General features: G+C 48.7%; 5 protein-coding genes across 6 annotated transcripts in view; all 5 read left to right on the top strand.

The window, feature by feature from the left end:
* The window catches only part of HOXC9 (homeobox C9), a gene marked incomplete at its 3' end in the record, with an annotated part of 2,491 nt that extends 2,417 nt beyond the window's left edge, over window positions 1–74 (top strand). The window contains exon 2 of the mRNA XM_082781207.1: window positions 1–74. This exon is cut by the window's left edge and continues 171 nt beyond it. Within this exon, the coding sequence (XP_082637333.1) occupies window positions 1–74 (74 nt within the window).
* A 7,152-nt stretch (window positions 75–7,226) lies between these two features.
* On the top strand, window positions 7,227–9,883 carry HOXC8 (homeobox C8; the record flags this gene model as incomplete). The annotated part of the gene is made up of 2 exons (XM_082781365.1): window positions 7,227–7,662; window positions 9,591–9,883. The coding sequence occupies 2 exons, from the start codon at window positions 7,227–7,229 to the stop codon at window positions 9,881–9,883; spliced, it is 729 nt and encodes a 242-aa protein (XP_082637491.1).
* A 6,873-nt stretch (window positions 9,884–16,756) lies between these two features.
* HOXC6 (homeobox C6) lies at window positions 16,757–29,984 on the top strand (the record flags this gene model as incomplete). 2 transcript variants are annotated; one of them, XM_082781480.1, is made up of 3 exons in its annotated part: window positions 16,757–16,817; window positions 28,287–28,495; window positions 29,671–29,984. In XM_082781480.1, the coding sequence occupies exons 2-3, from the start codon at window positions 28,342–28,344 to the stop codon at window positions 29,982–29,984; spliced, it is 468 nt and encodes a 155-aa protein (XP_082637606.1). In that variant the 5' UTR covers window positions 16,757–16,817; window positions 28,287–28,341. The 2 variants fall into 2 exon arrangements, with proteins under 2 accessions (XP_082637606.1, XP_082637605.1); XM_082781479.1 differs by lacking the exon at window positions 16,757–16,817 and having other exon boundaries at window positions 27,369–28,495.
* A 3,108-nt stretch (window positions 29,985–33,092) lies between these two features.
* HOXC5 (homeobox C5) lies at window positions 33,093–34,491 on the top strand (the record flags this gene model as incomplete). Its single annotated transcript, XM_082781198.1, has 2 exons — window positions 33,093–33,549; window positions 34,277–34,491. The coding sequence occupies 2 exons, from the start codon at window positions 33,093–33,095 to the stop codon at window positions 34,489–34,491; spliced, it is 672 nt and encodes a 223-aa protein (XP_082637324.1).
* An 18,824-nt stretch (window positions 34,492–53,315) lies between these two features.
* Window positions 53,316–54,731, top strand: HOXC4 (homeobox C4; the record flags this gene model as incomplete). Its single annotated transcript, XM_082781206.1, has 2 exons — window positions 53,316–53,859; window positions 54,363–54,731. 2 exons carry the CDS (start codon window positions 53,316–53,318, stop codon window positions 54,704–54,706), a joined length of 888 nt encoding a protein of 295 aa, XP_082637332.1. The 3' UTR covers window positions 54,707–54,731.
* Between the last annotated feature and the right edge of the window lie 14,902 nt (window positions 54,732–69,633).

Below are 69,633 nucleotides of genomic sequence, written 5' to 3'. Positions count from 1 at the left end.
AAATCTGGTTTCAGAACAGGCGAATGAAAATGAAGAAAATGAATAAAGAAAAAACCGATAAAGAACAGCAATAAAGTTGGCAAAGTCCAGTCAATGAGAATCGAGGGTGGAAAAAAAAAAAAAAAAAAAAAAGGAGGCTGTTTTTGGGGGTTGAAATGTTTCTGACTTTGAATGTGCGGATGAATGTTTAGCATTATAGGCAAACACAGCAAGCGTTTTGGGACACGAGTCTTTTCTAAAATGCAACTAAATAAAAGAAAGATGTTTGGGGGGGTTGTTTTCTCTTCCTTTCTTCTTCCTCAATTTTTGTTTTGTCCTCCTCAGAAAACAAACACAAGAAGTACTTGAATTTTTTTTTTTTTTAGTATTTTATTTCATAAGTTAAACTGATCCAGTATTTTTATTTTTTAATTCCGTGAGCTCGTGAGTGAATATTTTGTACAAAAGAGAGGAAACAGAGAAAAGAGACTGAAGGGAATATGGCTCAATGATGTTCTGTCATGGTGTTGAACGTTTCTGCTGTACTTATTTGTGTATTTTATTCTCGTCTCAGAACCGTTCTGTAATATTGTTATGTTCGCTATTGTAGAGCAGCTCTATGTAAATATACCTAACGTCACGGAGAAAAAAAAAAAAAAAAAAAAAAAAAGAAAAAAAATCTCATGATGGAGGTGTCTTTATTCAGAGCCCTCTGCAGAGGAGCAGCCCCGAGGCTTTGCCGGTGCCGCAGCCTCGGCGGGGTGGACCCGGGCATCCCCCGCAGGCAGAGGAGAGCGGAGCTTTCTGCTTCCTTCCCCAGCACTTTTATATTTCACAGTACCATAATAAAAGGCGCTGAGGTAAGGGTTATATGTGCCATCAATTTTTAGATTGGGATAATTAATTGTACTAATTTATGACCCCAGGCAATCGAAGTATATGTAAAAAGCCTAAATATGGATGCTGGGAATAGAGGAGCTGGCAAAGGCATCCGCTCTCTGCCATCCGCTCAGGGGGAGCTTCTGCGATACCGATGGGTTGCCAAAACTTGGAGCACTGCTGGAAGTGCTGCTCCTCGCAAGACAGCCGGAGCTGCCCAGGAGGAAGGGAGAAAAAAAAAAAAAAGAAGAAGAAAAAAAAAAAGGATAAAAAAAAAAAGGATAAAAAAAAAGGCTCTAGTGGAGACGAGCTGCGGGAAAGAAAGAGCAGGGGAATAAAGCAATGCATGGGGGCGATGCGGCACTCTGCGATTTTTCGGGCTAAAAGACAAAAAGGCAGAATTCCCTCCTTTGGCCCTACACGGGGAAGAAATAAAAAAAAAAAAAAAAAGGGGGGGGGGGGGGAAGCTGTTGGCTGCGGAAAGGTCAAACCCCACCGTCCTGCCAGGACGAAGTGGGTCGGGGCTTTCTGGAGCTGCAGAGGCGAGAAAACGCTGCCCACAGCGCGCTAGAGCAGGGATTTATCAATGGCTCCTTCTCTGGGCGCTTTCCAGGCTGCTGAATGAGAAACAAGAGGCAGGAGATTGTATAAAAAATGAGCAGCGAGGGATGTTTAATCATAAAAACTTGTTATAGGTCCCTTTCTTTAATGAAATGAGTGGAGCTGCGTTTTAATCTTTCTAATCAAAACCAGATCAGGCGAGCAAGATACGTTTGTCGCCCTCGTCCCAGTTCCTCCGAAATAAAAAAATCTGGAAGCGATTACTTCTGCTGATCTCATAAAATATTGCTCTTTAATATTTCTTGCTTAAGCATTTGGAGGGTTTTTTCCCTTCCCTGATTTGTGTCCTCGCTTTTAAAGCGGGCTCTATTTTTGTCACCGGCGGGGGACAGGCGCACCGCGGTCTATCAGTGGAGCCATCCCTGGAGCAAGGGAAGCTAAAAGCCCTTTTACAATCCCAGTTTTGTGCTAGATCTGTTTGGAAAACCTTAACGAGCGCAATGAAATGGTCAGGTTAGAAAACATTTTAGCAGAGTGAAGATTTATGGACCAAAAAAAAAAAAAAAAAAAAGGAGGGGGGGATCTTTCTACCTCGTGTCAATTCACTTTTATTATTGTTATTATTAATATTATTTTCCCTCCCGTCTGCTTTTCTGTCTGCGTTCATCCCGGCTCGAATAAAGGATGAAATCTTGCAGGGCTGAGAAGCCGTTCGCCCACCTCCTCTTGGCGAGAGGAGAGAAATCTCTCCGTTTTATTGTTATTAATTAAGAGAAAATCCCAATCATCATTTGGACAGGACTTTGGAGGCAGTTTCGGACCCAGCTCTCTGGAGGGGCTTGTCAGGAGTGTTTAGCGATGTTGAAAAGACATGATGTATGGAAGTTCATTTTGGCCCCCTTTCATTCAAACGGATCTCATTTCCAGTGAGACCACAGCCTGCTCCCTCCCTCCCCCAGCCCTCCCCTCCCTCCCCAGCCTCTTCCTCCCTGCCGCAGCCTCCGCTCAGCCTCCGGTCCCATTAGAGCCGACGGGCAGCGGAGGAGATGCCCCTTTGTCTGCACCGAGCTGCTGCCGGGGCTTTCTTTTGTTGGTGGTGGGTTGGGTTGGGTTAAAATCCTGCCGCAGTTTTAGTTCATGTGCAAGGCCCCCGGTATCCTCACCCCCCGGTGCAGGGTTGCACCAGTTATAAAATGCCATTTGGCCCTGCTGGGAGGCTGCGCTGGTGCGGCTCAGCCATTGAATTTCTCCGCCACCGCAGCCCTCGCCTCCTCCAGTGGCGAAAAAACCCCAGTGTGGTTTAAAATAAATAATAATAATAAGATTAAAAAAAAAAAAAAAAAAAAAAAGGAAAAAAGAAACAGCAACCGGCCATCACAGAGCAGCACAGCTCGTGGCCAGCCTTTCCCCGGATTAATGCATCAAAATGCTCCAATTTCGGCATTCTTTGACATATGGCGCGTGTGTGCAGACGCATACTGATACAGCTATTGTGTGCCTGCGCTGGTGAACATGCACATGTATTTCTGCCCAGGGAGAGAGGTAAAGATGTGCTTGTGGCTGAGCTCATGCTCACGGAGATAGAAATATGTATGTTTAATATACGTGCGTGTCTATAAGGTCCTCGGTGTGTCGGGTGCGTGTGTGGTTTGTGTGTGCCGGGTTTCAAATCTGCCCTTTTGTAAGGCACACAAAACCGACAGGACCCTACAGCTGTCCATAGGTACATTTCCGCAGCCAAAAAAATGCCACTTTTACAACTCTGTTTGTCTCACTGCTATGCGGGGCTGAATAGGAGCGAACAAAACAGGACCCTAGATCTGGCTAGACGTCTGGCTTTAATTGCTTTATGGTTTAAATAAGGTGGGTGCTCTTCTCTTTGAAACCGGATTATTGGAATGTTTTGTCTACAAGCTACAAACAACAGACCCCCTCGGACGAGGGGAGGTAAAAAAATAAAATAAAACCCCAACCCCAAGCCAAAACTGATAAAAGCGGGGAGGCTGCGAGGGGGGTGGGGGGGTGGCACATCTGGTGGGTTTGTTTGGCCCTGCGTGCGTGTGTACACACATTGTGCTGCCTTTTTTTTTTTTTTTTTTTTTTTAATGGGTGAAAGACTGGGGAGGGGGAAGAGGAAAACAGTCTTCCTCCCCCCCCACAAAAAAAAAAAAAATCCTTGTGTTTATATAGTGCTCCCCGCCGCCGCGCTGCGCTGTTGGAGGCTCCGTTCGCCCCCCCCGGGGGATATAGGAGGAGGTGAGGGGGGGGTCGGTTAAAACGCAGAGCCCGGGGACCCTCGGGGGTCTGCGGGGGCCCCCCCAAACCGCCCGGGGCGCTGCGCCCCACGGCGGCCGCGAGATGGCGCTGTTGCCCAATCTTAGCGCGGGGCTGCGCGCAGCGGGGAGCGCGCCCCGCACCCGCGGCTCCCCCGCGCCCGCGGAGCGGCCCCGCGCAGGGTCCGGCTGGGGAGGGATGGAAGAAAAAGAATGGGGGGGACACGGGGCCGCCTGGCTTCACCGCCACCCTCTCCCTCCGCTTTGCACCGCGCTGAGAAAAATATAAATTGCTTTTTTTTTTTTTTTTTTTCTTCCCCTTTATATATATATGTATATTTTAACGCGGAGCAGCGCTCAGGGCTGACATCTGACGGCGCGGGGAGCGCATAAATGCATAAAAATGCTTGCAGAGAAATTGCCTATATCCAAGCGTGATTTTTTATTATTTTTTTTCTCCTTTATTGACTCACGTCACGTATCTCTCCAAAGCCTCTTCCTTTTTGGGGTGGGGAAGGAGGGAATGATATCTTCCAGTGAAGGTCAGGGCAGGAAGGGGGGGGGGGGTATAAAATAAACTCCGTGAGTGTACAATGAAGCACCTAAAAGTACAATACAGCCGCACCGCTAACGCCAGAGTGAAGCGCATGCACCCGCAAGGCACATTACCCCACACCCATCCACACCTCCAAACACAGCCAAAACAGTAGAGACAAAGAGCAGCACTTTCCCCAGACACTAAATGTCAAGATATTTCCTTTAAAATGAAGTAGGCAATCGCATATATCTTATTTCATGAAACCTGGAAAGGTGGGGGGGATCCTTTCTTTCACAGACACTGAAGGCAAACATTTATTTCCCAGCCTAGGTATGATTCCGGCTGTTGAAATACTCGGTGCACCTTTGCTTACTGAGTCCGGGGATAAAGGTTTGAAAAATGCAGCATTTCTTCCCGATAGCAGCCCGAACTGCCCATATCTGACAACTTTTTTTTTTTTGTGCTTTCCCATCCTTCTATTTGCACAGCAGTGTTTATTGCATGGGCAGGCACTGGGATTTTAAAAATAGAAATGCTATTGATTAGATGAGGAAAATAGTTACCTCGACTATTAGCTGTTAATTAAGGAGCCTCTGTCCCTAGCTGCCCTTTTCTTCTGTTTTGGGGGGTTTCTCTAGGGAAAGGGAAATCTGGGGAAGGGGAGACGAAGGTGGGTGCGTGCTGGATAAATGAATATGGTCATTGTGCCGTCCTTGAGATTATTCGGGTATGGAGACTATTTCTTCACAGCTAATGCAGCTTGTTTTTTAGAAGTGTTTTCACAATAGGCGGTGGAAAAATCACTGTTCTCCTGCACAGCTCATTGTCTGCATACGGGGAGGAAAAACCTAACATATGTAGCCCTTCTGAAGGGAAAAATACATCCCCTATTTCTGAAAATCTAATAAAGATGGACTGAGTGGCTACTGTGCCTTTTCCTCTTCTTGGGAAAGGAGCTGCTAAAAAATCCAGTTTCTGTCTCACCAGAGGGTTGAGCCACCCCGTGCCTCAAAAAAATCGAGAATGTGACCTTTGCTGGGAAGAAAAACACCTAATATCACCTCTGCAAGCGCAGCTGAGGTGGGATTTTCTCCCTCCACACTTGAAATCGGCCAGAGTTCCCCAGGTCTCTTCTGAAAATAATTAGGCTGCTTTTTGTGGAGGAACATGAGGGAAACATTTAAAGGGCTGTAGACTTTTGAAGGAAACACGGGGACTGGTATAACACTATGTCATTTACAGACGTGGGGTGGATGTTTTTGGCGGCTCGGGACTCTACGGAAAATATCCCTTTGCGAAGTGTCCCCCCCCCACCCCCTTTCCCCTACCCACGCCTTGAAAAATTAAGGCGAATCCTGGTGATTTTAGGTGATTTTTTAATGAGTTGAGTTCCTTCGTGCGGTCGTAAAATGAAGTGTCCGAAGTGAAAGGTTGCAGCGAGTGGTCACTCACGGCGCAAAAAGTCTGGGAAAGGGGCACGCCAACACCACTGCCAACGACGGAAAAATCCCAATGTGCAAGAGCGAACAAAAATGCCGATGGTTATTTTTTTTTTACAGGCGAAGCCCCCTGGTACATGCACAAAAGGGAACACATACTTTCTGTCTCACTTTTCCTCTTTCTTCCAAAGTAGCTCTCTTTAAGCAATGGTCTACTTTATTCCCTTGGAAGGACGCTTCCCTGTTATTTCCAGCCTTGGATTTTCAGTGGTTGGCTCGAAAGGAAGCACGAAAAAAAAAAAATAACTCCCCATAATTTTCTGCCTTTATTTTCTTAAAAGAAGGACAGCAAGAAGCAGCCAATCAATAAGGAGAAGCTTCCCTCGCCCGCTCGCTGCCTTTTTGCTTTTGTTTGCTTGTTTGATTCCAATCTTCCAACCACCATCACCACAATAACAACAACACACACACCCCACCAAAAAAAGGGGGGAAAAAAGCAAAACCAACCCAAAAAAAAATGGAAAAAAGGGGGGGGGGGACCTGGGCTCTGCGCCTCCAAGCACCCCCCCACCCACCCTCTTTTACTCCCCCCTCTAGGTGGGACCAGCCCCACAGAGGTAACCCTCCCTCGCAGCCCCCCCCAACCCCAACACAATGACAACAACAACAACAGGGGGGCACCCCCCCAGCCCCTTCCAGCCCCCCCTTGCAAGCGGGCGACCCCACGGAGGGGGGGGCTGAGCCCTTGCAGAAGCTCACCCCGATTTTTTTTTTTTTTTGGGGGGGTGGGGTGGGGAGGGAGTGGGGGTTGATGGGGAGGGCAAGGGGGGGCTGCTTGGGCTCCCTTTACCTGTTGAGGTTACCTAGGCTGACCTCCCAGCGCATGTATTTGCTGCCATCAGTGAAGAGGCTGCTGCTGGGAAAAAAATAAAAAATAAAATAAAATAAAGGGGGGGGTGGATATTAATGCGCACCTTTCCTCACCCTCCTCCACTCGTTAGGTGTGGGTGCCCCCCCCCCCCCCCCAGAAGGAGGGCTCTGTGCGTGCCCCCCCCCCCCGGCACACACCACCTTTCCTTCACCCCTTCCTCCCCCCCCAACAAACCCCCCCTGAGCGCCCCCAAATCGCTGTCATTTCCCTCGCAGCCTGTCTCAGTGTGGCGGAGTGATGTGTACATATCGCGTGTGAGGGGAGAGAGAGGAGGAAAAAAAAAAAAAAAAAAAAAAAAAAAAAGCCACACCACCGGGATTTTGAGGAATTTGCCTGTGGTGTTAAAGGGAAGGAGCAGAGTTACAGAGAAATTGAGAGAGAGAGCTCTACCTACCGACAGATTACAAGAGAAGTCAAGAGCACCGAGAACCAACCGTACAGACACACAGAGGCACCATGAAACGCCTTTGAGATCGCATTAAAAAAAAAAAAAAAGCCACTAAAAAGCAGGACTTGAGACAGTCCAGGGACAATCTCGCACTAATCTAGAATTAAAGCCGTCTTTTTTTTTTTCCTTTTTTTCCTTTTTTTTTTTTTTTTTTTTTTTTTTTTTGCATGCGAGGGTCATGAGTTCCTACTTTGTAAATCCTCTCTTTTCCAAGTACAAAGGCGGTGAATCGCTGGAGCCAACTTACTACGACTGCAGATTTCCACAAAGTGTTAGCAGGAGCCATGCTCTCGTGTATGGTCCGGGCACTACTGCTCCCACCTTCCAGCACCCTTCACACCACGTCCAAGAGTTTTTCCACCACGGAACCTCGAGCATCTCCAACTCTGGATACCAGCAAAACCCATGCGCCTTGGCGTGTCACGGAGACGCTTCTAAATTCTATGGATATGAAGCTCTACCGAGGCAATCGCTTTATGGTGCTCAGCAAGAGACGACTGTTGTACAATATCCTGACTGTAAATCGTCTTCCAACAGTAACTCTAGCGAGGGACAAGGGCATTTAAATCAAAATTCGTCTCCCAGTCTCATGTTCCCATGGATGAGACCTCACGGTTAGGACCTTTTTTTCCTCCTCCTTAAATGTTTTCCTTTATTTTTTCTCTCTTTATCTCCCTCTCTCTCTCCCTCCCCTCTGTCTGTCTGTCTGTCTGTCTATCTATATATGTATGTATGCATATACAAGCACAAACATATGTATATATATATATACACACGCACGTACACACATATGCATACATATATATATAAATATAAGAGGCGTAGATGTAAAATATGAAAGGAATGAGTAGTTTTGTGCTAATGTTTCTTCTTTTTAGGAAGACCTTTGAAAGCAAGCAAGACAGCAGTTACTAGAGAGCCAGCAAGGTGATTCCCTGCAAAAGGCTTAAATCACAATAAAGTAAAACTTGTTTTTTATTGCTTGCCTTGAGGATAGGCAATAAGATACAGCTCCCACGAGGTTATTTGCATGTTGATAATACACTGCTCTTTAAAATGTCATATAGCCTTTCATAACCGCTTGGAGACGAAGCCTGAAAGGTGGGAATTTGTATAAGTATTACTAATACTTTACATCTGTTTCTTAAAGCCTAGAGATAAAAGTTTAAGCAGAAAAGGAAACTTAGCTCAGAGCTATGGGGTGGGGTGGAAGAGAACATTATACTGTCCTGGGTTAAAGAAGGGTGTGGGAAATTCAAAATAATTTGGGCTGAATGGAACTTTGCTCATGTGAAGTCCAGATAATTGCACAGAAATCTGAATACTTCAAAGTACAAGTTTCCCCCACCTAAGGACCAAGGTTGTCTAGAAGCCTTGTTAATTCAAAACATGTGAAGGTTAGTGTTAATTTTAAGGACAATCAGAGCACCAAAGTTTCTCCCCTAGCCCCCTATGCCTAGAATATTGAAAAAGAAAGAAGAAAAGAGAAAGAAAAGAAATAGGAAGGAGCTCTGGCTAATGTAGAGAGGATGTGGCCCAGAGAGGCTGGGAGATAGACGCAGAGGAAAACATGATATTTATCTAAGCTTTGACCTAGAGGTAGTCTCAAGGATGCAATCATTTCAAGCTGAAGCTTTTTTTTTTTTTTTTTTTTTTTTTTTTTTTTGTTCTTGCAAATGCATTGTTTTTCTCATTAAGAAAGGGCTTTGCAGAAGGAAGTGCAGGGGCTCAGCTGCACATACCTACGTCCTCTTTCTTTCTTTTTGACTATTGCTACAAATGTCCACCTCGAGTTGTTTTAAATGCAATCTCTGTGTTTGCACAGGCACATATCCACCTCTGTATGTGTGTGCTTTAGAGACATACATAACCGAGAGGACAGGCATAGGGAATTTAATGGAAAATCCTAATTCTCAGGGCGTAAATATTATCAAACAGCAGGACCCTGAGCCTGTATTTTGGGAACCAGATTTGGAAAAGGAAAACAGAGATGGACATTTTGGATAATAATAGTAATAATAATAATAATAAGGAAAGAAAAAGAAAGAAAAAAAAATGAACGGGAGAATGGGAGGAGAAAGAGAAAGGCTGGGAGGATTTCACGGTGAACAATGCAGCCTTTATAAAAAAAAAAAAAAAATTCTTTTTTTTTAATTGAGCTGGCCAACACGACTCACCATACAGAATCACCTTTTGGGAAACTGGAAACATCTCTTTTGTGAATGAGCTTGACAGCCACGTCCCCACACCCATCCAAAAGCAGCCAGAGCTCAATATTCCCCTGAAAGAGCCAGGAAGGGACAGCTAGCTAACATTAGCAGCCCCCATAGCAGCGATATGATTATTAACCCTAATAACCCAGCGACTTTCTCGGAGTGCCTTCAGTATGCAAAAAGGCTGAAGGGGGGCTTTTTTTTTTTTTTTGGGGGGGGGGGCATCAGATTCTCTAGGAAAATCCAGGCGAGGAGGGCCGGGGGAGGGAAGAGCGCAGCCTCCGAGGGGGGAGAGCCACGAAGTTATTTTTTTTGTGTGTGTCCTACAGCTCCCGGAAGACGCAGCGGCAGACAAACTTACAGCCGGTACCAGACCCTGGAGTTAGAAAAGGAGTTCCTCTTCAACCCGTATTTGACACGGAAGCGGCGGATTGAGGTCTCTCACGCCCTGGGACTGACCGAGAGACAAGTGAAGATCTGGTTCCAGAACAGGAGGATGAAGTGGAAAAAAGAAAACAACAAAGATAAGCTGCCGGGGGCCAGGGACGAGGAGAAAACGGAAGAAGAAGGGAATGAAGAAGAGGAAAAAGAAGAGGAGGAAAAAGAAGAAAGCAAGGACTGATTTCTCAGCCCCTTGAAGTCTCGTTTTATGGCAGATGATAAATCGAGATGTTTACGACGGTCATTTGCTTTTATAGAGTATAGAATGGAGAGGCTCACACAGCAGTAACTACCTGTCAAACAGTTGTAGCCTTTTTTATTGTCATAGAAACTTCCCCTACTTTTTCTCTCCCCCCCCCCCTTTTTTTTTTTCTTTTTTTCTTTTCCTTTTTTTTTTTTTTTTTTTTTTTTTTTTTAATAGCTACGTCTTTAGTTCAATAAATACATCGTTGGCTTGACTGCAACAGCAGGGGAAAAAATTATCCAGCAAAGCCAAGCAACCCCCACCCAGCAGCCCAAAGCAAGCCTGGAAGCAAATGTCACTGCTCACCCCTGCTCCCCCTGCCTCGCTGCACCCAGTGATGGGTGCAGATGTATTTATTTGAACAGCTTTGACTTTGCCTTTTTCGCTTGGTTTTGCCCCCAGGGGAAGTGCGAGGGTGCTTCCAGCTTCCTCAGCCTGTTCGGGTAGGGGCTGGCTGGGCAGAGCTCCTTCCCCCCAAGCCATTTATCCTCTCCCTTTTAGGGGCCGCTCCTGTAGCCCCTGCGAGATAAGGACGGGATAAGGACGAGCGACCCTACCTGGGAGCGCCCGCAGACACCCGCACCATTTCCAGCGGGCTCTGGCTGTATATAAAAAAATGCCTTTTTCCCTAAGATAGGCCAAAATCACCCCCCCTTCATTTCTATAGGCGCTGTTTACCCTCTGGCTGTGTGAGCACTCGAAATTCTTCATGTACTACCTAAAGGGAAAACCTGCAATAATTATCAAATCTATTATCAACATGGGGCTTACATATCCTAAATTTTACTTGCTCAGAATTTATTTAAGAGAGAGAGCTGTGTTTCTGCCCTGATGCAAGCTACTAAGTAGCATAAAATAATAATAAAAAAAAATAAAAAAACACCTTGTATTGTACTTTATCACTACCTATAGAAGGAGTCATGCTTTGAAAGTATTTGTAATGCGGTTTTATTGTCGTTTGTTGCTGCTTATTTTCTTGAAAAAAAAAATAAAAAAAAAATCCCAACAACTGAAACTGCCTAGTTGAGAACGCACAGTATTGTATTATTTTATTGTGCTTATAAAGTAGTGTAGAACTAAATTGCACTGAATGTATAGTTATCTATTTGTCTTGACTTATCTGTTAATGCAACATGCTCGAAACAAAAAAAAATCGTCATTTGTTTTATGTAAAAGCATAGTTCTGCGTGTTCAACCTCTGAATGTAGCAATTTCAGCCAGAAAAAAAATAAATTCTGGACACCGTGGATTTGTATTGTATACGTGAGACATTACGTAAATAATAATTATTATAATAATAATAATAATAAAAGATTTTAAAAGGACTGTGTTGCCTGCTGTGCTATGTCTTTGTTTGGGACATGCTGTAATGGGCGAGGAGGGGGCTCTGGGGGATATTTCGTGCCCCAGCCCCTCCTGGCACCCTTCAGCCCCCAGCCCCGGCGGTAACTTGCGAGGCAATGGGCTCATCTGGCGTGGGCAGCACCGCGGGGGCGCAGCAGGATCCATCCTCCTGCCTCTGCTGCGCGAAAATCGGGAATAACGCCGGGAATGCTGCCTGGCTGAAGCTGTAGGACTGCAAAAAAATAAATAAAATAAAATAAAAGAAGAATAAAACCCGAGATGTTGCAATGACTGCAGTGCTAAGTCTTCCTTCGCCGTGGGAAAAACTGTTTTTGGGAGGGAATGCTGTGTGTTTGGAGGGGCGTTAAGCGTGTGCGAGGGGGTTTTGCTTCTCCCAGTTGGGAAATGACATTTGGGAGGTGGGGAAGTGCAGCCCCCCGCTCCTGCCCGGTCCCCCCCGTGCCCGGGCGGTGCCAGCAGGGCAGGGGAGGCAGTTTTCCTTCCAGACCCGGGGCAATTCGGTGCTCGCAGGCGGTCGTTGGCGAATGTTGGCGAGGTTGGGCAGGCATTAGGTGTGCAATCAGACGGGCTTTAGAGGTCTGGGCACCAGGCAGGGGCTGTGTGGCAACGCATTTCCCTATAGGAAAAGCTGGCAAGAGACGCCAAAAAAATGAAGTTGACGAGCAAGCAGTTTATTCACTTCTTTCTTTCTTTTCCCAGACGCAAAATCCAAGCCCCTTAGCCCCCCAAAGCCATACCTCCTTACCCACGGAGACCATCCCCGGCTTAACCTATTATTTATTTTACTACTGCTACTATTACTACATTACTACTACTATTACCACCACTGCTACTACCATTAGCATTATTAATACATTTTAATTATTATTATTCCTTTATTTATTTCTCTCTCTCTCTCTCTCTATATATATATTTATTATTTTTTTTTTTCGGCAAAACCTGGCGGTGATGCCTTCAGGTCTCTCTGATAGTTCTCGGGTAGAAGGTGAACTTTATAAATATTTCCTTTATCACCAGCCTCATTTCGTTGAACGATGTTTATTGATCTGTAAAAAAAAGGTCTATCTGTATTTTTTCCTTTTCCTTTTTTTTTCTTCTTGTTGATAAATGGTCTACATCATATAGAGCCCAGGGATGCAGAAGTAGACGGGATGTTTACCAAGATATTGCAGATAAGAAAGCACAAGGCTCCTCAGATGCAGCCTGATGTACTGAACTATGTCTGGAGAATCGTCTGTGGGCTTCAGACATTCTTAACCCAAACCCCTCCAAGCTTAAAGGATTTAAATGCCTCAGTGCTTGAAATTGCTGGACTCTGCCCAGGAGGGCTGGAAAAGGAGAAATAGCCAAGTTGTGCAGCGCACAGCAAAAAGGGACTCGGGTGGGTGCCCCCACACCCACTTTTTCCCCCCTTTTCTCCCCGTATTTCCATGGCATGCAGCACGGACGCCCCTGCAATGCCAGCGTAAATGGGGCGGGGGGTAGACGAGGGTGGCGGGGGGGGGGGGGAAGGCACCGAAAGCCGCATCAGCGGGGTCGGATCCTGCCTGGGGATGGGGCTGAGCCGCCGCAGCCCCCGTATGCGTGTGCACGCGTGTGCGTGCGTGTGCAACGCCAAAGGGATGCGTGTGTGCAGCTCCGGTGTGTGCACACTCCGAATTGCACCAAATACCACCACACGCATATTTCCCCTCCATCGCAGAGCCTGTAATGTCCTCGTTAACGGGCGTTAATCTCCCAAGAAATGCATAAAAACACCAATAAGGTTTATTCTAGACTTTTCCATATCGAGGGCAGGCACGTAAGGTAAGCAGTTTTATTAGTCATAAAACAGAGTGGTTTATTCTAACAGAGCTTTCTTCTTGGGGGATATTTATCCAGCGTTTACAACAAGGGATTTTTTCTCCCTCCACTTGCTATCATAGGATGTATGTGTGCTCATTCATTCGAGCGATAAAAAACTCAGTGAGAAAAAAAAAATCTTCTATGTTACTTAAAAAAAAAAATCGCGATAAAGCCTTCGCATAGAAAATACCCACATTGCTCCCAACGAGGGGGAAAGGACAGAGAAAACTTATCAAAGTGTTTAAAAATAATAATAATAAAAAAAGAAGAAGCTGTATCCGCACTCTATCCATCATATTTAAATCCACAAATCTAAGTAGTTTTATATGAACGAATACTACGGAATGACATTTATCTATCAAAAGGGTCTGGAGTTAAATTATTGAAACTACAGCCGCAGCAGTTAGTTTTGGGGTAAATGTTTATGTTCTGTAGTCAACACAACAGAGTCGCATCTTCAGATGACATCCAGTTATTTCTGTAATCACTCCATCATTTCAAGAGAAAAAGAGAAGAGACCATTTTATGGGGTAAAGTAATTTGAAAGAAGATTCGCTCTCCACAAAGTGGCTTATTCAGAAATGATCATAGCTTCGGTATTACTGAAATTAGACTCATCTACCCGCCTGAAGTAAGAAATATCGTCCTATTCCACGCTTTTTATTAGCCAATCAAATTTCCTTCGGATCTCCATTTGTGATTTGTGAAAAATATAATTCCTTGAAAAGCTGAGTTTGAGCATATTGCTTATTTTGCCTTAATTTATTATTCTAATCACAGCAGCCGCTGTGTGATAATGCATCCATTAGGCGAAAAAATTCGTTTAGATTTTATACTCGAAAATGGGCACAGATTATATTTTAGAGACAACGAATTTCTCGGGCATTAAATTTTTTTTTTGCGCGGATTGCGGCGAAGAAGGAGGGTGGCAAGGAAAATGCGCCGGGGAGCGGGGGCGGAGAAGGGGGGAAAGTTTGCGAGCCAGACTTGGGAAGAAAAGGCGATTCTGCCCCATTTCCAGCTCGTCCTATTTTTGCCTCCCAGACTCCCCCCCCCTCTATCCCCCCCCATATGCGGGACTCTTTTATCCTCCGCCCCGAAAATAGCCTCGCTAATACAGGACCCAAGAAAGGGAGAGGGGAGGCGGTTTTATAGACGGGGCTGATGCAAAGAGCGAAGTGATCGCCCGAAATGCTGCCGAGGAAATGTGTGCACAGGTTACTTTCTGCCTGCAAGGATAAAATTTCCTGTTCACATTATGGAATTTATTATCTTGTCTACTCTCTGGAAAATGGGGTCTCCATTGTGCTCTGGAAGCTGTTGTGGTCGTAGTTTCCCCCCTCGTAACTTTTAACTACCTGTTATAAAATTTATTGGTGGTTTGTAAAGTGAATAAAGTAATTTCCCTTCCATCCGGTTGTATTACAACCTTTGTGTTGTTTGGGCAGACAGACACGCATCCAGCCAGGGGGAGAAAAAATAAATAAATGAAAGGGGCAGGGAGGGAGACCCCCCCTCTCCCTCCCCTCCCCTTTTTTCCCCCTCTCAATTAAAAATAAATTAAGGCGCCGAAAGGAGAAATACCTGCAGAATTGTGCTGCCGCTGGGAATGTGCGGGCGCAAATTGGGGAGGAAAAGCTGTTGCGACAGAATGTGCTAGACTTCCCCGAGCATGGGATTGCTTGGCCCTGGGTGCTAAAATTTGGCATTGGAAAGGGGGGGGGGGCTGGGGGATGTATTTCTGTCCGTCTTGGGGTAAGGAGAAGAGCATCAGAAAGCTCTGCGGCTCCTCGCTTTGGAGCATCTGAGCAGGCTGGGCTTTGCGGTCTCCTATTTACACAACTTGTGGTTCGCGACGTGCCTCCAAAGCAGGCCTCTACACGGCTCAAAAATGTCGCTTGCCCCCCAGATCAATATTTCCCAGCCTCTACACGGAGCCCTCGCCTGGAAAAAATAAAAGTAAAAAAAATAAATAAATAAAATCAAAGGGCCCCCAAATAATTCCGCCTTTTATAAAGCGTCGCATCCCCGACACCGTGGCGCGATAAAACAAAAGGCTGGAGGCTGGAGGAGGGAAAAAAAAAAAAAAAAAAAAAAAGGACAGGGAAGGCTTTAAGTGATTTAAAAACACGTATGTAGATATCCCTCCAGCAAATCATAACGCTGGGTGGGTTTAGGAAATTTAGAAGGGAGCAGGCAAGAGTTTCGGGGTCAATACCGCGCCTCGGGCTCAAGTTTTGGGTGGGATTCGGGCAGCTCCGGGCTCGCCCCGAGGGTGCGCAGGGCCCGGAGCTGGGGTTAGGGTCGGGGCCGTGTGGACCCCACAGTTCTGCGCCCTGCCAAGGTTTTTTCCAGCGGACACACCCTTGGGTGAAAGAGCAGGGATGGTCCCGCAGGGACCCCGGCGGGGCTGTCGGGAATGGCCATTTTCTGTGCTTTTTTTTTTTTTTTTTTCCTCGAGCGTCTTGTTCTTCATGTTTAATTCCGTGCCTTTTATAATTAACATACCGCCATCATTTATTTCATTTAAATTTTAAAGGCAGCGTACTCTATTTCTATCTCCGCTGCCCCTCTTCCTCGATTTTTTTTCCTATTTACCCCCCCTTATTAATTTCCAGCACGAAGACTCTGTGCTGAAGGCCAGATCTCTTTAGTTAAAATGCTGAGAATTAACCCGAGCAGCTAATAACCAGCAAATTAAACCGAGTCTATCTTAAAAAAAAAAAAAAAAAAAAAAAAAAAAAAAAAAAGGAGAGAGAGAGAAAGAAACCTCCCCGATATTAACGCGGTCGCTTAAAAGACAAAAAGGGGGGGGGAGGGGGGGGCAGCGAAGGAGGGGGGCCGAATAGGAAAAAAAAAATCCTAATATTAAAAAAGAATTGTATAAACATGGCGACAGACGAGAGCATTTGCACTCGTCACAAAAATGCAACGCATTCCTGGTTGTTTGCAGAAAATTTACAGCTAAGCAATAAAAGTTTACGACTGAATCACAAGTTGGATTGGCCACAGGAAGTCATGTGGACTCCATCCATGAACGTGAACTTTTTATTGTGGTTTCTCTTATGACTCTTTCGCAGTAGTCTTTCCTTTAACAGTCCAAGCAGTGCCAGGGGTAGGATGGTATTTTTCCCCCCCTTAATTATTAGCGTGATGATGATTACTATTTTTTTTTTCAAAAAAAAATCTAGATTTTTTCCCCCCCTCTCTCCTTGGGGTTGGAATTCTTGGTTGCTTTGGGCATTTTGGCATTAATGAGTTTACTGCTGCGTCTGGTTGCCGCCTCCTATTCCCCACCCCTAGGGGCAAAACGCAATGCATTTCCTTTGCAGGATGCGATGATGAGGGGGCACAAGCAGTTGTAAATACCTTTTTTTTTTTTTTTTTTTTTTTTTTTAGGGGAAAAAAAAAAAGAGAGAGAGAGAGGGAGATTCCTCCTTAAGCTTCCCCCATCCCTTTGCCCAACCAGAGAAGAACTGTTTGGCTTTTGTTTCCATCTTTCTTTTTTTTTTCCCTCTTTTTTTTTTTTTTCCTTTTTTTTTTTTTTTTTTTTAATGTTTCTGTGGAGCTGAGCTGCAAGCGTCAGTGGAACAGAAAGAGAGAGAGACAGAAAGAGAGAGAGAGAGAGAGAGAGAGGGAGAGGGGGAGACAGGAGCCTCTGGTAAGTGTTCCCTTATTGGTTAAAATGTGTAACTAATGATCCATAGCCCGGGTGTTAAGGATAATGATGCATCGTGGTGCGAGCGAGGGGAAGGCGAGGGGTGTAGCTTGGATATGAGGGAAAGCTGCTGCGGGTCGGCAGAAATGCAGTTAATTCGGGGAAAAAAGGGTTTGCTGCTGCTGATGTCATATTCGGGGTGCGGGAGGCAGGACGGGGAGCCGGCTGCGGGGCTGGGAAAAAAAAAAAAAAAAAAGAAAGGGGGGGGGGGAATATGAAAGGGGGGGTGGCCGGGGGCTGGGGGCGCGCTGGAGCAGGGGGAGGAAAAAAATCTGTGTCTAGAAATAAGCAAAAATTCATCCGCTCAACTTTTTCCTTAAAAAAAAAAAATAAATAATAATAATAAAAGGGGGGGGGGGGGAGACGCATGCGCGGAGGGGCCGGCCCGGCGCAGCCCGGGTGGGTCGTCCAAGGCTGGGGTAGTGCCATATTTAATGAGCTGCGCTCCTAATTGTGTGCACAAGGCTCGGCCTTGCACGCCCCTTCCCCCCCCCCCCCCACCTCCCCGCAGCCCCCCCAGTGGCCAGCGGCCGCGGCCTGCTCCTCTTCCTCGGGACTGCAAGCTTCATTACTGGGCCGATAATTAATATTAAGAGCTGGCTGATTAACAAAACAATTTCTGCACCCCAAGGCTCATCCTTTTATTCGCTTTATTTTTGCAACCTCGCGGCTATGGGTTGTAAAGTTCTCCGGGAGGGGTGCTGAGCATTTATTTGATTGAATTCCCCCCCACCTTGCAAGAAGCGATTGCTACCGGATCCCTGTCGTGAAATAATAATAATAGCAATAATAATAATAAGTTTCAGGAGCGCTCTGGTTTTCCTGCGAAGTGGTTAACACGGTGTTGGCTTTTCGGTTTTATTTGCATGCAGGTCCCTCCCCTCTCTCCCTTATTTCTCTCTTTTTCCCCCCCCGGCAGCGACTTGAATTCAGGTTTAAGGCGTGAGATTTAAAGGGTGACCCTTCCCCTGCTAACCTCCCCACCTACCTCTCCATCCACCTCCCTCCCCACCTACCCATCCATCATCTAATCTTATCTATCTCCGTGTATATATCGGTGCCGTGTAAGGAGATATATAACGTAGTGACTTCATTTCCTCTCGAGGTTGTCTCTCTTTTTTTTTTTTCTTTCTTGATGAATTCTCCTTGTTCAAAAAAAAAAATATATATTATAATAATAAATAATAAAAAGCAGCTCGTGTGTGTGCAGAGATTTGCTGCTGGGGACGGCAGCGCTGTGTGTGCACGTATAGGGCTGGGCAGACACATATATAGGGGCGGACAACAAATAAACGATAAAGCCTGACATTGTTGTGCGGTGGGGGAGGGGTGGCGGAGGCGATTTTTTGGGCTTATTATAAGCGATTTTTGGGGTTCGCGGTGGCGACAGGGGCAGGGGCACTGCTGGAGCTGCTGGGAGAAAGGGGAAGCCTGCAGGACGCGGGCTTCTCACTTTCTGCCTGGCTGCCTTTTTTTTTTTTTGGTGTTTTTTAAAATAAAAATGGCCTCCCTTATTTTAATTTCCAGCGTGCGCTCGCAGAAGTTAATTAGCGAAAGTGGTTGCTGAAGTTCTCGGGTGGTTTCTGGTTGCGGTGTGCTGAGAGTGTTTGAAAAAGAAGTTTGGTGGGGTGAAAGAAGAAGAGAAAAAAAAAAAAAAAGGCAAAAAAGAAAAAGACAAGTTGCAAAAGTTCCGGATCAGCCTTTCTGTTCCCTTCCCTTTTCTTTTGAGAAATCTGGTAAATCCTTGCGCCTGCATTTGGGGCTGGAAATTATCGGCTTCTCAGGGGTTGCCCGGAGCAAAACCAACCGCAGTTCTCACCTGAAAATAAATATTTTTATTTTAGCTTTGCAGAGGCAACTCGCCTTTCCTCGATTTTTTTTTTTTCTTTCAGAAATAAATAGATGGTTTGGGGATGGGACGTGGAGAAAAAAAAATCAGGGAAAGAGGCAATTTTGCCTTCGTTTTGTTTGCAGGAGAGAAAGAAAAAAAAAAAAAGAACAACAAACCCGTTGTGTGAAGGCTCTGCCTCTAACGCTGCTAGTCGTAAAGACATTTTATGAGCAAACAATGAGTGTTTATTGGAACCACATGATTACAGAAATGGGATCTTTTATTGTTTTCAGACCAAATCCGTCTGCTCCCTCTGGCCGGCCCCGGCCGCTCGCTCGCTCCCCGCTTCCGTGAGGCCTGGAAGCCTCCCCAAAAACAATTTTAAATGTATTGATTTTCGGTTTCCCCTGACATATTGTCATCTTTCATATACCCGTAATGCCGAGAAACATTTTAGGACGTAGAGCAGGAATAACGGAATGATTTATACGCTCCGAGTAGTGTTTTTTTTTCTTCTTCTTCTTCTTCCCAGACTAAAGCAGAGGAAATAAATTGCGTCTCGTATCTCTAACATCAGTGCTCGGGAGGGATTATAGGAAAATTGCCACGTGTTATTGACATGGACTTGCAGGGAAATAATAGCTTTTCGACAGATGTAGTCGGTAGGGGAAAAAAAAAAAAAAAAAAAGGCAGGAGCGTGGAGAAATTTAAAAATGGAAATTCTGCTGTCCCCAAAAGCTTCCTCATTTATTTATAGGGGTGTTTTACACCGAAATACTGCCTGCCAACCTATTCGCCTCCGAAGGACGTAAATCCCAGCCGCGTAGGAGCAGGGATTGACATTTTACTTGAAAGAGTCGCAGCCCCGCGGGACGCGATCTGCCCCACGCGTGGGCGCTTATCTCGGCTGGCACCCAAGGGCACCAAATTCAGGACCGCAGAGCTCCAGCGTGGGGCTGCTTCATTGTGCCAAAGCCGCCGTGTTGTCAGAGCCTGGAAAACCTGGAACTACAAAGAGCCGCTGATAACCAGGCGATTTCCCAACTTGTCGTGTGAAGGAATTCGGCTCGGGGAACGAATCAAAGAAAAACCCACCAGAAATAATAGATGAGCTCGTGCCAAACCACCGTCGGTGTTAGGTGCGAGCGGTGAACGTGGTCGTGTCCAGATCGATTTTCTACGGGCTCCGTATCTCAGGAGCTGTTGCACGATTAAATGTTATTTTTGGCCATGTTTCTGCCCGGAGCGTTGTGCACCAAAGGCTTTCGAGGGGGAAATTTGCGGAGGGAGGAGAAGGATAAAAAGCGAGGCTCGGAGCGATAAAAAAAAAAAAAAATAAAGATGGGTCAGAGTGATAAAAAAATTCGTCATAGAGGGGAAATTGGACTTTGGGCAGAGATGATGCGTAGCATTGAGGATCAAGGTTTTTATTTTTGGCGGAGAGATTTGGAGATCTTGTTACTGGTGTTGGCGGGGCTGTAATCCCTGCAGCTCGCGCTCTCAGGGAAAAAAAATGGAGAAAAAGGAAAAAAAAAAAAAAAAAACAACAACCAACAACAGTTGTGATTTTCAGTGTTAGTGCTTGAGGTCAGGGCTAACAGAAAAAGGCCTTTCCCTTCAGATTTGGGTTCGCCGGGAGAGAAAGTGTGGGCTCGGCTTTGGGCAGAAAAGCGAGGAAATCGGGGCAGGGCGCCCCAAAGTGTTTTACAGCAGCGCGGTGACCTCCAGCCGGGGGTGCAAGGGGAAATCGGGGGGGTGGGAGCAGGGGAAAGGAGGCGAGAAGCAGCCCCGTCTCCCTCCCCCTCCTCCCCAGACACAAACACAATAAAAGGCAGAAGTCCCCGAAATTGCGGGTGTCTGGACGCAGTCTGCAGAGGACACGCTGCTCCCGCTGCCTTTGTCGCATGGGGACACACCTTGCTGTAAAAGGCTTTGTCCCCAGACTAAAGACCCAAGACTTCAATGGGGGGCGGGGAGGAAACCCAGAAAAAAAAAAAAAGAAAAAAAAAAAAAAAAAGGAGGGGGAGAGAGCAATGCGGAAAAAAAAAAAAAAAAAAAAAAAAAAGGAGAGAGAGAGAGAAAAAAAAAAAGCACACAAAAAAAACACATAACCCCCCCAGATTCGTCCTCCAACCAAAGTCCTCGCCCCGGAGCTGGGGATGAGGGGGCACGGGGCTATTGTCCCACAGGTATTGCCCCCACTTTGTCCCCCTTTCCCCCCACCCCCGGGAGTGTTTAAATTTCTGCACGTTTTTGTTTACTTGTTTTGTATACTGCCACCAAGTGACAGAAACTTGCAATCCAGCAATTTTGCAATTTGGTGCCTTTTTTTTTTTTTTTTTTTTCCTCCCCCCTCTTTCCGTTTGTGTAAAAGGGGGGGGGAGAGAGACACAACACCGGGGGTGGGCGACAGAGGATCAGACGGGGAGGGGAGAGGAAAAATAACTCTGCTCCGCTGGGAGAGGGTGCAAACGCCTGCAAAACGTTATCCCGCCATAAAACCCCACTTTGCAAAGAAGTTTTAGTCCCTTTAACATTGAGGCGTGTGTGTCCCCCCCCCGGCCCCCTCCTCGCTCGTCCATAAACCCTCGCCTGAGCTGAACCAAACTTTCTAAAGTTTCTCAAAGCCATTCGAAACTCCTCGGTTGCACTTTCTGCTAATTCGAGAGTTTTTTTCTTTTTCTTTCCTTTTTTTTTTTTTTTTTTTTTTTTTAAGGTCTTAAGAGCCTTTCGTTCCGTGTTACCGTGTTTTAAATCATTCCAATGTACGTGAACTCATAAAAATAGATAAAGCATGTCAACTCGGGAACGGTATTTTCCCCCTGAAAATATGAGTGTATTTAAGCAAATCCTGAAATATTAAATTGTTGCTCGATTAAAGACGATGTAAATGTATAAATTCGCCAAAGTGCTCAAGAGGTTGTCTCCAAATATATAGTTTAATTCTGCCTAAGTGATCGCCTCTAAAAAAAAACATCATTAAGGCAACTATTATTGTTTCCTGAATTATTATTTTTTTTTTCTTTGCGACCTATGATTAAATTTCTGCCTTCATATCTGCAAAGAATAAAGTGTAAAACTGCCTATAGTTAATGACAACAATTTTTCACTGTTGAGTTATCCTTGCGGAACGTAATAACATCGTACTCCTTTTTATTTTTAATCTGTATACCGAGCATAAGCAATCGCTTTGGTACATATATGTACGTATGTTTACATGTAGGTGCACACACAAATGCAGCAAAACAGCGTTTTTGGGGGATTTTACGCCACCAAGTATTGTCCGTGATGAGCGTGACGTCACGAGTGCCACTGTCCTTTTCAGTTTTGCCATTTTAATTTTTCCAGCGGGATTTTAGGGAATGTTTCCAGTCCGTCGCGAAAAGCAACCCCCAAAGGAAACCAAAAACAACAACAAAAAAAAATCAGATTTTTTCCCCGCTGCAACGCCCCGCTCGGGACACTGCTACCTGCGGGCACGCCATGACGCCATCCCAACCCTCCGCCCGGCAAAATTGGGGCAAAAAAAAAGACATTTCCATGCATGAGGCCGAAGGAAAAAAAAAAAATCCACCCACTCGCCCGCACTTTTAGCGGAGGAGCCAGCAGGAATGTTTTGCAGCCGCCAGCCACTTCCCTGTAAACAATGCACCACTCAGCGATTTCACATCTCCTAAAATATTGGGGCTTTCTCGCTTTTTTTGGCTCCCCTTCCTAGCTCTGGAGATGCTTCTTGAGCTTTTGGCATGGAGCTGCAGCGCCCGGGGTTTTTGCACCCGCGTTTGCGGGAGCCCCCGGCCGGGCTCGGTTTCGGTGCTGCCTCCTTTGGATGGGCCGGGGGGTCGCCAATGGATCTGGGGAAAGGAGAAGAAAAATGAAATAAATCAATCCCGCAGATTAGACAGAATATTTCATAAAGAAAAGCCTCCGCCACCCGTCGCAATATCGACGCGGAGAAAATATAAATAAACGCTTAAAAGTGTCAGAAAGTGCTTTCAAAGCTCGGCAGAAAGAGGGAATAAATTTCAGAAGTAGGAACACATTAATTTCTCTTCCCCACACACCTCCCAGCTTCCTGTTTAGGAGACATGTGTTTTGACAATTTCCAGAATTCTGCCTTTTTTTTTCTTTCTTTTTTTCTTTTCTTTTCTTTTTTTTTTTTTTTTTTTTTTTTTTTTTTTCACCCCATTCCTTTCCCTGGAAATGTGTGCAGAGAATGAGGGCTTTTGCAGGCGAGGAGAAAAGCCCGGCTCCAGGGTATTTCCCCACTATTATTTTTATTATCATTGTTATTATATATATATCTATATATAGAGAGAGAGATTTTTTTCCGCATTGCAACTTGGAGTCGCCCTGAACTTTGCAGGTCGCTCGAAGGGCACACTTTCCTAACCCAACTCTGAGAATAAAAACAGGACAACAACAACACGTTTAAGGCCATTTCCCACCGCCACGCAGCAAAAAATCAATAGGAAAAGGCGAAGGCAAAGAATTGCCTCGCCTGGGAACCCCATCCGCGGGGCGGTGAATGCTCCCTTCATTATCTACCTAGGGCGAAATTGGATGTTGCGGAGCTTTGCATTAAAAAAATCGCGGAAACGGCGCTGATTTCTTTTTCTTTATTTTTTTTTTCATTTTATTTATTTATTTATTTATTTAAAACCCCATCTTCTTGGAAAGATATGGGTGGCGGTAGGGGAAAATGGGTGTTTTCGCTAATTATGGCTCTGTGCATCTTTGTGCAGGAGATGCCTTTTAATTGGCAAATAAACCTCCCAAATAGGCCACCCTCTTCAGATCGCGCTGTCTGCAGCGCCGGAGTAAAGTTTAAACAGTCTATCAAGCTCTGAATGGAAGTATTCAGGGGAAGGAGAGATTTCATCTTCTTCTCCTTCTCTCTCTCTCTCTTTTTTTTTTTTTTTTTTTAATCAAGAGCTGCCCAGACTCTGACTCTGAGGTTGTAATTACAGAGAGCAGAGAATAGACACGGCTCCAAAACAATGCGAGCCATTTCAGGCTGGGGGAGAGGTAGCCCGTGGCGAATATGCTCCACATAAACCTCCAGGAGTTTGTTGTTGTTATCGTGGTGCCCTTTTTATTTTATTTTATTTTATTTTATTTATTTATTTATTTTTTTTAGGTGTTATTTACAGCAAAAGCAATATTTGACTAGGAAAGCCCTGTTGTAAAGAGCAGGAATAAATTCCCAGCGAAAGACCCAAATAAATAATTAGGACTCACGTGTGCCATAAATGTCAAGTTAAAAAAAAAAGGGGGGGGGGAGCAAAGGAAAGGGGGGGAAGGATGAGATAACATATACAAGGTGAAATCAGTTTAAATAAAAAGGCTTTTAATGGCATCACTTGTATTTACCTCTAAGAGCTTCAAGTATTTAATCAGATGTGAGCATGCAGCTTTATGGCCAGATGTCAGTGGCGTGTACGCGCGTGTGCGCCTTGCACACTCAGGGCTGTGGGCACATCTAGGAGGGGGCATCGCCCCTCAGCTGCACAGGGGTGCCCCCCCCCCCCGCCCGCCCGCATCCCAAAAAGAGGCGTTTTGCAAACACTTGGCATAACACCCCCACCACCAACATACTTGTACCATTGGGATTTTTTTTTTTTTACTCCGGAGAGGGGGGGGCACGTTGGGGCTCGGTGTCCCCGGTGTGTCCCGGTTCCCGGGTATGGCATGGCCGCGGGGGGGGGCCCGGCTGCTCCCCGGGCCGGGCTCGGACCCAAGTGGTCAACGTGGCTGGAACAAAACAGCAAATCCCACCCAGCCCCTCTTCAAACAAACAACCCGCGGCTCGCAGGGCTGCGCAGAATGCGAGCCTGACAGTAGCGGTTTATTAAGGCTGTAGGCTGTTTAAGGAGGGAGGGGGGGACACCGATTTGGATTTGTTTCCTTTCAGTAATTACTGAGGGATAGAAAACACATGTGTTGGGCTTGCATTTTTTTGAAGCCTTTTTCTAAATCAGTTCATCAATTCGCTAATTATAGCTGGGAGGGGGGAGGAAATCTCCCGACACATATTTTTTCTTTCTCCCCCCCCCCTTTCCCTCTCCTCTCCCTCTCTCCCTCTCTGTGTGAACATCAGAGTGGGGAGAAGGGGGAAAAAAATGGGGGAATATGGCTTATGAGTGGTGAATGTTATTTCAGATTTCTATGGGCGCTTTTCTTTTCTGGGAACAAAGAGCAACTCCTATTAAAGAGCTACTCGAAGACTTGTACATATTTCTACTGCTGTGTAGCACTTTTAATAAAACATCTGTTCTTGCTTCTGCTGATGAGTTTACATAATTGTTTGCAGACCAATTTAACCAGAAAGCGCCCCACATATTCCCTGTACATGTTTTCATGGGGGAAAAAATAAATACCTTTTTGGTAGTGACATATCTTGATGAAATACTTTCGAGAAATCCCCAAACTGCTAGAAAATATCAATGGGAAAAAAATATCCAGTGCATTCAAAACGTGAGACTGAGGAATTGCAGTGAGCAAAACATACTTTAATGATGCCTCATTTGTATTTGCAGGAGCTTTTTGGGGTGGCTGTGGTTTTTTTTTTTTTTTTTTTTTTTTTTTTTTTTTTTTCTTCCTACCCTCTCCTCTCTGTGTCTCTCTTTCCTACCCAGAAACCTGATTTTTAACGTGGGGAGAGGATTCTATTTTAAGTTTCTTTACGGCAGCTGGTTTCTGTTCACTATAAATCGACCAGACTTTTAAGACTTGCCCTCTGTTTAGAGAAGTAATAAAACACTTAACTTTCTCGACTCCTAGTCACACGGTTATCACACAGGTCTCGGATACAACAGCCCCCGAGCACCTATACAAAAAAAAAAATAATAATAATAAAAATGTGTGTGGGGGGAGCAAAAGCAAAAAGCAAATAAAATAATAATAATGATTAAAAAAATAGCCCAGAGGGTGTCCTTCCAGCACCAGACTTTCCTCCAAACTTTGGTAAGGTTGGCGTCATTATAAATGCCCTTCCATATGTGAAACTCCCCACGTGAATCTGCCCTAGCAAAGGTCCAACCCATAGAGCTGGAGCTACTTTTAATTTACTCGCCAAATTGCATTGGGCTGTAAGCAATACATAAGGTAAGACAACACGCCAATAACTGCAAAGCCCTCATTCATCCATCTATCCGGCCAGTCCATTTGTTGGACCCTGCAACAATTTAATATCTGGAAGCAGCTTTCAGGGTTAGCGTTGGTTTCCAAAGTAACCATGCCCTGAAAGGACTGGGTTCAGAGATGTGCCCATGGCTAACAATATTTGCAGCACAGCCCTGGCTCTCCAGATATGTCCAGCTGAGAGTGCCTCTGGCTTGGGGGGGGGGGTTAACATGTCAGCAGAAGGCGGAAAAAAACCTCTGTAATTGCATTTCTTTGCTACTTTCTCTATTTTCTCCAGTTTGTTGGATTCCATAAATTCCCGGGTAGGCTCTGCCAGAGGGCTGGGGGAAAGGGGAAAGGAAGAGGAGGGGAACGAAAGCAAACTGAAGTTCTCTTTTTTGGGGAAAACGCCTGTAAATCTTCCCCATGTCCATGAGTCCTATATCTGTACTGGGCTGGCTACAAGTTGGGCAGCCTAAGGTAAAGTCAGGCTGCGCTCCCTAACAAGGTACATGTGCTAAATAACATGGTGCATACTTGCAGCTATCTCCTTCTTTTGGTTAGAAACTTTATTTTTTCCCCTAGTGACACTCAGGGGAAGCCTTAACGTTATAGAAGATGAATACACGAGCTTTTTTTTTTCAGTTGTACTCTCGTTTATGGTTTTATTGCTACCATTGATTACTTTGCTTTGTTACACAGAGGAAAAAGAGCATAAAATCCGTTGGCATCCGGGTTCCTGTTATAGCTGGGGAAAAAATATACAGCCCCCCCCAACCCTTCTTTGTCAGCTAAAATCTTTTAGAGATACATCGCTAAAAGGAATTAAGTCCATTGACTGAGAGCAGGACAAACAAATGCTCTCAGTTTCGAATTTGAGTGTGCACCTAGAAACCCTCCTCTCAGCAGCCCCACGCACCCTTACATTTAAAATAAAAATGTGGACACGGAGGAGGTTAAAAAAAAAAAAAAAAAAAAAAAAAAGAGGAGGCCAGGGTTTCCCCGCCATAATTGAATTTTTAAATAGGAAGCCACCAGAATGATAAAGATACCTCGCAATATTTACAGATCAGCAGGTATGTTTTACATTTAAGGGGCAATTTATGGCTCTAGATTGAAATTAAAATTAGATTAGCTGTCTTCATTTCAATTAGTTCTAGGTGCAATCTACCCAGAGAAGATGTAATATAATCCCCTCTTTCATCTAACTAAATATTTGCAATAGAAGTTTCCCAATCAGTTGTAAATATCTGAAACTATAAATTTCTGCAAACATAAACACGAGGTTGCGTCCCCAGCCCAGGCTCCCAATTGCTCTCAATTACGGATAGAAGTGCTCTTTTTTGTTGTTGTTGTTGTTGTAGTTGCTGTTGAAAATGTAAATATCCTCTAGCATTGCCACACGTTGAAAATTAGCAGGGAAACGTGCAGGAGAGGAATGTCAAACTGCACTAGAGGAGAAACCTAACTTCCAGACTAACCTGAGTTCGCAATGTTGTGTGTTTCTTGTCTGTCTTTTCTTTTTTTCCCCCTCCCAAAGACATACTTTAGGAATGCTCTGAAACACGTTATCAATTCAGAAGTCGCCATGTTTTCCCCCTCTCTTTATGTAATATTTTCTCATCAGGAACACAACCATTTGATTCCATAATATTGACCAATGCTACATGAGAACAAGACAAAAAAAATCGGGATAATTTATGGCTTAATATTCTGTGGACATCTGAGATTTATTACTGTGAATTCTGAGCTATTTTATTACAAGATATTAAGCAAACATTTCTTAAAAAAAAAAATCAAAAAGAATGGAAAAAAAAAAAAAAAAACAACACACGGTGCCTCCAAACCCCAGTGTCCATGGGGCAGAAAAAGGGGGGTGTGGGGGGAGAAAAGTTGAGGCTGGGTTGGGAAATTTGCGCCAGCTCCCACTTGGCCGCAGCTGCCTCCGGGGCAGGACCCAGCGATGGCTCCGGGAGCGCCGCCACCCCTCGCCCCCCCCCGGGCTCCCCGGGGGTGCTTGGGGGGTTTTGGGGGTGCAGGACTTACTTTCAATGCACACTTAGTTTCAACTAGGGAATCAACAGAAGCAAAAGCAATTTTTCCCTTTTTGACACCCGCCTCCCCATTGGCTCCCCCCGGGTCAGCTGACTTTGTCATTTTGTCTGTCCTGGAGCAGAGCCTTCCCTATAACAATCTAGTTCAGACTACAAACTGGAGACAGAAATAAATATTAAAGAAATCACACAGCCAGGTATAGAGGACGATATGAATTCCTATTTTACAAACCCATCTTTATCCTGCCATCTAACCAGTGGCCAAGAGGTGCTTCCCAACGTAGCCCTCAATTCAACTGCCTATGACCCTGTCAGGCATTTTTCTACTTATGGAGCAGCCGTTGCTCAAAACCGGATTTATTCTTCTCCTTTTTATTCACCGCAAGATAATGTTGTGTTTAGCTCCAGCCGAGGACCTTATGACTATGGATCTAATGCTTTTTACCAAGAAAAAGACATGCTTTCTAGCTGCAGGCAAAATTCTATGGGACATAATACACAGACATCAATCGCACAGGATTTTACCAGTGACCAAAACAGGAACACTTCGCAAGAACAAAAAACTAGCATTCAAATATACCCATGGATGCAGCGTATGAACTCCCACAGTGGTAAGTTTTACAGCTCGGAGATATAAATTAAATAAACTGAACCATCTTTACGACCTTCTCCCTAGCAGAACAGGCTGAGCGACTTTTTATGGCCCCATAAAAACAATAATATAGCTCCTTCACAGTTGCAGCTACAGGCCTTTTATTTGTTAAGTTGTTGCAAGCAAATATGGCTTGTTATGCTCTTTCTAATTAAAAGACTTCGAGAGTGTAAAATATCTATAATAAAGTGCAGCGAGCTCTGCTCGGGAGTTAAGCACAAAATATTACTGGGGTAAAATAAGTTTTAATGATGGGGGCGGAAAGTGCGGTTGTGCTCCCCGCAGGACGAGGGGCACTTTGCCCCCCCCCCCTCCCCACGCCCCCCCAAGCAACCCCAAATTGGCTGGAAAAGGAGAGAAATGGTGGAGGGAGGGGGGGGTGTAAAAATGAATAATGAATAGTAAAAAAAAAAAAAGAGAGAGAGAGAGAGAAAAATAAATAAATAAAGGGGAATTAAATAAAGGGAAATAAATAGAAAGGGGGAAATGATTGAAAGGGGAAATAAATTAAAAGGGGAAATAAGTGGAAAGGGAAATGTAAGAAAGGAAATAAGTAAAAAGGGAAAATTAGTAAAAAGCAAAAAAAGTATAAAAATAAGAAGTAGAAAGGAGAAGAAGTAAAAGAAATATAAGTAAGGAAATATAAGTAAAAAAGAAAAATAAGTAAAAAATTACAAAATAAGTAAAAACTGAAAACATAAGTGAAAAAGGAAAACATAAGTGAAAAGGGATAAATAAGTGAAAAGGGATAAATGAGCGAAAAGGGAAAAAATAAGTGAAGAGGTAAAAAAATAAGTGAAGAGGGAAAGATAAGTGAAAAGGGAAAGATGAGTGACAAGAGAATGATAAGTGAAAAAGGAAAAAGTGAAAAGGGAAAAAAAATAAAAAATAAATAAAAAATAAAGGAAAAAACCCACAAATACAAGAGATTTAAAAAAAAAAAAAAAAAAGGGCAGCATCCCGAGGGAAAACGTGCCAAGGGGGGATGAAAAAGGAGGAAAATGGGGGGGTGCCGGGGAGGGGGCGGCGGGGGGGGGGGCGTGGGGCGGCGCGGGGCTGCGCGGGGGCGGAGGGGCGCGGGCGCTCGCCCCCCGCGCTCACGATTTTTAGTCTGTTTTGTCTCGGCTCCCCTAGGAGTGGGCTACGGGGCCGACCGCCGGCGGGGCCGCCAGATTTATTCCCGTTACCAGACGCTGGAGCTGGAGAAGGAATTTCACTTCAACCGCTACCTGACGCGGCGGCGGCGCATCGAGATCGCCAACGCGCTCTGCCTGACGGAGCGGCAGATCAAAATCTGGTTCCAGAACCGGCGGATGAAGTGGAAAAAGGAGAGCAACTTGAGCTCGACCCTCTCCGGGGCGGGCGGTGGGGCAGCCGCAGCCGCCGCCGATAGCTTGGCCAAGGAGGAGAAGCGAGAAGAGACAGAGGAGGAGAAGCAGAAGGAGTGAAAAGGGACGCCCCCCCCCCCCAGCCCCCCCCCCCTTCGACTCCCCCCCACCCCCCAAAAAAATAATAATACCCCCCCCCCCCCTCTATTTATCACTGGCACAATGTTTGGCTACGGTTAAAAAAAAAAAAAAAAAAAGGAAAAAAAAAAAAAAAAAGAATAATTATTCTTATAAAAGAAGAATAATGGGGGGAATTATTAAAAAAAAAAAAGGCTAATGTGGAAATGTGGAACCGCCCCAGCGCTCCCCACACACTTCACAACTCCCCGCTCTCTTCAGTGCCCCCCCTTCCCCCCGCACACATATCGCCTATTTATCTCACTCGGAATAAGACTGTTTCCAACCGCACACTTATCCTCCCCCCCAACCTTCAGGCCCCCCCCTCCTCCACCTTCTGTCCCCCCCCCCCCCCCAAATTGGGCTTGCGAGAGGCACGGCCCTGGAGACGGCCTCAGCCCCCCCGCCCCCGCTTCCCCTTCCGCCAGCCACACGAGTTTCTCCTCCCATGGTGAAAAATCTGAATCCCTGCGAAAGCTCCTTCCACGTAAATATAGCATTTCCGAGAGTACCCTACTTGTATTTAAGCAGATACCTGGGCTCATCACTGCATACAACAAACTGTGACAGTTTCTGTGTGAATATTTTTAACTGTGTTTGTGGTACCTGTATTTATATTTATGTTTAGCACTGTAATGTTCCACGGTATAAAGTGAATGGAGTTCTATAGCAGTAGAAGAGAAAAGAAAAAAAAATCTTGTGTTACACCCTCTCATGTATAAAGGTCATGTCCAGAGGACTATGTTGAGTATTTAATAAAAACTGAATATTATTTTTAAAGTTTATAGAATGGCCTCTGAGCTTCAGTTGAAACCTTTCATGTTGATAACAGCCTGTTAGAAAGTTCACTTATCTTCTGTGTGTTGTTCCTGAAAATCAGCTCCCTCTCCCCTTTTTCTCCCTCCTTCATACCTCTCTCATTCAAGAGTATTCCAAAAAAAAAGGGGGAAAAATACATTTTGCTTTGTCTCCTTGAATTAGTCTTGTTACTGTATTGTTCGGTGGCATCAGGAATCTATGCCATACCTCTCGCTTCATGATTAAAATGGATTTCCAAAGTTCAAAACAGTATATATTTCTTATTGCAACCTCCTCAGTCAAATACCAGCTCCAAGGTTTTGATTCTTTTTATTGTCATTGTTATTATTTTCATTTAATTCGACCTCTCCAAAGCTGAGAATCTGCCAGCTCTGCGGAAGGATCCACTTCCCTTCAGCCCTATCTCGACCCAATAAACCTTTCCAGGGAGGGGGGAGTCACTTTTATCCAGAAACTCATCCTTGGGAGAGCGGAAATTGTCGATATAACGCTATGAAACAAACCCTTCTGATGGGAGTGCTGTGGATTGCAGGCTCGGATAATGTATTACGAAGGCTGGATAAGAAACTGCATTTTCTCTCCTCTTTGTCAGTGCTCTCCTATTTGCTCGGCTGTTCACTAGGTAGCACTCAGCCAGGGCTAACACTGCCCTGGAAGCTGCTTAGTCCCCTTCAAGTTTTTTATGAAACAACCAGGATTCGGTGTTAAGTGACCATTACCAGGAAAAAAAATAAATAAAAGGGAGAAGAAGGAAAAAAGAAAAAAAAAAAAAAAAGGAAAAAAAAAAAGCCCGGGGAGGATTTTTCAGCCCATCCTTTGCTCGTCTCCAGCCTGGAATGTGCAGGCGATTTTTGAAAGGCGCAGGAAAGACGAAAAAAATCTGTCTTAAAACGAAACAAAACAAGCAAACACCACCACCAACCACAAGCCAAGAGCGTTTTGCAAGAGGGTAGCGACCTGGACAGGGAGCAGGAGGCTCCCTGGGTGTAAACCATTTTGAATTTAAAAAAAAAAAAAAAAAAAAAAAAAAAAAAGGACAAAACCATACGTATATCCACCACCACACATATATAATTCAGCGTCTACAGAGAGAAGGAAGGCAATACGCAACACCCAGCGCACTGAAGGCATTATCTAGGTATTGGATGGATACCGAATATAAAGAAATGTGCTCAGGTCTGTAATGCGGAGCCCGGAGCCGCAGCAGGCTGGGGGGCTCGGTGCTGCTCGTCTCCCACCGCACACACACCCTGCTCCAGTGCAGAAGGGAGGGCTGGAAAGTCAGATTTGGAGGCATTTATTTCCCTCTCAGTGCCCTTTGAAGAGAGGGCTGGTTTCTCAGCGAGCAGCAGGCAAGATCCAGGCTTCTGCCAGCAATAAATTGCAGGGGGAAAGGTAACAGGAATGTAAACTTTGGCGCATTGGAGGAGCTACATGCGAGGAGCAGCCCGTGCATAGCGCTAAGGAGCTTCCCCGACCGCCACCACTCCCTAAATCTGAAAAGAAAAAAAAAAAAAAAAGCAACGGGGAAAGTGCTTCCTTCCACCCAGCCAGCAAAAAAAAAATACGCCAAGATTTATTACGCGGAGCCAACGCGCTGCTGCGAGCTCGCACCCACTCAAAACCGAGCCTTTCCCACGAGATGCGATTTGGGGATGCGCGCAAGGCGGAGGAAATAATAATAGTAATAATTAAAAAAAAAAAAAAAAAAAAGAAAGAAAAAATAAAAACGTGGGAACGGAGGGATGGGGGGGGGGGGGCGCGGAGCTGCGCGGGGGGGTGCGGAGCGGCGGTGCGGTGCCGGGGCAGGGCGCTAGGTGCCGCTGCCGCCTCGCCGTCCCGCGGCGCGCTCCCCCGCGCACCCCCCGCGCACCCCCGCGCCTTCCGCGGCGCTTCGCGGGCGCCCATCAATAACCCGCCCGGGGTCATCAAGGCAAATTGATGACTGGCCGGCTCCTTCACGTGACGCCACTTAAATATCCCATATTTGGGCAGAGCATATAGGGGGAAAAGAAAGAAGAATCCCCACCTATAAATTCTGCACTTTAGGAGGAACAAAACGGCCCCCCCCCCTCCTACCCCCCCACCCCTGAACTTCAAAGGGCCACAAATCACCCCAATCAAAGCGGTTGCACAAAAAAAAAAAAAAGAAAAAAAAAAAAAGGAAAAAAATCCCCCCCCTCCCCAAATTTTTCCCCCCCGTTTTTTTTTTTTTTTTTCCCCTCCTCCGCCATGAGTTCTTACGTCGCCAATTCGTTTTATAAGCAAAGTCCCAATGTTCCTGCCTATGCCATGCAAAGTTATGGAAATTATGGAAGTGTGCCTGAGGTTCAGTCATCCAGGTACTGCTACAGTGGCTTGGATCTAAGCATCACATTCCCCTCCTCTGGGGCTGCCAACTCTCTGAGCGGCTTGGACATGTCTGCAGCCCCCCGAGCTAACCCCGAGCGACCTTCCTGCACGGTCATGGGTTCTTCAGGGCATCCTTTAGCCAGAGACGACCAGGCACCTCTAAACCCCGGAATTTACAGTCAGAAGACTGCTAACACGGCGCTGGAGGAGAGATCTAAGAGCTCTGGTGAAATCAAAGCTGAGCCCGTGCAAACAGCACAACAAGGAGGACCACAACTGCAGCAGCAACAACCTCCACAAATTTACCCGTGGATGACCAAACTACACATGAGCCATGGTAAAACTTTCACTTCTTGATTTTGTTTCACAGGATTTGCCTTGGTTTTATAGGCCATACGGGGCAAATAATAAAAAACCTGAGGTCGTAAATTTTACGACTAAGGCATCAATTGCTCGTAAAACTGTCCACTAAAAGGCTTAGAGGCTATATACGCCCAAATTTATGACAGCATAATTGGATCATAGAAACAAAACGTGTATAAAAGGCAATATTCCATTTTTTTGGGAAGGGGGGGTTAAAAATAACTTGAAATACACATGTTCTTTTAGGGTGAGCTTTAAAAAAAGACACCAGAAGCGAAGGTGGAGGGAGGGAAGCGTGGGCAGAATTTTCCCCTCCACCTTCCCAGGTCTGAGGAAAAGAAAGGCGAGAGCCCCAAGAAAAGATACTTCCCTCCTTTGTACACTTCCTTATTGTCTGAGAGGAAACAGGTTCACTTCTGGCTAATCTACATGCGTTTGATCTGTGCCTTGGAAGGAAGGGGGGGACTTGGGGCTGAAGGTGTTGGGGAATGAAGGATTTCAGGCTCCTGCACTCCCAGCCTCCCTGCGTGACCAAAGCCCAAGTGCCCGAAGTGCCCCAGCAAACTTCTCTGTATCCCGCTGTTGTATCCCGATTTTATCCTTAACAAATAAAAAAATAAAAAAATAAATAAAATAAAAAATACAAAAATAAATCTCTCCAGATCGGTTTGGCTTTTCATGTGGTGTCTTGCGTTTTCCAGAAACGGATGGCAAACGGTCCCGGACCAGCTACACCCGCTACCAAACTCTGGAACTGGAGAAAGAATTTCATTTTAACAGATACCTCACCCGGCGGAGGCGCATTGAGATAGCCAACAACCTGTGCTTGAACGAGAGACAGATCAAAATATGGTTTCAAAACCGGAGGATGAAGTGGAAGAAAGATTCCAAGTTGAAAAGCAAAGAGGCTCTTTAGGTGGGCTCGCAGGAGATGGGGGTCCAGCTCTTTCCACGAGTTCTGGTGTAAGCTACCTTGAGGAAACTTTTATTTCGGGGTGGGGAGGGAGGGAGATGCTGAATGGACTCTGGTCCGTACCCTCACAAATCCGTCAGACAAAGGAGATCTCTTGTTAGTATGCAAAAACCCGCTGTTAGCTTCATGCAAAATTTAGTGTATCGCTCTTTAGGTTGTTACTAAGTGTCCTAACCTGTGCGCTCTTTGGGGAAAAAAATCACCGTGAGGTTGCTCGAAAAAAAAAAAAAAAAAAAAAAAAAGAAAAAAAAAAGGCTAAAAAATATATAAATCCGCAGGGTGGCTGGGTCGTGATCCGTCAGCTCTAAAAATTGCAATATTCATAGGAAAAAAAATAAAAATAGAAAAAAAAAATCAGAGAGCTGGCGAAGGAGGAAAAGAACAAAAAACCCAGAGCCAAACGCCAAGCCTGAAGTCCCAGCCTCCTCTTTGCCCTCTGCTCGCCCTTCTGGGGAAAGGAAATGGCTGGTGTGTGTTTGGGGGGCGGGGGGGGTGAGCCCCCATCTGCCTGCCGGGATGCTCGGGCAGGACCCCCCCGCTCTGCTCCCTGAAGTCGGAAGGAAAATGTTGACCCTGGCTGCGGCTCGGCAAAGCCTCACCGCTGCCTCCCTGCACTTGTCCTCAGCCCCCCGCAAAGCCTCGCACAGGGGCCGGGGGGGTTCCCCGGGGGGGCTTTTCGTGGCACTCGGATGGCGTTATTTTATTATTATTTGCATATAAAAGAAATGAATAGACCGGGAGACACCGGCTTGCGCGGACCCTCCGAAATCTCCGGGCAGGAGAGTGCAGCATGGGAGGTGGGGGAGGGAGAAATAGCCTCTGGACTTAATATTATTGTGTATTTATTTGTTGCGTAATTAATGTAGATTTGCTAAATGCTAAGATATATATTAAAAGGCCAAGGCGAACCCAGATTTGTACATCTTTGTCTAAATTCAGTCCATTGCAGTAACTTTTTTTTTTTTTTTCTCTTTAATTCCGCAATAATGTACTCGGTATATTTATTGGGTGCCGCTTCGTGTGCGAGAGGACCATGAAACTTATATTTTGTCATATGGAATAAACAGTAAATAACCCAAAAAGTTGGCGTGCCGGGCAGATGCCTTTCTGTGCTCCTTCCCCGTCTCGGAGCAGCTTTCTGCTCCTTCTGCTACTTTGGCAAAGTATTGATTCTTTATATTGCTTTTTTTTTCTATTTTTTAAAAGCAGTTTTCGGGAGAGCAGAGGGTGGAGGGGTGCTTTAGCGCAGAATGTCCTTCTCCCCCTCCCCGGAAAAGGTACGTGCTGCTCTTCCTATTTCCCAGAGCTGTATTGGGAAGGGAGGGGGAAAAGATTTTTTTTTGTTAGTGATTAGCTCCTGGCTGGGCCTTTATGGACGCGCCCGGTGAGCTGCTCATGTCCCAGCTCGGGCTTGTTTTTTTTATTTTTTTTTTTTCTCTCGGGCTTTTCCTTCCAGGCTGGTGTTCTCGGCTGGCAGATGGCATTTTAATAGGAATATCGGTTTAAAATTACCCTGTGTCTTTCTCTCCCCCACCCCTTTCCCCCTTCCTCCCTCCTCTTCTCTCCCCAAATGTGTAGTCGGGGGGAAAGGATTTTGCCCAAAGTCTCGCAGCCGGTGCCTCTCTCCGCAGGTTGGGCAGCACCTGGACTCGCCAAGGATGTCCCAGTGCCTAACTGGAGGTGACTGGGATGGGCTTGGGGGGCGGTCTGGCGGGTAGGGGGGCTCCAGGCCCTGTTGTGTCCGTCCCCCCCCAGCCTGGAGAGAGGCTTTGCTTTCAGGGATGCTCTGGGGAAAGGGGGAGCTACACCCACCCAGAGCCCCTCTGCTGGGCCCAGGGCTGATGGAGGTGCTGGGGTTAGGGCTGGGGGCTGCTCCCCTCCTCGCTTCCCTGCTGCTCTGTTCCCAAACACCTTTTCCTTGGCTTTTTGAAATATTTGTTGGTGTATTTGCTCTCTTCTAACGCGGAGGGCCTAATGCGGAACACATGGGCTCTGCTCCCGGGGTGGAAACACGCGTTGCAGCGGGCGTGCGCATCCGTCCCGGAGGCTCACACTTGGCTCCATATGGACTTCTCCAACCCTACAGCCATATGGCATAGGCGCGGGGCTGCGAAAATTGTTTGTGTAGGGTCTCCCCGTGCCTCTCCACGTGCTCGCCGCCCGCGGGCGCGTACGGCGGGCGCACAAACCCTATAGAGCCGCTCGTGCACCCCGGCGAGGTGCGCGCACACGTCTATACGTCTGCGGGAATATTTGCATAGAGCTGCACCTATATTTCGCAGGCACATGCCTCCGTGCACCCAGACACACACACACACACACTCAGGGTCACTCCTCCCGTGTCTTCCGAGCTCTTTACAGGAGAAACAAATGCTTGGAGAAGCCAATAAGCTCCATAAAACTTTATAGGATTTCCTTTACACAGCGGAAACAATGGAACAATTTCCTGAACCTGCAAACAAAAGTTTCTTCCAGCAGCAGCTCCGGCTGCCTTTACGGGTACAATTAGCACAGCGTGCTCAAGTGGGGAATCTCTCGCTATTATACGAGGCGTCCCGAGCCTGGAGGGCTTTTCCTCTCTATCTCTCTCTCTAGTTTTTGCATTTATTTATGATTTGTGGACGTTGCGTTCTGGTTATTTGGCGAGTTGCGAGCCGCAAAGAATGCTCGCGCAAGCCCGGCGACATTTAATTTTCCTGTCATTTAACAGTCAGGCGAAAATCCCCATTTTTTGCTGTCCCAACTGTCATTTTGCCGTCCGTTTGGAGTGAAATACTGCAAAGCCAAGCAGAGCTCGCCTTGCACATTTATTTGCTGCCTGAGCCAGTTTTTGCTCACCACTGGGGCTCCCTGACTTGGGGCCTGGGGTGATTGCAGCGAGGCTGGTAGGGCTCGTAGCGATTCCAATCATTTCCTTTTAGGATTTTATTTTTTACCCATGCTGTGTAAATCTATTGACTGGTTGTTCAGGCACAAAAACCTCTTGGCGTATACTGGTAATTGCTCATTATTCCGTTCTATTTTCTCTTAAACAATGTATTACCCTCACTCTCACCGGTATTATTGCGCCGTCTCTTGATTATTATTTGTTTTCTGATTACATTTCGTACTTTAACAGCGCCTTTTCTCTCCCTTTTTAACCGGGAAGCTGTCAAGGCGTCTTGGTTTCGTCAAGGCAAGGGTTAACCATCTCGGAGACCACTCGTGTTTTATCTGCGAGAGCAGTCGAAAATAATCATAGTAATAATAATTTAAAAAACCCAACCCTAAGACTTTAAAATTCAAACTTTCGGATTTCCACCCTGCGGAGCGGAGGCAGTTACTTATGATTAATTATTCGCTCATCCTGCCCTGGGGAGGGGGGCGAGGGGGCCCGGGGGGCTCTTTGGACCCCTCGTCCCTCTCTTCTTTAGGGGTATTTTGCTCGGGACTGGTTGATGGTTGGTGGATGTTGTTGCTGGTGCTGTCTTGAAGAGATTTGCCTTTTATTTCCCCTCTCGGCTGCTCAATCCCTTCCCAAAGACTCTGCCGAACAAGAAGGAAATAGAAAAGGACTTACCTTGCCCCGTCATCCGTGTCAACCCAGTGAGAACTTAAAATGGCCCAAAAACAACAAACAAACCAAAGTTGCATTTTTTTATATAAATCCAGGACTTTTTTTAAAAAAGCAAAGCTCTTTTAGTTTCACCGAGAACATGAGAACATTAGCAGAAATACTCATGGCTTCTATGTGAATTTAGTAGTTTAAAACTTTTGAAGGTTATTTATGTGGATGGCCCTAAGCAAAAGCCCTGAATGGCTCTCAGGGAGCACGTGATGTCATTAAACTAAGTTTTATGGTTTGGGGGAGCTGACAAACCCACAATATATTTACATCATATATAATCTTAACTGTCCACCATCGCAGCTGCTAGAGCTGTTTAATGCTGGGACAGTGGGACAGGCGCTTAGTGCGGAGCGCGGCGGCGGCGGGGCTCCAGGCGGAGCGCGGACCCCGAGCATCCCCCGGCGACCTCCGTAAGTTTTGCCTTGCTCACACTTTTCCCCGGCTCTCCTTCCGTATTATTTATTTATTTATTATTTAATTTATTATTGTTGTTGTCGTTGCTTTGTTTTTTTTTTTTTTTTTTTTTTAATATTATTTTGTTCGTAGAATTGCAAACTAAAATTAGCCTCTCCCCCCCCGCCCTCCCCTCCTTCTTCCGTGGGAGTTGGGCAGGAATGCGAGCAGTTTTGCAAGGGGCGAGCTGCAGGCGAACATCTTATCGGGCAGGAATCTCAGCGCCTCTCCCCTCCCCAGGGCTGCTGGAGACGAGATAAGGCCAAAGAGGTCTCTATGGTACTGGTTTAGCAACCCACTCCCCCCCGCCAGCCGGCCCCCCCCGGGCACAGCCCGAAGGTGCGTGGCCCCCAGTTCCCACCCCACCCCCGTGGCGAGGAGTTTAAGCGGATTTCTTCATGTCTGCGTGGGGTTTGAAAATGTATTTTATTATTTTTTTTTTACTATTTTATTCTTTCTTCCCCGTGCGGTGAGAGTTGGGCTTTGCAAAGAGAGGAGGGGAAAGGAAAAAAAAAAAAAGGAAATTAAAAAAAAAAAATCCACCCCTGACGAAGTGCATGCGCGGAGGCGGAGGCAGGCGGGAGCGAGGCCGGTGCAGGTGAGCGGAGGCTGGGCCGCTCCCGAGGCTGCTCCGGGGGTGTCCGGGCCCCCCCTCCCCTCCGTGTACCGGGTTTGTCCCCCGTGGGGTGGCCACTCGTGGAAGGCGGCTGCAACCCCCCCCCACGTCCGAGTCTGGGGAGCCCTCTGTGCTTGGAAAGCCCTGGAGGCCCTGGAATCCCCCCCCCAAAAAGCAGAAAGAGGATGTGGGGTCCCGTCGCGGGGGTCAAACTTGCAGCAGAGCCAAGGAACTGGGGGGGTAGACCCCAGTTCCTTGGCCCCCTCGACCCCTTCTTTGGCATCACCCCTGCGTGGAGCCAGTCCCGGGGGGAGCAGTGGGGCACCCCCCCCCCGTTATTTTCCACGGGAGTCCTGCTGCTCTGGATGCTGGGGGGTGATGCTCAGCTTTGTGCCCCCCTCCCCGGGCCTGCATCCCTCTGCTAGGCCCCGTCCTCCTGGGTTTATCCCAGGCCTCAAGCCTGGCGTTGAGGGGGGGGGGGAATGCTGTCCCCGGGGGTGCCACGATTGGTGTGTTAAAGGGGAGCTTCAGGTTCCTAATGCGGGGCTTTAGGTGTGTGTGGGGGGTGATTCGCCTGGATCAGTCCCCCCGCAGGCCTGGTGGCACTGGCTGGGACATGCGTGTGACACTGGGAGAGTGAGTTTGACTGGGGGAACGAGGTTTTTTTTCGGATGGGGGGCTCCGTGCCCTCCCCCCCCATAGCGGTGAGGGAGCCCCTCAGAACTTTACGCGCAGGAGATGCCCCGGGAAGTGATTTCCACCTGGGAGCAGCCACCCACGTCCACCCACTCCCTGTTACACCCCCGTGTGCATGCGCAAACGCACTCGTGCACACGTGTGTGCACGAACAGGCGTGCAAAAGGCATGCACACGCGTGCACACGCACGTGCAAGCAAGCAAATCCTGCATTAAGTGCATAAACACTTGCACAGACGTGCAAATGCACCCGCTTGCACACCCATGCCAGCACACGTGCAGGCACACGATTGCACGCTCCTACGCATGCACACAAGTGTGCACGTGCTTACAAAGCTGTGCACACCACCCCCCCACCCCCCCGCTAAAATGCGTGCACACGCACGGGGCCTTGCACGCACACAATCCCCCCAACTCACGTGTGCAACCTCCCTGTGGGTGCAGGAGCTCTGTGGGTGCTGAGCCCCCCCTCGCAGGGACCCCCACTGAGCTGGGAGCAGGGGAGGGGGCTGCCCCCCACCCTGGGGTGCTCCGGGGGGGGAGCAGGGTTGCAGACAATTTGGGCAGGGACAAATTTGGGGTAAGGCTGGAGAGAGAGGCAGGGGCACGATGACAAAGTTAGGGACCCCAAAAATAATCTCCAAAGCCCCGTGGGGGGGTCAAGCCCCCCCCAAAAAAACAGAGAGCATCCCAGCATAGGGACCTGGGCAGCCCCCTCGGCCCTGTGTTGTTGTTGTTCCGGGGGGTTTAAGCCCCTCCTCGAGGTGCTTTATGTGGGGGGTTGGGGGTGTCGCAGCCTCCCCCTCGCTGACCCCTCCTATTTGACCCCCCAAACGCCCCCGTTTTTGGCTTCAGGGCCGAGGGCTACTCGTGGGCCAAATGGGGCCATTGCCAAGACCAAACCTGGGGGTTGCAGGGGATGTTTTGGGCGGGGGGGGCTTCTGGCGGCTTTTCGGCATTTTTTCCGACAAAATGCTATCTGAGGCACGCCGGGCTTTTTTGGGGGGTGGGCTTTTTTGGGGTGGATGCGAGGATGGGGACGCGTCCAGGCAGCTCAAATCAATGCGGAGCCCCCGGCGGGTCGCTGCGTTGCGGAAATCTCCTTCATTTCCAGCGTCAGCATCGTTTTCTGTCCGACCCCCCCCGCAAAAGGGGTCTCTGCCCTCGGCTCCCCCGGTGGCTGCCCCCGGAGCGAAACATTCCCGAGGTCTGGCGAGAAACACGGGGGTGGTGCTTGAAGGCCGGGTTTTGGTCTCCCTCGTGGGGGTGGAGGGGAAATTCCCTCCCCCGTCCCACTGGGAAGGCGTGTGCACCTCCCCGGGGGGGCCGTTTACCTACGCCCTATGCAGCAATGGGCATCTATAGGGCGCTATAGGGCTCGTCTATAGGGCTTCGTCCCTATAGGTTTGCATGCCCTGAGACCCCTGCCCAGAGCAAGTCACCGAGGGGCTATAGAATCACAGAATGTCACAAGATAGTAGAAAACCTAACAAAAAATCAAAATAAATATAAATACTTCTATTTTTTTACACCGCCTGGAGCAGCGTGATATCCCCAGGGCTGCGGGACAAGGCCACTGTCCCCAGCTCGGGGCCCTTGGGTTCCCTTTGTCACCCCACAGGCAGGGTGACACCCCCACCCTCCCGGTGGCACTGCGGTACGTCCCGATGCTGAGAAATATCGCGAGTCCCGACTTTTCTTCCCAGTCTTTAATAGTGGGGAAATATGGTATTAAAAATAAATAAATGAATCTAAATCAACCCCCTTGCCAAAAATATGGTCAGCTCCATCGCTGGGTTGGGGGTGCACAGGGGCTGGGGGAGCCCCCTGGTTGTCTTCGTCCCCCCATCACCCCTTAAACCACGAAAAAAACTTCAAGAGGTGCTCCGGGACAACACGAAGTCGCTCGAAAGCCTGGGAGCATCTAAAAGGGATTCGGGGGTACCCCAGGCTCCAGCAGGAACCCAAGGGTTCAGGGAACCCTGCAGGGCTTCGCAAATTTTGGGGTGAAGGGAGAAAGTTTTAGCGACCGACGTGAAACTTGGCCGGTTCTTTCTCCTTTTCCACCTCTTCGTTTAGGTGATGGATGGGGAGTCATTAAAAATAAATTCTGGGGCTGGAGAATTGCTGCCAGCTCTTCGGGAGGTTTGGGGGTTTCGCTTGGGAATCATTGGGGTTGAGTGTGAACGCTGCTCGCCTTTGGGGTTGCTGCTCCCAGGTTCGGTCGTCTATTTAAAGAATTAGGTTAAAAAAACATTAAATAATCAGAAGAGATGCCACTTCATGGTACCAAGCAAAATAATTTTCTGCGTAATTGGAGAGGAAAAGGAGAGAGAGGAAAAAAAAATACGGAGAATGACGCTGGGGATTGTAATTTGTTCGCCTCCAGCTCGGTGCTGGAAAAATAACTTACGGGGGGGGGGGGGGACTGGGGCACTGATGGGGACGGCAGGGGGTGGCTGCTCGCAGGGTTTTGCTCCCCCAGATGGGCAAAGCGAATTTGGGAAGCTCGGCTCCGCTCTGCCCCTGTCTTCCCCAGCAGAGCCGCGCCGATGGTATTGATGGATTGATTTTATTGATTTATTATCCGCTCCTCAAAGCGCCTTCCTATCAAATGATGTTTTGATCTGGGTTTTCCCGGTCAAGAGTTGAATTCCGAGTTATCGATTTTTTTTCCCTCTCCCTTTTTTTTCGGGGGTTTGCTTGCGATTTTTCTCTCGCCTGGCAAACGCGAGGGTGCGCCCCCCCCCCCTTGCCACCCTCCCCTCCACTTTCTCTCCTTTTAGGAAAGAAGGAAGGAGGGGAGGAAGGAAAATAAACAAACACACGTTACTTTCGCTCCACTGACACATGCTTTACACCTCTTTATCCCCAAGTCTTTTCTTCTCCTTACTACGCAGGGAAAAATGGTCAAGGCAACGCGGTTTGGCCAAAAACGCGGGGGAAAAAAAATCTAATTTCCGCCCTTACACTTTTTTTTTTTTTTTTTTTTTTGCTTTTCTTCCTGCTTGGGCTGTGTGTCCGGGCAGATTTCTATCAGGGCACCGGCAGGGATCTATACGTGGGCATCTATAGGCGGCCAGGAGCCTGCCCAGATGGCTCCGGCCCCGCGTGTGCACAGCCACGTGCGTGCGCGCACCCTTGTGTAAACAGACACTGAGATATTTAAATGTTTTCTCGGCACTTAGAGATTTCTCTGCTTCGCTCTCAGCGGTAAAATAATCACAAGGGAAGGGAGAGCGGCTACTGTTGACCTCTGGTACATAGCCGCTCCCGCGGCAGCGTTACCTCGCTGCAGTCGGGGTGGCAGAATCCGAGCTCATCTGCTCCCAAAATCACGGCATTTTCCTTCCTGGGGCTTTGGCGATGGCAAAAAAAGAAATAAAATTAAAAATAAAATTAAGATAAAATATAAAGAGGGAGTCAGTAAGCATATTGAGTTTTCTTTTTTTTTCTTTTTGAATGTTGTTTCAGGACACCAGCTCCCCCCTTTCCACCTCCCTCCCCAAATCTCTGTCCTTGCGCTGCGGTTTGGGGAGCCGGGGGGGCTCAGCTCCCGCAAGGGGGGCCCAGGCTTTGTGCGGGGGCCCGGTGCCGGCGGGGGGGCACGCAGCGAGGAGCTGGCTCTGATCTGCCCGCCCGCAGCCGCGCCTCGGGCCAGAGGGAGCCCCCCCCCCGGCCGCACACCGGCAAAAGTCGCGACACACGACACAGGGAGAGCCCTCCTGCCACGCTCGGGTACCGGCGAGTGCACCTCCGCCCCTGCCCTCATTTCTCCCTCTCCTTGGAAAATCCAATTTCCTTCCTTCCTTCCTTCCTTCCTTCCTTCCTTCCTTCCTTCCTTCCTTCCTTCCTTCCTTCCTTCCTTCCTTCCTTCCTTCCTTCCTTCCTTCCTTCCTTCCTTCCTTCCTTCCTTCCTTCCTTCCTTCCTTCCTTCCTTCCTTCCTTCCTTCCTTCTTTCTTTTTCTTTCTTTCTCTCTTCTTTCTTTCTCTCTTTCTTTCCCTCTTTCTTTCTCTCTTTCTATCTCCCCTCATTTCTCCCTTCCTTTCTCTCTTTCTCTTTCTCTCTTTCTCTCTTTCTCTCTTTCTCTCTTTCTCTCTTTCTCTCTTTCTCTCTTTCTCTCTTTCTCTCTTTCTCTCTTTCTCTCTTTCTCTCTTCCTCTTTTTCCCTTCATCCCTCTTTTTCTTTCTCTCTCATTTTCTTTCTCACTTTCTCTCTCTCCCTTTCTTTTTCTCTCTCCCTCTTCTTCCCTCTCTTTCTCTCTTTCTTCCTCTCCTCCCCTTTCCTTCCTTTTCTCCTCTTCACATCCTCACCATCCCCACCTTTCTCTTTTTCATCTCTTTTCTTTCCCTCTCATTTTCTCTTTTTCTACACATCTCATCCTTCCTTCTCTCTTCTCCCCTGTATTTTCTACCTTCCTTCGCCCACCCCTCACCCCCCCAAAATCATGATTTCCCACCCCAAACAGAGGCACCCCACAACCCACAGAAAGCAGTCCCTGAGCAGAGCCCAGCTCCGCCGACACCTTGGGAATTTTTCCACCCTTTCTCCTCATTCTCTCATTCCTGGGATTATTTTAAGCTCCCACCCTCAGCAGATTCCTCGTGTACTGGACTTTAGTGGGGGACCCAGTTTAGGGGTACCCAGCGCCTGCAGAGGTCAGACACCCCCCTTTTGGGGCGTGAGGTGGCAGACCCGTCCCTTTTGGGTTTAGCCCGCACGAGAGGGTTTTGCAGGCTGAGCCTGATGGCTTTCTGTAATTAATATCGAAGTCGCTCGCCCCCCGCTCCGGCCCCCGTCTCCTTCTCCCCCACACTTCATCTTCACCCTTCACTGGCAGCCAGTATCCAGCGAGCTTGACCTAAACGCCCCCCAAAATCGTGGATCTAAGCAAATCCAGCCCCCAAAAAAAGCCACCCGGCTGCGTGCAACCCTCCCCATCTGCTGAAAGAGATCTGGGGGAAGAAATATGTTTTTTTTTTTTTTTTCTCCACTCCCCCCAAGAAAAGCCTTGTGTAGATGCTGAGGTGGGGGCTCCTTTTCCTTCCTGGGGGGGGGTTCCTTCTTCCTCTGGAGCACACGGGTGGGATTTACTAGGAAAGGACCACTCGGGTGCCTGTTCATGCGGGGGGGGGGGGGGCACAGCACACCCCGACACCCTCATCCCTCCGCGCTCTGCCAAAACCCAGACCCTTGCACCCCAAATATCGGCCTGCGGGCGACGCTCCGGTTTAAAAGCAAGCAACCCAAATTCCCCTCTTTCTAGGTATTTTTGTCCCTCTCCTTCCCTGGCACTTTCGGGGAAGAAGAAAGCCTTTCGGACGCTGGAAGCGGGGAAATATTTACCTGCAGACTCAAGCTGACACTTTACATCTGTGTCTGCTCCTCTTCGGTACCTGTCTCTGTCGAAATTAATTCCCTATAATACTGTGGAGAAATAGAAAGCTTTAAAAAATAGGCTGGGCTCCGAGTCGCTGGGTCATGTGTAAGGGGAGAAGTGGAGTATGAACAAACCTATATTTTATGTGAGGCTTGCAGAGCGCTGCAACGCTCCTGCGCTAATGCCTAATTCTTCACTTAGCCCAAACGCGATGCTTCGAGTCAGAACTGGGGCTTAAAATAGGATCTGAGGGGGAGCTGGCTGCTCCCCGCAGCGCCCCTCACCTTGTCCTCGGGGCGAAGGGCTGCTTTCCCCTTCTTTTCCCTTCCTACCCACCCCAAAAAATAACTACAAAAACCACAGCTCACCTTTTCTAGTTTCCCCAGCAAGCCTAAAAGGACAGGGGACACCTTTAGGGCTGGGAAAAGGCGATTTTTCCCCCTACGGCCCAGGCGAGCGGGCCGTGATTTTTTTCCTTTCCTTTTTTTTTTTTTTTTTTTTTTTTTTTTCAGGAAAGCAGCCGATTTCTTATCAGGTCGGGATTGATGCTGGCGGCCTGGTTCTGTATATCATCCCCGCGGCTCCTCTTGTTCAAACCCGGCTCCTTTTGCTCCCGGGGCTGTGAGTGATGGCTCCTGCTGCTCCCCATGCCGCCGGAATCCTAATGGCCCCGCCGAGGGGCTCCCCGCATTTTGCTGGCAGGATATTTTGGGGAGAACCCCCCCCAAACCACTGCGAACCCCGCCTGAGCCCTTGGTGCTGGAGGCGCGGCCCCCGCGGAAGCCACGAAACGTTTTTATTAAAAGGTTTTGATGGATTCGCCTTGGGGATTAACTAAGATAATAGTTTATTGCACTGCGAAAGATTAAACTGAAAGTACCCTAGTGAAAAAAAATAAATAAACATTAGAGGGAACGGGGAACGTCTTTCCCAGCATTATACCCGTTGTTTCCAGCCTTAACGGGGGTCCCCGGGGCTGCGGGGTGTCTGAGCTGTCTTTTCGGGGCGTTATTATTATTATTGCAATTATTATTAAGATTTAACTACATGTGATAGCTCGGCGGAGCGGCTGCGGTCTGTGTGCGCGGGGCAGATTCCCCTCCCCGTCCCGCAGCCCCCAGCCCCAAACTGGGGTGCTGGGAGGTCGTGGGGGAGCGGGAAGAGCCGGATCGACCCCGGGGGAAGCCAAATTTCCCTGACTCACTGCGAGCTGTCAAGGCTCGGGGTCCTCCTCCCTCCGCACATGTGCGCGGAGCTGCGCGCATCTGTGTGCCCCTCTCCGCCGGCATGTGTAATGTCGGATTTAAGAGCGTGTTTACACAGCTAGAGAGTTTGAAACACGGCCCGAAACGCGATAAAACGGTCCTCTAAATCATCCTGCCCTTGATCCGTGGCTTCCACATATGCGGCTGGGTGCGCGCTGCTGGGAATCTGCCCTCCATGTAATGCTGCGGGGCTCTGCCTCCCTGCGCGGGGCTTCCGTCCTCCTGTCCTCCTGTCCTCCTGTCCTCCTGTCCTCCTGTCCTCCCGTCCTCCCGTCCTCCTGTCCTCCTGTATCCCGTCTTTCTGTCCTCCTGTTCTGTTCTCCCGTCCTTCTGTTTTCCTGTCCTCCCATCCTCCCGTCCTCCTGTCCGCCCGTCCTCCTGTCCTCCCGTCTCCCCATCCTCCTGTCTTCCCGTCTCCCCGTCCTCCTGTCCTTCTGTCCTCCCGTCCGTCCCTCCGCGCCCCCGCCTTTCATCAGCCGCCACCCAGAGCAAGGGGGACCCGAGGTTTTTAATAACAGCGGGCTATTGATCCGAGCTCTCGGCAGCGGCCAAGGTGTATCGACGAGGGCTGTGGATCTCATTAGGCGCTGCTCAGGGATGCATTCGCTAAGAGCAACGCGGCCATTTGAACAACGAAGCGGAAAAAAAAAAAAAAAAAAAAAAAAAAAACCGAAGTGGTTTTTATTTATTTATTTATTTTTTCTTTCCCTGCCCTTTGCTTAAAAAAGTGCCCGGCAATGAGGTTGTGTCCCCGGGGACTGCCCCCGCCGGACTGACTTTTAATTGCGAAAGGGTGGCAAAAGGGACGAGCCCAGGCTGCTGAAGCCTGGGCTTCGTCTTCGCTCTGGGAGGACTCAAAATGAAGGGGAAAAAATGAGTTTTTGCTTTGCAATGCGGGGAGGGCTCTTTTATTCCCCCTCGCCCCCCCGGCTTGGTGCCAGCCTGGCCAGGGGTCCCTGCACCACCTCAAAGGAAGGCTGAGAAATCTCTGCCACATTTACTCTGCAGCTAACAGCGGAGCAGGGCTTTTTATTTCTATTTTTCCCCTCAAATTTCCCCCCTCCAACCCCTTTCTGGGGCTGGATGAACTTTCTGGGTGGGGGGACAGGAGTTCATTTGTCGCCTCTGTCCATTATCCACAGAAACTTTTGCAACATCCCCCCTCCATCCCCATCCCTGTCCCCGTCCCAAGCCAAACTCGGGCGTTATCGGGGCTCAGAAGTGCGTTTGTAAACACGCGGGGGTCCGGGAGAGGAGGCCGGGGGCAGGGGCGGGTGTTAATTATTAATATTGTCATCCCGGAGGAAGATTTCCAAGGGGCGAGCAGTAAGTACCACTCAAGCAGCAGCTCTCTCCAACAGGAGGGATCAGCCTAAAGTTTGTATATCTTTCCACCCCATACAATAACAGCTAGAGATCTGTTAATGGGCTCTCTGTAGCCCCTGAACACTTTCCCCTGCAACTTTCGCCACCCGCCCCCCCGCCCTTTCCCCAATACAAGCCCAATGTTTTCTTTTCAACTTAACCCAGGGTTCAGCAGTTATCCGGTGGGTCATTATAAGTATTCTTTGTCTCCGAAAAGTCAAGGAGAAACCTTCGCTCCGGTGTCTATGGCACTTGAAAGCATCCTCCAGCCTCTGCCTCCCCTGCCCGGGCTGGGGAGGCTCGATCGGACCTTCCCCCCCACCCCGGCAGCAAATAAATAAATATTTTCAGGCTAAAAATGGATCTGAAAGGGAGCCAAGGAGAGAAGAACCCCCCCAGGACCAAGAAACCGGGGAAGAGCCCAGACGCAGTCACATGAACTAGGGCAAACAAGCAAACAAATAAGAACCCAAGGACCAAAATGACTGCCGAGCTGAGGTTTATTGCCTAAATCCAATTCCGCGCTGCTCTTTAAGGGCTCGGGTTGCTGGCGAGCAGGGCTGTAGCACAAAGAAGGAGCTCCCCAGCCCTGCTTGGAACCGCACGAGAAGTTGGAGCGGATCGAGATAGAAACTTGATTCCCAGCTACTTTGATTTATTTTAAACAAATCCTTTCTGAAAAAAAAAAAAAAAAAAAAAAAAAAAGTGCGTTTCCTACCAAGCAGCAAGTTACACTTCTGCTGGGCTCCCTGCTCCGCCGGGTGCCGAGGAGGTCACGGGCTGGACGCCAGCGCCAATTAAATGCGAAATAAAATAGAAGATATTTGTATCCCAGACAAACCTCGGCTCGGCTGAGAGGGGTCTTCGCTCACACCAGATTTGGGGATTTTTAAATTTTTTTTCCCCCTCCCTTTTGGAGAAGGAGAGAGGGGCAGAGCGGGAGGTGAGAGGAACAAAAACCAACAATTTCTCCAGCATAAAAATGAAACATCAAATTAGTTTGCCTCTGGGCTTCATTTTTCCCCTTCTACATTATAACTAGTTATTGAACTCGCTAGAAGATCTAAAGGCCATTTGTGAGGAGAGAAATTTCAATGGAGTTCCCCCATCAATAACTCCTTGGCAGTGACCTATTGGATCAAGTCAAACAGTTGAGGTGAAATTCAGGTCACGCTGTCTAACCAATATTAAAATGCGCCCACTTTTTAAAAAGCCACTTTCAACGAGATTTGAAGAAAATTGAATTCCTGGGTGGGGTGAGAAGGGGAGGGGGGGGAGGAGGGAAGGGAGAGATTGAGAAACTGGTTTGCATATATATATTTTTTTTCCCCCGCAAACAAACAAGAGGGATTCATCTTTAATATTTTAAAATGAAGGGATAAATATTTACATTATTAGTTTCTTTGAGACGAAAGAGGCTCAAAAGAAAAATGTGAAGGCTAGGACTTTGGGTGACAGGCTTTGCTTATTAAAATCGTTTTAGGCCGATTCATTACTTTTACTGACAACAGATTTAAGAAAAAATCAATTAAACATTTGCATATTTCTTTGCATAAATTAGACCTGTCTATTTGCATTATGAAGGAACAAAAAGAAAAGGTCTCTTTGCACTTACTGCTTTCAAGTTGTTAGAAAAATTAAAATTTAATTAATTATATGTCATTGCTTATGTCAGAGAGAATCCAACTATTTTTCCCCCTGAAAATAAAAAAAAATAAGATTGTATATAAATATATCCGTCTTTCCTCCCCCTACCACTAATGTAACTTATTGTGCAATAATCACCTCAAAACAAGCCCTTAAATGCTCGGAATAAAACTCCACTCCAAAATTTATTTCCACCTCCTGAATCTCAAGGAGGCAGAGTTCATACCGCGCGAGCTTTTACCCTGCTTTTACTATTATTATTAAACATTGGATAACAAAACCCCAGTAGATAGGTACTTCATTTTTCTGGAAAGCACAGATTGCTAATGGGCTGAGGTACAGGTTACCAAACGGTCAGTATGGTAATAGCTAACACAATGAATCCGGAGAGACAATGCATACTTATTTTTCTTCAGTACTGTCAAAAAGGCGCTTTGTACTTAAAAACGTCCCCGCAATGGTAACCAGACGTATATTTTGCAGCCAGCTTCCTGGCTAGGAGAAGGAAATAAAGCTCAGATTTTTTTTTTCCTTTTTTTTTTTTTTTTTTTTTTTTTCCTGCCGAGGTGCTGCGTTGCTCTCGGTATTGTCACTCCCGAAGTGTTCATCGGCACGGTGCTGGTGGGGGGACGCGGGATGGAGAGCAGTGGGAGGGCTGCTTTATAGACAAAAGAGCCAGATTCTTGTACAACTATTCTTCACACGTCCCCGCAGACTTATTTTACGGAGAGGGGGAAAAAAAAATAAAAAAAGGTGTTAAATAAATAAAAATCCTCCAAATACTGGGAGCTTTAAACTCCAGGCAAAAAGGCAAAGGGGGGAGTGGTGTGGAAAGACAAGCAAAGAGAGGGGGAAAATAGGATTTTTTGTGCACTTGTAAGACATCGGGGGCAAGCCCCCCCCCTCCCGAACACACACAGGGGATGAATGGAGGATGGCAAAAGAGGGCTGGAGGAGCAGGTCCTTGCGGAGAGCTCCAAAACCCAGAATTTGGGGGGGAGTCCGGGGGTAGGGGGAGGCAGCCGGGGCAAATAAAGTTGTGTTTCCCCCCCACACACACCGCTCGGCGAAGGAGTTGGGAGTTTGGGGCTGGAGAGCGGCAGGAATGCGTTTGGTGACCTTCACGCCTCGGATTTTGTAATGCTTTGATTGCTGCTGGTTTGTTTCGCGGATTATTTTGTTTTTTAAACAAACCCACCCAGCATATCCTTAAGAGAACTACCTGTGGATATTTATTTATTCTGCTGGTGCTTATTGAAAACCATATATTCAAGGGGTGGGGGGAAGGATGTGCGTAGGTAAAAATTACTTTATTAACTCTCCATCTTTATTCAATATTCCCTCAGCCTTGGAATAAAGTTGTTGCATCAGTCTGAACTATAAATGTCAAAACCCTGCATGAGTCTGAGGTGTTTGGGCAGAATGAAGTATAGCTGGAGAAAAGGAATTTATTGGAGATATTTAAATCAATGTTTTGGGTTCCGGAATACATTTCTATTCATGTCTTTTTCCCAACCTCGCAGCTCCCATCCCCCTTCGGTCCCCATCTCTTCTGGGAAGAGCCGGGGTTGTACCTGCTGCTCCAGATCTGCAGCGTGTCCCTGTGCAAGTCCTGGATTTACAACTTGAGGAAGGAGCACGCTTTGTCAGCGCACGGGGCAAGCAATTAGTCAAGCCCTGCAAATCAGCTGCCAATAAACCCCATAAACGCTCGGCAACAATAAAGCGAGCAAACGAGGGATTCCGGGGCCGGGTGGGGGCAAAATACAGACGGAGCTTGGCTGGGGGGGGAGGTGTCTGGGGGGGCTCAGCCGGGGGGGTTCAGGCGCATCCCGTGCCTGCGGGGGTCCCAAACCTGGTCCAGCAGCGGCCTCTGCCCCCTGCCCCAGAGCCCCCCCGGCCGGGGCAGGCTTTTTTTGGGGGGGGCCCAGCCGCTCCCCCCCAGCCCGCAGCCCCGGCCCCAGCCCTCCCGTCGCCTATATGTACCCTGTAGGCTCGAATTTGTGTGAGCGTCTCCAAGTCACAAATTCGTCTCTAGGGGAATATATGGGCGATGCCAGAGCCTTGGAAAGTTGTGCTTTCCTTTGATTCCCTTTAATTGCAGCGGTTCTAATTAAATCCTCAAATCCTGCTGATGTCATTTTAAAAGGTAGTTATTCAAGTGCAAAGCAGCGTTTGCCGTTTGCCAGGGCAGCGCCGGAGCGGGCTTGTTAAAAAGGTAGAGCGAAATCACCGCGATGATTGGGGAGGGGGGGGGGGTGTGATAATAATCAAAATAAAATCCCATTATTACTTTTCATCTCCAGAAGAAACAGCAGCTACCGCAAACACAACTCTCAGCCAAGAGCACAAAGAGCCCCGACCATTTCGCAGTGACTGATTTATGGCGTTTTACAACCCCATAAAAAGCTGTAACAACCAGCCAAAAGCCTTCGACACCGCTGGCACATTTAGTCTAATAAATAAAACATAAACAGTTAACTTTATGTGTCACTTTTATTGTTATCAAGTAAAATATGGCAATGCCCTGCAAGCTATGATTTTCAACTATAATTGTTATCAAGCACAAGGAGGGAATACCCCACCTCCCTTCTCTGCCCCTCTCTTTAGGACGAGCCGTAGATAAAAAGCCCTAATTGAGGGAGCTACAACCCTCCCAAAATGTTGACATCCATTTGCAGCTCCCTAACCTGCCCGGGGCGGCTCTGCGGGCTGCCAGCTGGGCGCTGGGAGCCATTTTTTAACGCATCCCTTCATTTTTTTCCCCCCCAAAAAAATCCTCAGGAGCCCCCTCCCCAGCTTGAGAGCCAGCAGGTAAAATGCCCGGTGCAAGGGCAAAGCGGCCTGAGTGTTGCACACGCGTGGGGGGGGGGTGTCACCCCGTGTGCCCCCCCCCCCCTCCCCGGGTGTCCCCTACCTGCAGCACCCAGGGTCGAGGGGAAAGCAGGGTGCCCCCCCAAAAACCCCTCTCTGCTCCCAAAGTGCTGGGGCTCAGCAAAGAGGAGGGGATTTGGGGAGCACGGGGAGGGGTCCCCCCCTGCTGCCTGAATTGGGGGGGGCTCGGGGGGGTCCCTGTTTGTGGAGGCAGAGGGGGGGTGTCCTTGCACGCCCCTGGCTTGAAGCAGGGTCACTAACACCCGTGGGATCTGTATGCCCGCTTCTACCTTGCAGGTAACTTGTGCCCCCCGCACCACCCCCCCAAAATAAAAGATGCTGGCAGTGCTTAACCCTTTCCACTCTGGAGTGGAGGTGGGGGCAACCCCCCGGAATGCCCTGTCCCCTCCCCGGGTGGGGATGAGGAACAAGGGGGGTGTGAAGGAGCTGGGGGTTGTAGGGGGACAGGATTTTTTTTTGGGGGGGGGCTACAGGGTCAACGCAGCGCCGGCCAGGACACCATGACCCCCACATCCGGGGGGGGGTCTTGTTGTTTCCAGCCCACATTCCGGGTGTGGGGGGGACACCCTTCAGCCCCAACCCCCCACATTCCCCCTCCTCCCCCCTCCCTTTGTGGGGTCCCCCATTGTTCCCACACCCCCACCTCCCACCCCACAACACCGGGGGGGCCCCCAGGGGCTTCCCCACCGAGCTCCCCCGGCTGGAGCAGTGCACCCCGAGCCTTGCCCTCTCTCCCACTCCCACTCCCGTCGTCCCCCCCCCAATTTGGGTACATTTTGCAAAAGCTTTTGGTTCCTTATCCGGGGACTGGGCTGGCGGGTGTGATTGGCCGGGGGAGTCACATGGTGAAAGTAACTTTACGGGGTCGCCAGCTAGTAGGAGGGCTTTATGGAGCAGAAAAACGACAAAGCGAGAAAAATTATTTTCCACTCCAGAAATTAATGATCATGAGCTCTTATTTGATGGACTCTAACTACATCGATCCGAAATTTCCTCCATGCGAGGAATATTCGCAAAATAATTACATCCCAGACCACAGTCCGGAATATTATAGCCGGACAAGGGAGTCCAGCTACCAGCATCACCACCAGGAGCTGTACCCCGTGCCACGACCCTCCTTCCCCGACCGCCAGTTCAGCTGCGGTAGTATCCAAGCTCCCGGCAACCCGGCCGCGCACCAAAGGGGACACGGGCAAACTCCAGGAGGCCAACACCTCTCAGAGAAAGCACAGCAGCTCTGCGAGCAGGCTGCTCTTTCCACCTCCTCCACCACTCCTTCCCCAGCCCCTCCAGCCTGCAACCAGCCAAACCCCGACCATCCTAACAGCACAGCTTCCAAACAACCCATAGTCTATCCCTGGATGAAAAAAATCCACGTCAGTACTGGTATGCAACTTTTATTTTCCTCTTCTGTCTCTCTGCTCTCTTATTTTCACACCATGCTCGCTCGCTCGCTCTCTCCTCTCTCCTTTTTTTTTTTTTTTTTTTTTTTTTTTTTTATTTCCTTCCCTTCCATGAGAGTCTTTGGGTTAGCACAATTGAACTGGATTTACGACTCCGAATGGGTAATTACACCCACCATAAATTTTATAGCCGAGCTACTGTGGGCAGCCTTAGCCATGTGGCTCGTTCTGTTATGTATGTGTGAAACTCCGAAAGCTTTGTAAGGGGTGCATAAATAATTCAGTCTTTTGAGCCAGGGAAACCCCTTCCTATTAGAATAGAAACTCTTGAGCTGCCCAAAGTTCTTTATTACCTATTTAGCCTATTACTTTCTTCTCCCGGCTCCTCCAGTCGCCTCTCTCCCTCTCCCCCGTCCCTCTCTCCATTCATGCTAATTTTCCTTGTGTTTTTTTTTTTTTTTTTTTTTTTTTCTCCCTCCTTTCCAGTGAATCCCAATTACAATGGAGGCGAGCCCAAGCGCTCCCGGACAGCCTACACGAGGCAGCAGGTTTTGGAGCTGGAGAAGGAGTTTCACTATAACAGGTACCTGACCCGGCGGCGGCGCATCGAGATCGCCCACTCCCTCTGCCTCTCCGAGCGGCAGATCAAAATCTGGTTTCAGAACCGGAGGATGAAATGGAAAAAAGACCACAGGCTGCCCAACACCAAAGTGCGGGCGGCGGCCACCGCGGCGCCCCCCCCCGCCGCCCCGGCGAGCACGGCCGGGGGCGAGGAGCTGCCCCCCGCCGCCGCGCAGGACCCGCGCCCGGAGGATATCACCAGGTTATAAACACCCCCACCCGCCCACAAATGACTCTGGATTATTTATAGAAGCTAATATATATATATATATATTTTGGTTCCGTTCCCCCCCTCCCTCCCCTTTTCCCTCGTAGGTTCGTTTTCTTTTCTTTTCTTTTCTTTTTTTTTTTTTTTTTTTAAATGATAATAATAATAATTATTATTTTTCGGCGCGTATAAAAAACAATGGGTCTCCCCAAGACCACGGGCTGTAGATGCATGTCAGATAGCATGAGGCCAGGTGTCTGTACCTGCAGGTTTTTTTACGCCATTTCAGGGGTTTATTTATTTTTTAAAGCCGGGGGGATGGGGGGCGGAGGGGGAGGGCGGGGGGGAGGAAGAGGTAAATGTTCTGTTTAGATGAATTTAATGAAGAAATGAGAATAATATTGACGGCAAAACAAACAAACAGAAAACAGGCGAATGTAGGTATATTTTCCCTCCGCATTACAAATGCACAATGAGCGAAGGAGCTATGAAGTTCTTTTGTAGAAATGTGAAATAAGCTTAAAAAAAATCACGATTTAAAAAAACAAAAACAAAACCCCACAAACAAAAACCAGATACGAAACAGCACACAAGGGTGGACGAGTCTTTGCTGAGAAATTGAGAAGAAAAAAATGAGAGAGAGAGAGAGAGAGAAAGAAAGAGTGACATATTTAAAAATAAAAGCAGAAGAAGGTTTTAAAAAGTCAGTAGCTAGGTTTTTTTTTTGTCGTGGTTATTTGTGTTTTTGGACTGATTTTACATGATCATTGTAAACTTGCAATAAAGAGTTTTAGTGTGTATGTGAAAGTCCCAGTGTTCAATAAACCAGTCAGTGTGAATTAGTTTTACTTTTATGTCTGGTGACTTATTTTATCCTCACATCTCCCCCTTAACCCGCCCCAAAATAATAGTAATAAGGATAATAAAATGCTGGGACGATGTGCAATGGATCCCATGTGCACCAGTTACTGCTTAAGTTAAGTTTAAGCAAACATAACGATAACTCTGTACTCCAGATTTTATGACATCACGACGTGGCCAGTGACTTTAAATCTCAGACCCTCCCAACCTGTAAATATGGGGGGAAAAAAAATAAATCTGGTTTTCAGACAAGGGCAGTGCTGTGGATTGGGGTTAGCTTCCATTCATACCTCTTTATTTTCTTGCCACCCAACGTAAAATTGTCTGTTTTTATCTCTTCTCCCTGCTTTGAAGTTTTCTCCTGTGTGTTATTATTATTATTGTTATTATTATGATGATTATTATTTTCTTTTGCTGTCTGTGGCGTGCTCTTGTTGACTCGTGCAGCCCCTAAAGCCAAGAGGTCCTATTGAATTTGGAGAGGCAATGAAAAGGCTGTTAAATAATAACAATAACAATAATAATAATGAGAATAATGGTAGTAATAGTGCTAATAACTGTAATTCATCGCTCCTGGCCTTTGGAGGAAGCATGCAAATTGGCAGCAAGGGGGGATTTTAGGAGAAGGTGCAGGGGGTCCATGCTTCCCAGGCAGGGCAGGGGGGGGCCGGAGAGGCTCTGGGGCTGGGCCCCCTCTTTTTTAGGCCTTGGCTTTGGGAAGTTTGCTCAGGTCCCTGCTGCAAAGCCCAGGAGCTGGGGAGCGAGGCCTGGGACGGGCTGAGGGTAGAGCAGCCTGGCAGCCACCTTCCTCTGGCTTTATTTCATTTTATTTTATTTTTTTTCTCTCTCTCCAAAATCGATTTAAGCTGCCATTAAACAAATCACGGGCTCCAAACCCTTTGTGATAGCTGGGGGACGCGGATCTTTAAAGGGATGAAGCGAAGGTTGTAATTTATCCTGGGGAGTTTGTATGTAAAGCTCATCAGCTATTTTTTTTTTTAAACATCCTGCTTTAGTGATATTAATATAGGGACGAGGCTGGGAAGATAAAACACCTCGGCAGGGCACCATTACTCCTCCTGCAACGTTTCCTGCCCAGAGCAGGGACCCGTGAGGAGCCGGTTGGGATTTTTGCTCTTCCGAGCCAGATCCCAGCCCGCACATCTCAGGCGGGGAAGCCCGATAAAAGCCCAGACCCATCCAAAAAGAAACCCAATCAAAAGACCATGGGCAAACAGCACCCCGAGGCTCGGCCCGTGCCGTGGTTTATTTTTAATATCCTCCTGGACAGACAGGAAATCAAAGCAGAGAGGGGGGAAAAAAAAATGTGGTGGAAAAAAGGCACCAGGGAGAGAGGGGAGAGAGGGAGGTTTGAAACAGCAGAAAAGCTGCGGAGGAAAGGGTGCAAATCCCCCCCATCCTCCCCAAATTTCAGCCCCCCCCAGTCCCCAGGGTGATGGGGGAGGCAGCGCTGGAGGAGGATGGGGAGGAAGCAGCATGGCCCCAAAGTGGGATTTCTCCCTGTTTTTTGGGGACAAGGGGTTTGTGGGTTAGTTTGGGGGTTACTGGGGGTGCTTCCCCCCTACCTCTCCCAGCCAGCTCTCGGGAGGGGTGCGGGGGTAGCACCCGGGGTGGGGGGAGCAGCGCCCCTGTCCCTGTTGGCACCTCTCTGCCCCCGCCACCCACCCCAGTCCCGGCACTTGGCCGTGACACAAGGCGAGGGAGGTGGGGGAAAAAAATGAAAAATAAATTTAAAAAATAGGGTTGGAGGGGTGTAAGGGAGAAGGGGGGGGGGGGGTAGAAAAAAAAAAAAAAAAAGCTGCTGGCTGCCAGCATCCCCGGCCGCCCCGTCCCTTCGCAGCCTCTTGACGCCTCCATGGAGGGAGGCTGAAAGAAACTTTATTGAAGTTGGGGTAAACGGGAAAACTGGGTTCATGGAGAGGCCAACTTTTCTGTGCCAGCAGCTCCTTTGGAGGCGAGGAGGCTGACCCCGGAGCCCTCCTGACCCGCTGCCTCTCCCCCCGTGTTCCCTCTGTGTCTGCGGCCCCAGCTTGAGAGGCAGCAGCAGCGCTGGTGAGCGGCTTTGTGGGTTTTCGAGCACGGGGGGGGGATGCGGTGCGTGTTGTGGCATTGTCTCCTCTCCGAAATAAGCCGGGAGAAAAAGGGGAGAGAAGGGGGAAGTGGCGGCCAAACTTCTCTCCCTCTTTTCCTCCAGTGCTGCTCCGCTTCCCGGCTGGCCCAGGAGCGCTCCCAGCCACGTAAGTAGAAGGAAAAAAAAAAAGAAAGAAAAAGAGAAATAAAAGAAATAAAATATAATAAAATAATATAACGTAACCAAACCCGAGCAAAAAGTGAGCCCCGGAAAGTTCTTTTTTTTATTCTTTTATTTTTTTATTGGAGGGGTTTATTGGGATGTGGCCAGGAGCAGAGGTTTCGGGGTGGGCTGGGAAAGGGGGCTGCTGCAGGGCGAGGTGGGCAGAGGTGGGCAGGATGGGGGGTTGCAGATGGACAGCCGGCCGGACAGACAGCCAAAAGGCTGGAAGGAAGGTGTGCCCCCCCCCCCCCCAAGAAGAAGCAGGGGTTGCTCACCCCCAAGCTATAGGGCCCAGGGCTGGCCCTGGCACCTCTAGGTCCTGCTGCAGGATGTGTCCCCCCCTCCCCGGCTGCTGCATTGTTCCTGCTCGGATAATTCCCCCCACTTTGATTACGGGGCTATAAAACTCCCAGCACCGACGTGTTTCTGGGGGCTCAGCCTAAGAGCTGAGGTCAGGTTGGGTTCGGTGGCTTTTCTTTTGCCTCTTTCATGTTCCTGGAGCCCAATTTGCTCGGAAGTTGCCCGCGAAGTTGCAGCGGTTCCCTCCGCGGCCCCGAGCTGGATTTCTCTTTCCCCTTCTCTTTACGCAGCTTGGCGAAGGACTCGGGTTGCAGGAGGGCTGGGGAAGCCGTTTTTGCGAAGGGCTTCGGTGGCCAGAAAAAGGGGGGGGGGGGAAAAATAATAATTAAAAATAAATAAATAAATAAATAACCCCGCCAGGAAGTCTTTGTACGCCGAGGCGGCGAGAAAATGGGAAAGGAAAAATCAGAGCTGCAGAGATGCTGCGGGGCGATAAGCGGCCCCCAGCGAGGTGCCTGCGGCCGGAGGAGAACTTTTCCCCCTTTCCTTTTCATTTTCGTGCGGGATTCCCCCGCTTTGCCCCGGGGCCGTGCTGCGGGTGCTCTGGCAGCCGGCTCCGGAGCTGCAAACTCGTCCTCCCCGGCGTTAATTGGGATTAAAAGGCAAACACGCACCCGGGGTTAAACGAGTGAGTTACTGGTTCGCCCCAGCCCTGACAGCACCTCCAACGTGCAACTTTTATTTATTGTGCTCTCGTATATCATTATCCAGAGATATAGTTTTATGTACTTCCTAATCTGTCGCCGTGATTAATTTTGATGGGCAAAGTACCAAGCTAAACATTTTGGGGATTTTTTTTTTTTTTTTCTTTAAGTGAAAGACTCGAATTTCCTTTCCAAACAGCCAGCAGCCGCGGTGGGGATGCTGGTAGCAATTTTCAAATATCACCTCTTCCTGCCTGTTTGGGTGTCTGCTTCAGTGCAGCCGGATTCGTCTCTTTCTAAAGGGAAAAAAAAAAAAAAAAAAAAAAAAAGCGTGCTGGTAGTGTTTTGGGGTGATTTTTTTTTTCTTGGGAAATAGATGTGCATGGGACAAGCTCCAGGCTTGCGGAGTGAGCAAAATAAATAATAGGTAAATAAATAAATCATCCCTTTCTGTGTAGGGAATTAAATACTGCTTTGTAAATGATTAACTTTTCCTCCCATGTCTTAATTAACATTTTCCTTGCTCTCTAATCCAACATATGTATCGCATAATTTCCCGAGCCATGTAATGGATACGCTGGGATGCAGCAGAGGGGAGAGGTGGGAGCGCTCCCTGCGCCAGAAGGAATATTTAGCTGTATCCCCCAAAGGAAACTTGTTTTTTATTTTCCCTCTTAAACCTTTGCTCCAGATCCTTCAGCTGCTACCGAAACTCTCGCACTAAAAATAGCTTCAGCCGCGGATTTGGGATTTTTTTCCCTCCCCTTCTTTTCGAGGAGTTTGATGCTTTGCTGACACTTTTTGATACCTGGCCCCGCGAGGAAGAGGAAGGAGCACCCGAGGAAAACGACGCTGCTCGGGCACAAAATTCCAATTTCTCCCGCCGGGGCTGTCAGGGGGCTTTTCCAAAGCATTCCCCCAAACTTTTATCCTTTTCCATGTGTTTCCCATTGCCAGCTCCGGCTCCGCTCTGCTGACAGCTGTCACTCAGCGCCCAGCCCCAGCTCTGGGGGCTCTTGTGCCCCCCCCCCCCCTCCCCGGCTTACCTGGGGGTGCTGCGCACCCCCTTGCCTTCAGCAGCACCACCAGTTTGGGTGAAAACCAGCAGAACAGCCCAGGGGCCCAAACACCTACCCCCCCCACCCCCCCGCAGCCATAAAACACGGATTTGAGCAGCGGAAGGCGCCCACCCGAAGGTGGGAAACGAGGGGTGATTTATAGCAGCCCCCCCCCCCCAAAAAAAAAAAAAAAAACGAACCTTCACCCCCCTCTCGGCATCTCTCCCCTTCTTACAGAATCAGGAACTTAAACAAGCTGAAAGTGGGTCGAGAGTCGGAAATTTGAGGATTTTTAAAAAATATATTATTATTATGTTTTATTTTTTAGTGTTAACCTGGCAGCTTGAGGATTTCTACTCCTAACTTTCCCCTGGAAATAAAACTGCGGGGGGAGCCCCCAGTGCTGGACCGTGTGCCGGGAGTGTGCACTACTCCGAAGACGCATTGCCCCCCCCAAAATTGGGGACTTTTAAATAAAAGTGCGGCCACGGGTGCACTTTTAGCCATGGCCAGCCATGCACGCAGCCAGCACATATGGATTTATTTATAGGGACCACTGAGCGAGCATGGGCAGGCAGAGAAATCCGGCGAGATGCATTTATAATTACAATTTATAATTATCCCCCATTTTTATAGGGACAATTAGAGTCACACAAGGCAGGGAGCTGCGAGCTGAGGTGCCCGGGGAGGAATAAAAGCGGGGACACCCACGCGTGTCGCGCAGGTACACAGACACGCGTGGCTCTCTGCAGCCCCAACTCTGCCATTCCTTGGGATTTTTTTTTTTTTTAAGCACCGCCGAGCCTAAAACCCTAAACACCCCCACCCGCGTTTAAATCCGCCACCACGCGTGGCGTTCCCTGCGTTTTATTCCCCCTGCCCGGATTTATTCTTGGAGGAGGGCGCAGGGATGAGCAGCGGCGTTTTGCAGAGGACGCGAGATAAGGAAAAAAAAAATAGAAAAAGAAAAAAAAAAATCCCAAACACCTCAAATCCCAGATTCTCTGAAATCCTTCCAGCCCCAAACCCACCCCAGGTTCCTTGAAGTGCCTCTAAATATTTAAAGAAGAGCCCATAAAGTGTTTACGTCCAGGTTGGCTCTGCAGCAGCTGGGTCATGACCCCGCTTTGGACAGCAGGACAAAAGGGGCTTTTTGGGGGGGGGCTGGGGCGGGGGCGGCCACCAGCCCCTGGCCGGCAGGTTCAATTTGATGGGTCTGTCTTCAAATTTGGGGACAGGAGCTTGGGCTGGGGGTGTGCGTGTGGGAGGGGGCTGCGAGCCGGGATTTAACGCGGGCGCTTTTATTTGGATTTGTGGGATTTTAGCAGATTTTTAATGATTTCTCCCCGTAGTTTGGAGGTGATTCACCGCCGTGGAGGTGAATTGGTGCAGGGCGAGGGGGGGGCAGCCTGCTGGGGAGAAATCATCTCCTGCGGGTGCTGCAGCCGGGGGGGGAGGGAGGGGGCCGAGAAAAACCCCGATCTTCCCCCAACCCTCATTTCAGGGGGCAAAAAGATCTATATAAATCTATAATATATTAAATAATAAAAACATATATTTTTTTGCCATGGTGGCTGGAGGGATTTCGTGCAGGGGGTGTCTCGTCCTGTCCCTTTCCGTTCCCAAAATGGGTGGGGGGCGAAAGGGACCGGGGGGGGGTCTGGATTGAGGTTGGGACAGGATGCTTGGGGGCTCTGCCCCTTCTCCCCATCCCTTGGAGCTTCCCTGCCGCCCCCGCCGGCTGCCAACTTAGCGTAGGGGCAGATGCCACGTTGCAGCCGAAAAAAGGCTTTTTTTAGCCCATTCTGAATTGGGAAAAAAAAAAAAAAAATCAGAAAAAAAAAAAAAGCCGTCGGGACGGGCCTCTGCCTTGGCCGCATCGAGCAAGTTTGCTGCCGATAACATTTGGGGGTCGGGGCCGGTGTCGTGGCGGGGGCGGGGGGACACCTTCGGGGCCAGCTTCAGGATTTTCCCGTCTGGGTTTAAAAAAACGCATCAGCACTCCAGCAGCATCTTTAATTATTAGAAAATATTTATTAGCAGTAATACGTGGGGCATTTAGCGCTAATGGGCAGCAGCGTTTGCGGAGACGTAATTGCGCGGAGACGTAATTAGACATGCATTTGTGTAATTTAAGGAGCTCTAAATATGTTTCTGCGTACACATGTGTGCGTGCATGTCCGGGTGCACACGACTACACCCAGGGAAAAGTTTTTCTTCCATCCTCGGACTGCATCCAGCTGCAGTGAAGGAAAAGGCAAATGTTCAGTTAATGCCATTTACCCCCTTAGGAAAACGTGTGAGTATATTGCTGATTTTTCCTGCTCGCTTTTATTTATTTATTTATTTATTTATTTATTTATTTATACACACCAAAAAAAATGATCCCAGGAAAATCCCCTCTTTATCTTAAAATAAAAAAGAATCAAAGATGTTTTAAGGGAAAGAAAAGCAGGAGGGGAAATAAGTAGGGGGAGGAATGCAGAACTATAGGAAGGAAGGGGGGTTCTCACCTCCCCTCTGAAAATTTAGGGGTCAGACCTCGCAGCCTAACTTTGGGGCAACGAATAGGGCAGGGCAGAGCCCTAAAAGTCGCCCCCACACATTATTTTAGGGGGGGGTTGGGGCTTTTCATGAGCGCTGTGCCCGCACTGCAGCACCCTGCAGGGCCCTGGGATGCGGGGCATGGGGTGGTGGGCGGTTAATCCAAACACCTCCGCTATCTGGAAAGCATCTTCCCGGGAGGGAAGAAACATTTTTTTCCCAAATATGGGTAGATAAGAGTGGGAAGGTCCCCAGAAAGGTCAGGAGCAGAGAAAAACCCGGCCGGAGCGCACGGCTTGGGCGCAAGCACGCGTGTGTGTGTGTGTGTGGGGGGGGGGACAGATGTGAGAGGATGCCCAGATGTGGGGTGCTGCTTTGGGAGGATGCCCAGATATGGGGGGGGACACTTTGCTGGGGCACCCAGCCTTGGGTCCTGCTGTGGGTGCTGCTGTAAGGAGGGTGTCCGGGTAGGGGGGAAGGCATCCAGATGTGGGGCTGCGCTACCCCGTGGAGCTATCCAGATGTGCGCCGATGCCCCCTGCGGTGTCCAGCCAGGGAAGGGGGGGGTCCGGGTGTCTGGCTCAACCCTTCGTGGGGTGCCCAGATGTGCGGTGCCAGCTCGTTTGGCTCTCCAGATGTGGGGGCTGCTGACGACGTCCAGATGTGGGGCAGTGCCCGGATCAGTGGGGGCCACCTTCGGACGCTGCCCAGATGTGCTGCCACCGCGGGGCCGTCCAGATGTGGGACGTCGCCCTAGGGCGCGCTCCAGATGTGCACCAGGTGCCACTTGGATGCAGGGTGCCCCCCCCCCCAAGATGCCACCTAGATTTGGGGACCCTCCTGGCTGGGTAGCGTTGATACAGGGTCGGGATGCATGTGTGTGTGCATGCTGCCCGTCTTCCCCCGTTGCAAAGCGGGGATTCCTTGAGCAGGCTCCGCATGGGTGTCTGGCGGAGGCAAGCTGTAAATCCAACTGCTTTATAACCCTGGCAGCAGATGTTTTAAAGCACGCTTCCCTCCCCCCGCGCCCCGGCTTGCTGTTCATCACACCGGCCAGGCCTGCGCTTGATTCCCCTCCTTTTTTCCCCTGCTTCAACCCCAATTTTCTCTCCGCTTCCCACCTGATCCCTTCGGAGCTCAGCAGCTCCCTGGCTGGGACCCGTCGCCTTCGCCCTTCTCCTGGGAGCTGCAGCATGGAGCAATATAAAACACAGCCCCCCCCCCCCTTCCTATTGCAGCATCTCTGCTTCTGCTGGGGGGGGGGGGTAGATGGGGAAAATCCCTAGGGCAAGACCCACAGGAAGGGCAGGATGGAAGGAAGAGAAGTGGGGGCAGGCACCCCCAAACCCCTTTCTCTCTTCAGCGCATCCGCATGTGCCAGGCGTGTTCTCACAGCAAAAACCTGGAGACAATTAGCCAGGATGGAATCCATTGTTTCCTATAATAGCTTCCCCTACCTCCCCCCCCCCCAAAAAAAAAAAAAACAAGAAAAAAAGAAAAAAAAGAGATGTGTTTGCTCTGGTTTGGAAAATCCTATAAAACAACCCAAGGAAAAAAAAATCTCTATATTCCCAGAATTTTGCTGATTTTTCCACCCTGCTTTCCTGCAGGAGCCTTTGGGAGGGAGGTTGGCCTGGCTGGGTGCAGCCCCCCTGCACCCCTTGGAGCCGGAGAAGGGTTCAGGGAGGGGGAGATGCGGCTGCTCTAACCCCCAGTAACCATGGCAATGCGGAGCCGCAGCATCCAAACCCAGCACCGCTTCCCCGGCCGCCCCTCTGCTCGTTAGCAGGGCCTGCCACGCTCCTGCGATGCATACAATATTTATCTTGATTAGCCAAACACGCTCACCTACCATATTGTGCTGCTGCTGCTGGAGGAGCGGGGTTTGTGGTTGGTTTCTTTTTTTTTTTTTTTTTCTCCTTTTTTTTTTTTTTCCCAGCCCTGGTTGCAACTCGAGGGGGAAGAAAATCAAGGTGCAATTGCATCCCTAAGCATTTCTGTGGCACCACGACGAGCGCCCAAATTTCCCATCCAAGGATGAGACTGTGCTGGGACGCTAATGAGTGGATGCTCTTAATTCAGGGTTTGGGTTTTCTCCTGGAATAAAGGTGATCTGAGACCTTCTTTGGGCCAAACCTGGTGAAATCAGAGCTTTGCGTGGAAGATGTGGGGAGAGGCAGCACAGAGGCACCGAGCTTTGCTCAAACACCCTCACCACAGAGAGATCACGAGCAGCAGAGGTGGTCACATCCCTGCAAGGTTTCATCCCCATTCATGATGCTGTGGGGCCAAAACAATGACCCAGTTCTTGGCACAGACACGGTGCTTCCAGCAAGGGTCCGAGGCCAATGCTGCTCACCCTGCCCTGCCCTGAATGCAGGTTTAGGTCCCCTTTTAATTTAAGAGTTATTTTATTATAACCTATTAATACAGGCCTTTTAAATTTAAATCTATTTTCCCAGGCCTCTGGAAGCATCCGTGTTTGCACACAGGAGTGTGAGATGTGTGTAAACGTGTGCATGCATGCGTGCTTGCACACAGGACCCTGATACCTGTGCACACGTGTGCATGCACGTGTGTTTGCACACAGGTGATAGCTGTACACGCGTGTGCATGCACACGTGTGCACCCAGTGGTGTGTATGACACCTCTGCACGCAGCTGCTGGGCACTTTTGCACGCACAAGCGTGTGTTTGCCTGCTTGAGTGTGACATCAGTGTGCACACACATGCTTGGTGCACGTGCACATACCTGTGCATAGCGGTGGGCACGTATGCACACACACGTGTGACGAATATGTCTGGCACATGTATGTGCACATGTGATGCTGAGCAGCTCACAGTGGTGCTGAGCCCAGTGCAAGCACCCAGTGGAAGCCTGGAGGCTTGGGGGGGCTTGTTCAGCCCCAGCAGGGTGCAGTGGTCAGGATTGTGCCCCCCCCCTTGCACATGCACCGGGAGAGGGGCCAGGCTGGGTGCTGCGAGCCCCGGTGCCAGCCCCATCTCCCCCCAAAAAGCTGTAATGAGGCCCCTCAGGGAGGGCTGGGGATGGTGCCCCCCCCTCTGGCAGCCCTGCGGGGGGGGCTGGGGCTTTGTCTCCCTGCATATTTTACCGAAGGGCACCCAGAGGTCAGGCTTTATTGGAGAAAGGCCCAAGATCACCAGCAACGCTGGCCTGACTTTATACTGGGGGGGGGGGGTGGTGGCTTGGAGATGGTGAGGGGGGGCTCAGGTAAGAGGGGAAGCTGCCCCCAACCCCTCTGATGGGTTTGCTGATTGTGAAAAGGAGGTTTGGGGGCCCTGGGGGTTTGGGGAAGACCCCCGCTGGGTATGGGGGTGTCTGAGGAAGGCAGGCATTAATGGTGGGTTTGCACCATGCATGGGGCTGGGGGGGTGGTGCACTGGGTGTGCATTTTGGGGGGGCTTTGCAATGCACTTGAACTCTGGGGGGGTCTGTGCTGGCTGTGCACCTTGCAGGGTGTGTGTTTCAGGGGGTCTGTGCCTGCTGTGCACCTTGGGGGGGGTAATTTTTTTTTTTTTTGGGGGGGGGGGGGGCGGGAAGCCTCTGCCTTTGGGGTGCGTGCTCTGCACGTGTGCCCCCGGCTGCACGTTACCTGCGTGCTGCCTGCACGCGCAGCTTTCGGGCACGGGGACGGGGACACCTTGGCCCTTTTTGCACCGTTTCTGGGGGAGGAAGGTCTGTGCAAAATCTTGGCTTTGTGCTAGTGCACGGCCAAAGCTCTGCGGCTGGTTTGGGGGATGCACAAGGGTTTTATTTTTTTGTATGTGGGGGTGCAATCGGGCACATTTTATCCAACAGGGGGGCTGCAGCCACGTGTGTGTGTGCGTGTTGGAGCCAGGGCTGGGACTTTGTGTGTGTGTGTGCACACATAGGGGTGCGTTGCACACTTAGGGGTGTGTTGCACACGCAGGGGTGTGTGTGCACGCAGGGGTGTGCATCCTGCAGCCGTGCATTAGCCCAGGGAGGCCGCGGCAGGCACCGCGGAGGCAGAAACGCCATAAATCCACCTTTCAGCCCTTTTTATGGCCCAAATCCCCATTTCACACCGCCTTCCAGAAAACCCCATTTCCGACCCTTTCCCACCAAAGAGCCGCTGTGACTTGGTGTGTCCCCCCCCCCCCGCCGTGCCATCGCAGGTGACTTCACCGCAGGTTCGTGTCCCCTCGCTGCCTTTGAAGCCGTGCCCGGTGTTTACCTATAACTCTTAAAAAAAGCCCTGCGAGCGCCAGCAGCCGCGATTCCCCCCCCGGGAGCTGTAGGAAAAGGCCTTGGCGGCTCTTGATTAAAAGTAACTTCAGTGGAAAAGCTGCTTCGCACTCAGCCGCTGCCGCTGGAGGCCGATGATCCTGCGCCGCGTGCAGGGAACGCGTGCGCGTGTTGCGTGTGCTGGCATGTGCGTGTGTCCTACACGCATGTTGTCTCCTCGTGGGGGTGGCCCAGCCAGGCCCTGAAGGACCTGGGGTTTGTAAAAATGCAGAGGAAAATGGAAAATGAGAAGTGTTGGGTTGAAGGCATGGTCCTGGAGTTGTTCTGCATCCCCATCCTGAATTCCCAAGTTGAGGGATTTGGTTTTTAGGAAGGAAACGAACTCCAAAAGTTTTAATAATAATAATAATAATAATAATAATAATAATAATAATAATAATAATAATAATAATAATAATAATAATAATAATAATAATAGGGTGAAAAATAAAGGATTTTAGCCCAAAACCTCTCCCTGCACCCTGTGCGATACCCGAGCAGGAGGAGCAGGGACTCGAACCGGGCACGGGGCGGGGATCACGTGGGAGCCCCGGGGCCGGGGCGGGGGGAGAGGGGGGGTCCGGAGTGTGGAAAAGGCTGGGAGATATTTAAGGCACTCCAGGCAATTGCTCATTCGGCGGTGAGTTATTACAGAGCCGAGCCAAAGGTTATTAGAAAGGATAAGGGCAGCCATAAAACCAGCACAACTAGCATGCTTTTCCTATAGAGATTATCATTATTGGCTTATTAATACACGATAATTTTGAATTATACACTGCAATAAATAGAAAAGGCTTGACTCGGGGCTTTAAATATTTTATGAATCTCAAAGCGAACATTTTAAGGAGCACCATGTGGCTCCGACCCATCACACGGGCTCGGCTTCCTTCCCCCGTCCAAGTTCTTTTGCCTTCCCCCCCCCCCCCCTCCCCTTTTCCCCTAAATAATAAAATAGAAGTGGTTCTAAAGAGCGACCAGATTAAATTGGCAACATGTGAACGAGGAGGAGGCGTGTTCTGCCCAGCCGAAAATAACCGATTTGGGTCTTAAATGGATATTAAACTGCTCCGAGCGGCTCGGCGAGCTGGGAAGGGCTGAGGCAGCGGCTGCTGGCCGGGGCTTCTTTTTTTTTTTTTTTTTTTTTTCTCCTAAAATTTAGCTCGGCCACGAAGAGAGGGAGGAGAGAGGAGGGTGTCTTGAGCCGTGCTCCAAAGCCCGGGTTGCAAAGCGGGGAAAAATTGCGGGTCCCCACCCCTCCTTGGAGTAGTTTGGTGAGTTTTTAGTTGCCTTTTTTTTTTTTTTTTCTTTTTTTTCCCTCGGTGCAATGCGAGCAGCTTTCTGACTTTATATATATATATATTAAAAAAAAAAAAAAAGCTTGTATATATATATATAATATATAATAGAGCCGCTGTGATGTCCTGCTGATAAAAGGCACTTTTCGAAATGCCCCGAGAACCATAACTCTGCCAAGAAACCGAAGTTCATTTCCTAAAAAGCCAATAACAGCCACAATAAAAGCAAGGAGGAATCTAACCGGGCTTTGAATCCCGCTTCCAACCCTCCCTCCTCCGCTTCCTTTTTTTTTTTTTTTTTTCTTTTCCCTCTGAAACGCATTTTTAGGGCCTCACGGAGCCCCTAAAACGACCCAAACCCAACGGAGACGCCAACAAAACCGCCCCGGCTCTCAGCGTTCACCTACCGGCCCGCAGCGCTCAAGAAATACAATAATTCTAGCTAGCCAACTCTTCCCAAATCTTTGGAATTTGCACCCAAACTCCGGCGTCTTCGCCCCAGCCCGGCGGCTGCAAACCTGGCGGCGGCTCCGCGCCCCGATCTCCGCCGCAGGAAAACGCGGATTTCCCCAAATTGCTCCTTTTTTTTGTTTGTTTTTGTTTTTCGCTGCGATTTGGATTTTTTTTTTCTTTCTTCTTATTTATTCTTAATTTATTATTATTATTTTTTTTTTTTAAGCCGCAATCTCTTCCGGGGGCAGCGGGAATGCCTGCAGGAGGAAAAAAAATATATATATAAAAGAGAGAGCGCGCCGTGCTTTTCGTTGTGTAAATAGAAATTAAAAAAGAAGAAAAAAAAAAGGATCGATTAAAACCCAAACCATGCGGCCCCTCCGCGCAGCTCCGCTCCTTGCCCCGCGCCCCCCGAGCATCCCCAGTGGCTTTGGAGGGGGGGGTCCCGGCCGCTCCCCCCCTCCCGAAGCTCCCCGGAGCTGCGCCGCGCTCCGCACCCGGGCTGCAAAACGCGACCCGACCCCCCCCCGCTTCCCAGCCAGCATTTTCAGCCTGAAAAAAGGGGGAAAAAAAAAAAAAAAGAAAAAGAAAGAAAGAAAAAAAGAAAGTTGCACGCACGGTTGTCGCCCTCCTCCAGCCCGGGTTGTTTTTTTTTTTTTTTTTTTTTTTTTTTAAGGCTCCTTCAGGTAGTAAGCGGTGCATGGACTGGCTTTTTTTTCTCCCTTGTTTACAGCTACAGAAGGCAAAAGAGCCATAAATCTTGGGGCAGCCCACAGAGACAAGTACATTTGTATGCATCGTTAGAAGCAGCTAATACCTCAGCCCATTAGCAAAGCACGGCGAGCTGGAGTTTCCGGTGTACATTAACTTACAGTTAAATTCTGGAGGAAAGGGCACTGCGAATTAACATAAACCAGATCCATCATATTGTTTGTCATCTCCGAGCAGCCAAGCGGGGCGCACGGGAGAAGGGGACGCGGGTGGGGGCAACTTTCCTCGTGGCTGGGGCCGAGCTGGGTGGTAGTTCCCTGGTTTTAGTTGATTTTTTGGCCCCAAGAGCAGGAGGGATGCTGAGCAGGGAGGGTTGATTTTTGGGAAGGGGGGAAGCTGGGTGTTGAAAGGAGCGAAACCCT

This window comes from Aythya marila (assembly GCF_965140915.1).
Source record: "Aythya marila genome assembly, chromosome: 30".
In the NCBI taxonomy this organism is placed as follows: Eukaryota; Metazoa; Chordata; class Aves; order Anseriformes; family Anatidae; genus Aythya; species Aythya marila.
Note: the sequence above shows the minus strand (reverse complement) of the source record. Positions and strands in the feature narration are given on the sequence as shown.